This window comes from Populus alba, chromosome 1 (assembly GCF_005239225.2).
Source record: "Populus alba chromosome 1, ASM523922v2, whole genome shotgun sequence".
NCBI lineage: Eukaryota > Viridiplantae > Streptophyta > Magnoliopsida > Malpighiales > Salicaceae > Populus > Populus alba.
The window spans coordinates 5,826,149-5,896,117 of record NC_133284.1 but is presented as its reverse complement, the minus strand read 5'-3'; the positions used below and the strand labels follow the sequence as shown (position 1 = coordinate 5,896,117).

Sequence of the window (69,969 nt, the reverse complement as noted above, 5' to 3'; positions counted from 1 at the left end):
GATAGACTGAGATTGCTTTCGGCAATCCCCTCTAACCAGAACCAAAATCCTGTGTGGTTGGGATAGACTGAGATTCCTTTCGGCAATCCCCTCTAACCAGAACCAAAATCCTGTGTGTGGTTGGGATAGACTGAGATTGCTTTCGGCAATCCCCTCTAACCAGAACCAAAATCCTGTGTGGTTGGGATAGACTGAGATTCCTTTCGGCAATCCCCTCTAACCAGAACCAAAATCCTGTGTGTGGTTGGGATAGACTGAGATTCCTGTCGACAATCCCCTCTAACCAGAACCAAAAAAAACTGTGTGTGGTTGGGATAGACTGAGATTCCTTTCGGCAATCCCCTCTAACCAGAACCAAAATCCTGTGTGTGGTTGGGATAGACTGAGATTCCTGTCGGCAATCCCCTCTAACCAGAACCAAAAAAACTGTGTGTGGTTCGGATAGACTGAGATCCCTTTCGGCAATCCCCTCTAACCAGAACCAAAATCCTGTGTGGTTCGGATAGACTGAGATTCCTTTCGGCAATCCCCTCTAACCAGAACCAAAATCCTGTGTGTGTAGCTCGGTCAACCTAAAATCTCATATGGAGATTCCCTTTAACCAAAGCTACATGAGATCCCATCTGGCAACCTCATTTAACCAAAACAAAAGAAATGTGGAAAAAAAAAAAAACAGTCTTATTATAATGGGTGACCTACCCAGGTGGAAAGAATGAAAAAAAACGGTCTCATTATGATGGGTGACCTACCCAAAGAAAAAGGAAAGAATGTGAAGTGCGGCCTCATTGTAATGGGTGACCTACCCAGATAAAAAAAAACATGGAGAAATGGATGGCGAGGGCTTAAAGGCACACTCAAAATGGTGGTGAGGGCTCAAAGGCGCACTCAAAAGGAGGTAGGGTTAGAAAACACACTACCAAAGGATGAGGGCTCAAAGGCGCACTCAAAAGGAAGTAGGGTTAGAAAACGCACTACCCAAGGGATGAGGGCTCAAAGGTGCACTCAAAAGGAGGTGAGGGCTCAAAGGCGCACTCAAAGGGAGGTAAGGGCTCAAAGGCGCACTCAAAAGGAGGTAGGGTTATAAAACGCATTACCTAAGGGATGAGGGCTCAAAGGCACACTCAAAATAGAGGTGAGGGCTCAAAGGCGCACTCAAAAGGAGGTAGGGTTAGAAAACGCACTACCAAAGGGATGAGGGCTCAAAGGCGCGCTCAAAATAGAGGTGAGGGCTCAAAGGCGCGCTCAAAAGGAGGTAGGGTTAGAAAACGCACTACCCAAGGGATGAGGGCTGAAAGGCGCACTCAAAATGGAGGTGAGGGCTCGAAGGCGCACTCAAAAGGAGGTAGGGTTAGAAAACGCACTACCCAAGGGATGAGGGCTCAAAGGCGCACTCAAAATGGAGGTGAGGGCTCAAAGGCGCACTCAAAAGGAGGTAGGGTTGTAAAACGCACTACCCAAAGAATGAGGGCTCAAAGGCGCACTCAAAATGGAGGTGAGGGCTCGAAGGCGCACTCAAAAGGAGGTAGGGTTAGAAAACGCACTACCGAAGGGATGAGGGCTCAAAGGCGCACTCAAAATGAAAGTTGAGGGCTCAAAGGCGCACTCAAAAGGAAGTAGGGTTAGAAAACGCACTACCAAAGAGATGATGTTGAAACAATGATTTGTCAATGTTGAAAAGCAAATGCATTATGATTGATATGCATGTATACTTACCTGAGAAATATAGGCCCCCATTTCTTCATGGTGTCTTTTTCTCTCTCAAAAGTTATAGTGTTGGTAGTAACTTCAACGGCTTTTCCACTTCTACTTACTCGGGGTACATATTGTGATCTTGACCTCTGGGAAGGGTTTGATGTCATCATCATACATCTTTGTCCTTCACCCATCTCAAGAGTTACCAATTTTGCCCGACATTTTCCTTAGAATAGGAATTATGGAGTCAGTCCTACCATATGTGTTTGATTGCCCCCCAGCTTGATCATGCCCCCCAAGTGTTCAACTTGGGTTTAGTGTGGGGTGAGGATATGTGAAAGTAAGTTTGAGGGTTTTTTGTACAATGAAATGTTTTCATGCAAAATTTTTGAAACTTCCAAGTTATTCCAATCACAAAAATGATTTTGATATTGGTTCAAAATAAACTTGTTCTCAAAAATTCAAGTGATTCCTATGGACAGGTTTCTTGAAGTGATGAAAGCTTTTTGCTTTTGGTTTAAAGATGAAGTGACATCTGGTTGGTCACAAAAGGTTTAAATTTCAATTTGAGGGTTATTGAGAACCAAATTGAGTCAAAACATTTATTTTATTTGCATGAATAATGATTTGACTTGCACATGAAAGCACTACCTACTAATCTAGATTGCTTGCCTTTGATCAGAAAGGGCTTTATCAGGTATGTAATATAGGCTTTGGCTATTGGTTACGAAGAAAAGGATATGTTGCAGGCTCAAAAGGTGTTTAAGGGATTTCACGACTAGGGATCAATTGTGCTTGTTTCCTGACCTTTTGTCTTTTGGATTTGTTTTTTTTCAAAATAGTCTTCATGCCCCCCAGTGTCGGGTTTGGGCTTTTCTCTTTGTTTTCTCCATTTTTGTTTGGTTGAGCACGATCATATCAGTTGTTTGTATGAGAAGCTCAAATCTTTTAGATCCTTTAGATCTTCTTCTTTTCTTTTCTTAACCAATCACTGCTTCATTTAGATGATAATGAAAGATTAAAAATTACATGATCAAATCCAGCACCCATCTTCACTGCTTTGTCTGGATGGGTACAAACTCTATTATTTTGCCCCCCCAGTGTGGGGTGTGATCCTAGTCAAGGTTATTTCCAAAAAACATTACTGGGCTCAAAATGGGACTGCAAAGGATATATTTTAGCCTTGTGAAAGGATTATCAAAGATGGCATTTCCTCATCTCAAACTCATGCATTGAGGATCGATAGGTCTTGCTTTCATGCGCGTATGCCAAATGATTTATTCAGTCAAATAAAACTCAGCTTTTGAGTCACCTCATAGTGTTGTTTGTCTTTGTTGTCTTTTTTCTTTCAAGTTTTCTAGGTGTATATGTACCTATGTAAGGAATCACTTGAATTTTCAAAATGCATTTGTTTTGGACAAATATCAACACGATTTTTTGTTTTTTTGTACTCACTTTGGAGGTCCCAAAAAATATCCTTGAAAACATATGAGATTATGTATGGGTTTGGAAGAAAGGAATACCAAAGGATTCTTCATGTTGTAGAGTTGTGAGCAAAGTTGCGCTCAAAATGTTATTTACATGTAATAACAACAAAGAAGAGTGTGATGTGAACACAAGAAAAACACATGATCTTATTTCACAAGAGAAGCTCATTAACAGAGAAAGTCTTGTTCAAAAGCATTAACAAAAGGCAATAACAAGGCAGGCTTTGGTGAATATGTTCATAGGCTAAAACCTCCTCTCAAAAGCTCTGCGTAGAGGACTCAAGACAATGCGGAACAACACCACGGTCAAAAGTTGAGCTATCATGTTGGACCATTGATGCTTTCTAATTCCCCAAACTTTCCATCCTAATATGCTTCAAGCATGATTAGGTAACGGGTTCGTATTCACATTGGGGGCATCTTCCAATTCTATCCACCCAGCCTTGATTAATTTGCAGAAGCTTTCTCTTGAAGGCATTGCAGGTATAGATGTTATGCCCAGTAATACCGGCATGGTATTCACAATTGAGTTTTGGCTTGTACCAATTAGGATAAGGTGGCTGCAGAGGTGTTAGAGGTTCTGGAGCTATTTGTCCAATGCTCAAAAGCTTTTGATACATCTCATTCAGGGGTAACGGTAGTGGAGGTAGTTGTTCTTGAACCCTTTTGGAAATTTCCAATTTGGCTTTTGGCTTGAAAGTTTTTTGGGGTTCAGTTTTTTTGATGTTGGCAATTTGGGATGGAGTATGGTAATTTTGGGATGTATTTGTTTTACCCATGTAGCCATCTTCAACATGGTGAACCTCTTTTTCTTTCGACGCCTCTTTTCTCGGTTGGTGCAGCAATTCTACCACTCTTGACACCTTGCTCTATGCGTTCACACACTATCACAGCATCAGTGAATTGTTGGGCTGAACTACCCATCATAATGTTCGTAATATGGTGCTTTGAGTGTGTTGGCAAATAAAGAGACCATCTCTTTGTCCAGAAGTGGGGGATGTACTTGAGCAGCTAATTCTCGCCATCTTTGAGCATATTCCCTTATGCTTTCTTTATCCTTTTTCTCTATATTGGACAAACTGGTTCTGTCGGGCGCAATGTCCATGTTGTATTTGTATTGCTTGACAAAAGCATCCACAAGATTTTTCCAGTTGTGAATTTTTGTATTATCCAATCTCATGTACCAAACTCAAAGTTGCCCCACTTAAACTGTCTTGGAAAAAGTGCATTAGTAGTTTTTCATCATGTACTACCTCAGCCATTTTATTGCAGTAGGACCTAAGATGAGTCATGGGGCATTGTGTTCCACTGTATTTGATGAATTCAGGAACACGAAATTTCTTTGGGATAACCACATTTGGGACCAAACACATCTCTGCTGCCCGTACCGGGTCATATAAGTCTATCCCTTCAATGGCTTTGAGTCTGGCTTCCAGCGCCTCTATCTTAGCTTGATCAACGCTATTAGATGACTTAGCCTTGTGGGACTCGTTAGCAGATGCCTCCATGACTGTTGGGGATGGTGCAGGTGTTGTTGACTGCACAAATGTTGGATTTTGCTGAGGTTCTTGACCATGTTCGTTCATTCTTTCCTCAGGCTGAACTGTAGTAGGAGCCGGAACAAAGGTGATCGGTTGATTAGAAGGACCTTCATCAGAGGTATTCCTTAGTGTTTGCTTGAGTAAGCTAGTGAGGTGAGCCACACTTATTTTCAGAGACTCCAACTCTTCGTGCAAATAGGCCTCACGTTGAGCACGCTCTTCATCTTCCATGTTTCTAGCTCGAAGTCGGGTGTTGTAGATTTTTTAGGGACCTATATTTCGATCTGGCATGTATGCATGTTAAATGTATGAACATGTAATTTATATGATGCATTTGCCCTTCAAAGGGGCCATGATTTTTTATTTTTATTATTTTTGTATGACATATTCTGTAAAGAAAGATAGCACATACAAACTAAAGACAGGGTCTAATTCATGAATAGATTTTCTACCTGGTCTCAAAAGGGTCTCATATCTGCCCAGTGACGTCCTTCGTAAAGGCAGTATGGGGGCGTTGCAAAGAACAGTTAAGGCACGTATGCCCACCATTACCAAGCAGGCACTCAGATATGAGTTGGGTGTTTCACGCATCTGAACCCGACCAATAGTCATAGGGCAGATCGTTAATTCCCCACTTAACTTAGAAGCTTGTGTGTGCTTGAAAAATATAAAGCATGTGATGCATGAGGCAGTTCTATACAATGCATGAACAAATATATACAAAATTAAAGCGCGTGAGAAATAAATAAAGGAAATGCATATTTAAAAATAAACACGCAAACCACAACAAAAAACACAATAAATCAGACAAAAACAAAGCTTAGTCCACAAGATTCCCCAGCGGAGTCGCCATTCTGTCGCACGTGTGCGGCGGCGCGGCGATCGTCCACCCTCAAGGAAAAATAATCGGAATATGTATTCCTGGCAAATAAGGAGAGACAAGGAATTCTTGTCTCTATATGTGAAAATATGGACTGGGAGTCGCCACCTAGTATTCTGGTTACTAGGAACCTTAACTGGTCTTTAGAGATCGGGTACGGAGACTGGTTGCGTAAAGGGAAGGTATTAGCACCCCAACTACGCCCTACCTAAGGTAAGCTGCATTGTTTTGTCTGATAAAATCTAAAGTCTTGTTGTGGTTTGTAATTGTTCGGAATACGCATTACATGTAATGTCATACCCCAGGTTCGATTGTCCGGAAAAAAAGAATTAATATCTAGAATATGCATTACATATAATGTCATACCTCGAATACTAAGAGACAAACAAAATAAAGTTTTTTGTTGTTTTTGAAATTTTGGCCAATATTCTCTTGACTTTAATAAACTGGTTATTAAAGCCAAAATGCATGCTAAAACATTGTTTTTTTGGTGTATGAAAAATACAATATGATTTTTTAGCTTTGAGACACTTGGCCGTATGCACAAAAACATTTTTTCTCCTTTTTTTTTTAATTTTTTTGTATTTTTGGAAGTTTTTGATGAAAAACCGGGTAGTTTAATACCAGATTTGTATTTTTACGACATAAAAATACTACCCGATATTAATAAAAATAACATAAATCAACAGTGGGAACATCATAAATATTTTTTTAAAACAATAATATTTTTTTTCTATTTTTTTACAATTGGCCGGATCAGGCCCAATTGCATGGGTTGGGCCAAACCTGGCCCATTTACATGGGCTGGCTGACGTCCCAGCCCAGGCCCAAATGGGCTGGTTACTGTGCACACAGTAACCAGTGAATTAATTAGCCAGTTACTGTGCCCATGCACAGTAACCGGGTAATTAATTCATGGCTTGCAGAACGTGCACAGTGCACGTTCTGCATGCAAGAAGATGAACAGTAAAACGAGATAAGGGGTTGAGGGCTGACCTGTGGTGGCTGTCGTTGATGGCGGAGCTGCTGGTGGCGACAGGAAGCGGCGCTGACAGTGGGGTGGCCGGCGGTGGCTCTGCGTTTTCCTTCTCTCTCTCCTCTGTTTTCTTCTCTGCTTCTTCCTTTCTCTTCTCTGCCTTCTCTCCTCTCTTCTCCCTCTTCTCCCTCTCTTTGCTCTCCCTTCTCTTCTCTTCCCCCTCTCTTGGTCTTCTCTTTTTTTTTCTTTCTTTTCTTATTTTCAGCAGCCCTCCCCTGTATTTATAGGAAAACAGGGGGGGCGAATGGTGGGGCGGCCACTGTTGGCCGCCCCTGCACTATCTGTTCAATGGATAAAAAGGAGGCAAGTGGGCGTCGAATGGTAGGCGTCTTATTGAGCCAAATCCGGGAAAGAAGTTCGGCGAAAAGTGGAGAAGAAAAATTCTTCTCCCCTGTTCTCTGCGTGCGCAGGGAAGAAGACGATGGTGCCGTTTCCAAACGGCACCGTTTTGCGTTTTTTTTTATAATATATTTTTTGAATTTTTTTATTTTTTATTATTTTTATGTGGGGACCAAAAAAATGGGTTACAACATGCTCCATCCCAATATTAATTATAATTAATCTCACTCCACATGTATTAAAACTTTTGTTAATAAACTACGTTATCTCTTATCTTTAGTTGTTGTTTCCATTACTTTGATTTTCTTCCCATTAATTACTTGATTTTCTTAAAATGACTAATATATATTTTTATTCATTTTTATTATATTCTGGTTTGATGTGTCCTCTTAATTAACGATGACATGAAGATGTTGCAATAGTTATTTATTAAAAAAGTTTCGGGAACAACAATTTTTGTGGTGAATTCATAGCACCATCCTATCTTATTCTGACACGATCCAATTTTATTAAAACGTTAGTTTTTAATTATGAAATCCAAAATCTATTCAAATAAAAAACAAGAATCATGTAGAAATCGAAGATTTTAGAATTTCAATCACTTTATTATATATTTGAAATAAATATTTTCTTGGTGTGACCATAATATTCTTTTGTGAAGAAATTAAATTTGGTGATAAGTAATATATAATGCTAAAAAGATGAAATTTGTCTATCCAATCTGCATAAATGAAATTCTTGTACTTTAACTATATTTCATGAATATAAATATATACTACGAATATTTCATATCATCATTTATATTTATAAAAAGATTATCGCTGGTGGAAAATAATTAGGGGTATTTTGATGTATTTAAATAATTAATAAAGATATGAGCATTTTTAAAAGAAATTGATTGTTATTCATGTAATGTTTGGTGACACGTAATAATTAAAAGCATATAATGCTTTGTAAAGCATATAATATTCTGTAACATGCGATTAAAAAGAACCAAGAAAAACGTTTATGCCTATAGTTATTTTTCTATAACAGATACTTTGAATTTTTATAAAAATACATATCCGAGCACAGTATATTAAGGATTCGTACGAGCCAGCTTAATTCTCCACCTCCTCACAGCACGTATTCCCGCTGAAAAGGCCGCTGTGTCACGGGGACTTTACATAATTGCACCTCTATAATTCTTTAACCATTACGTCAGAAGTGTGATTTTACACGTTACAGGAGCTCTCCAATGGCTTTACATCACATGTTGTCTTCGATGATTTCCTCAAGGGATGCATCGACAAAATAGAAGGAGATTACCAGATACATAGCAACATAACTTTTCAAAAAGAAGATGATGTCAATGAGCAAAAGAAAAGAAAAAGGAAGCTGATGCCAAATCAAGCTTAACACACATAAATTAATAACATACAATGGATTATTTGCACTAGGTTTATACCAAGCTGTGGGCGTTGATGTCCCCGGACCTCCAATCCTCCAATAAGAGACATCATACACTGTCCATTAACGTAACAGTACATCAAGAAATTAGGCCACTACGTACCAAGGCAAGACGTACACTAAGTGGCAGCATCGGACAAATCAAAAACACACAATTATGTCCAGATGCACCAACTTTCCAGACAAATATTATTTTGGTCGAAAAGGCAAAAGCTATCATACCTAGCAATTACTCATTGTTATTATTATTGTTTTTTTTTTTTTTTTTACCTTTGACCATTGCGCTTCTCGAAGCTGAACAGCACAAGTCAATTCACAAGGCCAGAGAAGGATGATCATGTTGGCCATGCATGCAGTATACAAATATTCTTTTGATTTAATCCAGTCCAAATAAATGAAGACTTGATGTTTGGCTTAACATGCGTGAAATCTTCAGGTACCAGAAACAAACCTTTTCATCTTACAATCCGACAACAAGGACGGAGACAGCCGTCTATGCTCTACAAATCTCCGTTTCAGGCTTTGGTTTGTCTAATGTTTTAAAAGCCTGCCTGTTACATTGTCTCTGATCAATGCCTGAGTAAATGTCACCTTTTTATTTTCTTTTTTCGCTTTAAGACGATGGATGGCAAGCTTGTACACTGATACTCCCTACAGTAGACAAACAATTCAATAGCCGCCTTCTAAACCTGACACCTTTACTTCATCTCAAAGCTTAAATCCCTTCAATAAGTGCCCACATAATGTCCACTCGATACAGACAACAATCCTTTTAAAGCAAAAAACACAATAATCGAAAAACAAACACAAGATCTTCTAAGCACGCGCTTGGACAACAAATGACAAACTTATTTTTATTACAGGCATGGCCCTCCATAAACACCCGCCTCCTATATAAAACCCCCACCACCACCAGCTCTATTCGATCCATCATAGCACTCTCACACTCTTACAATACTTTGAAGCTCTCATCTCCTTTAGATTCTTAATTCTGCTGTTTGAAGCTGTTTTTGTTCTGGGATTACGAGGAATCAAATTAAAAATGCAAATATCATCAGGCTGATCATGGGTTACTATGTGCCAATGAGGACCAGCATGGTATCAGACCCACTGGAGAAAGTTGCGAGGCTGGCATCAGGAAGTGCTGTTGTGGTATTTAGTATCAGTAGCTGTTGCATGTGTCATGCTGTGAAGAGACTCTTTTGTGGGATGGGTGTGAACCCAACTGTCTATGAGCTGGACCATGATCCAAGAGGGAAAGAGATTGAGAAGGCATTAATGAGGCTGCTTGGGAGTTCAACTTCTGTGCCTGTTGTATTCATTGGAGGGAAGCTAATTGGTGCCATGGACCGAGTCATGGCTTCCCATATCAGTGGAACTCTCGTGCCCCTCCTCAAGGAAGCGGGAGCACTTTGGCTTTGATTCTAGTTTTCCACAGGTTAACATCACAGGATGGGTCCAAAACATGGAAGTTATCATTAACAAGGAAAAAAATGAAGAGATTTAGTTTAACTTTAGTTGCTTAACTCTTTTTTTTTGTTTTGTTTTTTCTAATTTTTCCATGGCGATACATTTTCTAATTTTCATATTGTCTTAATTTGAGCTCTCTTGTCTAAGATTGTGACCATCAAAGCTTTTATTGTGAAGCTCTTCTAACTCCTTTAATGGAATGAATGTTTAGTGAAGAAATTAATGTAATCGATCCCTCTTCTATGTGTAAATAATGGCTTTCTTTCTTCCCCCCGTTTCTTTTCCCTGGACGTAGTCATCAAATAATCAGCCACGTTAGAAATCGGAATCGTTGACTTTGACCAGTTTCAGAAATGGCTTTATTACCAAGGAGTGCAAGCACAAAGCAGGCTGGGCTTCAAGTGGGATTCACTTCCGGCCCACCATATATGGACACACACACCCCTTTTCGAACAGTAGAAAATATACTGTTTTACTATAAAATTTTATGGTTCTTTTTTAATCCATTTTAAATAAAATAAAAATTTACGGTTAGAAAGTAATTTTTATTTTTATTTTAGTATTTATTAAGTCTTATAACAGATCTATGTAAATCCCTAGATTTTGAGAAAAAAATAAATGGACTGACAGCATATTCAAACTTGAAAATCTTAGTTGGTGATGCAATATGATTTAATGTTTTTTATTTATTTTGATTAAAAGCGGTTGATAATTCTGTTGATTCTCTTTAAGCTTTCTCAAAAAAAAAAAAAAAAAAATCTAATGTCGAGTATAAACCTCTACTATATATATTAAGAAAATCACAAAGTGAAAAACTTGGATACAGGCTTGTTGAAGATTGCAAAGGATCCCGGGTGCCATTAAACGGAGCACTGGCAGCCAGGCGATCAGGTATAAATAAATGGAGACGATAAATCATACAAGAGTTTTAATCCAGAAGTAACAGCCTGTCTAAACTCTTCCTGGGTCCAAACTCCAAAGAGCACACTTTCTCGTTTTTTATCAGACGCATGCCACTTGAATAGAGCAGCTCAAACTGGGTCCTGTAAAGACAAACATGTTGGTTATGGGAACAGCGCGTGACAAAGAAATTGACTGGTGAAAAAATAAATAAAATTGTTGGATCAGAAAGCAAGCCCCAGCCTTCATGCAAAACATCCAAGAACTACAACGCTACAACCCTGCAATCTTGTCCTTTTATGCCTTGGACTACCTGATACTGCTTTGTTCCAATACGAGAAATTATAGAGCCTCCAAATCTGTCATTTATCTGCTACAGAGTTTGAATCTTTAATCTGTCAAAAGAGCTCTTCACATGTCTTTGTTTGTAGTGAATAGATAAAGCATTTTTGCTCTCCTGTTACAGTTGGTCCTAACACCAAACTACTCACGGGCTCATTATATGCACACACAGTATATTTTTCTAGATCCATGGAATAATTCGACATTACATATGCTTTTCATGATGGTGGTGGAGTACTAAGTACTAGCTAATAGATGCTTTTTGTGGAAGCTTCTTCCTGCTCCTCTCATGTCCGCTCCCATGGCTCCCATCGCCATCCTTGTTTTTCTGGCAACTTCGTTTGCTCTCCCACTTTCTCTAATTGCTCGACCAGCACCCAATCCAACCTCCCGGATCTCTGTTGTTGGTGTTGTCTACTGTGATACCTGTTCAACCAACACTTTCTCCAGGCACAGCTACTTCTTGCCAGGTACATTAATTTAGAACTACAATCTTCAATTCTATGTTTATGTTGAGAAAATCTCTGAAATCTTTTTATTGCCAATCTTACTGGACTGATTAGGTGCGGATGTCCACATTCAATGTATATTCAACGCAAACTCACCAAAAACGAGAGAGAAGATTGAGTTCTCTGTTAACAGAACAACAGATAGATATGGAATATATAAGCTGGAAGTACCAGAGGTTGATGGTGTTGACTGTGTGGAGGGCTTCGCGATTGAATCAGTATGCCAAGCAAGTTTAATACGGAGCTCGTCTCCAGTCTGCAACGTTCCTGGTTTAAAGATCTCTACAAACGAGATATCAGTCAAGTCAAAGCAGAATAATCTCTGTATCTACAGCTTGAATGCTTTGAGTTACAGGCCATCCGAAAAAAACATTACCTTGTGTGGGAGTCATAAAGAAGAGTTGCCAAATTCTCTCAACTCTTCAAAGTTTTTTCTCCCTTACTTCCCACCCTATGGGTTCCCATGGCCTCCTTTGCCTAATTTGCCTCCTTTGCCTAATTTGCCCCCGTTGCCCTTCCCTCCCTTGCCACCCTTCCCTTCCCTTCCCTTCCCTCCACTTCCATCACTACCCTTCCCTCCATTGCCGCCCATTCCTTTTCTGCCCTTTCCTCACTTACCATTTCCAAGCCCACCCTCTCTGCCCTTCCCATTTCCCCCCCTCCCCCCCTTTCCACCAGCCCCATCTCTGTTCAATCCACCACCTCCACCAGCGTTTAATCTAGGAGATCCAAGAACATGGATACCGAATATCCCTTCATTAGCACCTCCGCCTCCGCCTGCATTTAATCTAAGAGATCCTAAAACTTGGATACCATATATCCCTCCATCCCCTCCCAGTAGCCCTCAGAACCAAAATCCATGATAGTTTACTCCAGTTATCTCCAAATGATTATGTTTCACATGTTATATTTCATAATTATATGAAGCTTCTATGTACGATAAAAAACAGACGAGCATAGAAATACAATGTAATCCATTAATCCCTTAATAATTAAGATAATCACATCTATTATTGACTTTGTCAAAATAAAACATCTCATGTATAAATGCAACTACCCATCCATTAATCCACCTGCATGCAAGCAAGAAGATGGATACATACACACGAGTATTCACAAGCTTATTCTTAAACACTCAATGCATATGAGGACACGCACACAGGCAGAAGATCCCCGTTACTGCAGAGTGCGGTCAGCTGCCGTAGCTCCAAGTGAGTGATGAACAAAATGCAAGAATAAATAGTGTAGTGTTTGGTACAGGGGATGAGTAAAAACTCCCAGGAAATGAGATTTCAACCATTGTTGGCTTGTTGGAAATTCAAGTTCCCGGGAATTTGAGAATATTGTGTTTGATTGGGATTACTTTCCTGAGATGCTACATTCGAGGAGACCTAAGAATCCAGATACCAAATCGCCCTGAAAATCCTGAATCAAGGTTGCACTTCATTATTACATGGGGCATGATTGGTCTAGAGGAGAACATGTCCTCATGCCCAAGTCGAGAGAAGTACTAAATTTTGCATTTGCTGATCAAAGTTTTCTTCAAATTCAAAGCATTGAAACACATCTATTTAAACCAAAAGTCGAATCAGCAGTGACAAGAAAACAAGTAAAAAGTGGTCAGATAAATGTAAGAAATCCAGTTTTGTGAAGGGAAAAAAAAACAGCAACTGGATTTGAAGAAGCTCAAACCGTTCCCTTGGTTAAGATCCAGGTTTAAGATTTCACAAATAAGTTTTAGATATTAGACTAAATTTAGGAGATTTGCCTGAATTTTCTTAGGTTTTTATTATTATTATTATTAATCTGTTTTTTTTTTAATATATATTTTGGGTTTGATTTTATGAGGTTAGTCTTTTATAATTTTTTTTCAATTTTATTTTTTATTATTTTTTTTTAATCTATAAAAAATCTATTAAATTATAAATATCTCTCACGCTCTTTTTTTTTTTAGTGATTGTCGGCCTGTGTTAGCTAGCACATGGTAATTAATGTGACCATAAATTCATAGCGGTTGGATTAGGAAATGGAAATTGTTTTTTCTGCACTCTTTATATATATATATAATCAAAGTTTTTTCCTCGCTCTTTCCTCCTACGCAAGCAAAACTCAAATTATCGGAATACACAGGAACCCGGTAGAGCTCCATGAAATTAGGATTCAATTAGCCTAGTTTAAGTGTCTTTTAGTCGAACCCTCACCCAAATTCACTAAGAATGAGAAAGGGTTTGAGTAGGGGAAGAGCTCGGGGACTGGTGGCGGCCGCCCGTCTCCCTCCAAAATTCCCAACAAAAAAAAAACCCTTAAATTTTATGAATTTATTAAAATAATTTTGTTAGCTATTTTTATATAAAATAATCCCTTTGAAACTCATGAGTTATTAGCTTTAATATGCGATTTCGAACAAAAGATTTTATACACGGATGCAGGTTTCATCATTTCAGCATATTCATCTCTCTTTTGGGTTGCACCATCCACCACGAATTTACCAGCAATATTTAGCTAGCTAGGGACTAATTCCTTGTTGACAAAAAAACAAGATTTTATTATTATTATTCTGCAATTATATATCATAATATATAGACCACTAGCAGCTTCGATCCAAAAACATACGTACTAGCAGGTGATTTAAGACAGATTCTATACAAATAACATTATTTTGTAGCCATAAAAAAAAAACAAAAAAAAAAAGTAAAACCTGAGTGTCCACTTGTCTGAAAATTTCTTTATTCACATAAACTAGCCACCTCATGTCAATGAAAGGATAATGAAAGCCATCGTTAATTTTAAAGCTGTGTAATTAGTTGAGTTATATACAAATTAGTTTAAATATTTATGTTAATAAAAAAATATTCATAAAAGCCAAAAAAAAAAAGAAAAGGCCAAGCATTAGAAGGCATGACATATCAGAAAAGACCTTTCTTGCGTTGACAAGAGGGCCTCTCCATCAATATTTAATGTCCATTTGCGAGCTTTATATATGAACTGAGCTAGAGCTTGTAACAATCGTTCCATGCCGAGATTGCCCCCTTGAAGACGCAAGTGAAAGCATATCTTGTGAGCCGCTCTCTTCTTGTTCCTTAATTTGCCCTTTTTATCCATCAGCTCCTTCATCCCTTCTCCAATTCTCGAAATATACTCCATTTATGGGCACCACTCCACCTTGAATCGTCTTTTTGTGTCACTTTATAGTCAAAAGAATCTCTTGCGGTTTGTTTTCCTTTTCTGGGTTTCCTTTAATTTGCAGGATCACAACTTCTCCTTGCTTAGTAGATATGAGTAACACAATGATGCCAAGGGTGAAGGTTATGGTTTGTTTGGTTTATGATAGAGGTTAACCACCTGAACATCCACTATATATCTAATTAACTCTTTATCAAAGCATTCTTTCTCCTTATCTTTCTGAGTAATAACTTCATACCAGATTATCAGTTCATTCTCCAGCTGGTTATTAACCATAAGGAGGTGGTATGTGTGGTTGTTATTAAGTCCAAAATATTCTCACTTTTCTTTTGCTACTTAATTACTTCTTTAATGGATATGAGTAAGGAAAAAGGAAAGACCGAAGGTAATCTGATCATCAAGACATGGAAGAGATGCAAATCTATTGGCAGGGGAAGCAAGAGAACATCAAGACTGGCACGTTCTTTAACAACAAAGAGCAAATCATATCCACATATTAAAGTTTCACTCGAAGACGACCATGATCGAAAACATTCTAGGCAACGACGCGTAGCCCCTGAAGGTTGCTTCTCTGTCTATGTCGGACCCCAGAAACAAAGGTTTGTGATCAAGACAGAGTATGCAAACCACCCACTATTCAAGATGCTGCTTGAAGAAGCGGAGTCTGAGTATGGTTACAGCTCTGAAGGCCCTCTTACACTACCGTGCAACGTTGATATCTTCTACAAAGTGTTGATGGCCGTGGAGGACACTAATGTTGACGACAAGATTCATCTAGGATGTGGCTTTGCCAAGAACTACGGATCTTATCACCTTCTTAGCCCATCTAGATCACTGCTTTGAATTACTTCTAATTAGGATTATATATGTAGTATTTTGTTGTTGCTTCAATCTTCATAATTTGTACTTTAATTAGCACTTCCAAGTGCGTGTGGTAAGGTGAGCTTGGAGTTCAAGCCTTAAGGGAGTGTCTTCTCCTATATGAAATCATGTACAGTATTAGAGGATAAGCGGAGTAGTCGGAAAATATATCCAGGTTACCTCTGTAAGATTTCCTACTGTTATGTGAATTTATGTTTAATCAAGCTGTCTGATGAATATTGATGTCTTATCATGAGCCTACTTTTGTTTGATTTTGATTTGTGAAATATAAATCTTTACTGGAAATTATTCAACTGAATATTAATGGAGTATATTATAAGGGAAAAGAAAAAAAAAACTAATTATACAAACAATTTACATATATATACGTAAGAATGTCAACTAATTGGTCGTGACTTGTGCCAGATCAAAGTGGTGGAGGAAGTTGTCAGTTTTTGAACCCTACTTTTCCAAAATTATTCAACTATAAATAAGAAAAACATGTGAATCTTTCTTCCTTTATAAAACAAGAGTAATTTAGTTGAAATGTATATAGTATGTTGCATATGCATATATTTTTTTTATCTTTGATGTTTAAAAATTGGTCTAATTGTTAAAGAGATGTTTTCATTTCTTAGATTTTTAGATTCAAATTTAAAGTTAAAATTCAAAATAACTTATTGAATTCCTCTTAATGCAATATAATGATATAGAATGTGTGGTTTTTAAATCATTAGGAGAAAAAAATGTAATCCTGATTAATATATAAATTAATTCGAGTATTTATCTAAATATAAAAAAATAAAAAAGACAAAAATCATGTTGGCATAACAAAATAAATTAAAGTGAAAGAGTGTATTTGAATAGTGAAAAAAATATTATTCACCCACTTACAGTACACTATGAATGGAGCATTGTTATTTTATTTTTCACTTTGATTCTTTAATTTTTTTTTTATTATGTCTTTTAACTGTAAAATTAGCACCCAATTGCTTCAAATATTTGGATAGGGATAAAATTAAAAGAAAGAGGATCAACTTAGAAAATACACCAAAAATAAGTAGTGTGTTTAAGTTTGGCTTAACAAATACACTTTAATCCACCAATTTATAAAATTAGATCTTTTTGATTCCTTATGTTTTTTTAAATTTCATTTTGGTACCTAAAATTATTTTTATTAGTTTTAAGTTCCTAGATTTGTATGGAAAGAGAAATTTTTTGTCACGTTTCGCTATATATAGAGAGAAAGACATTTTTTTCACATATTATAGCCATTAAGTAAGTTGATGTTGGTGTTCACGAGTTTCTTTCAATGAACAGAATTTTATGGTGGTTGTTTCGAAACTTAATGTTACCAAAACATTAGATTGAAGTTGAGGAAAAAAAATTAACCCGATTTGATTTCATGTTTTGAGGTTATTTTTGGAGTTTTATAGGTTGATAGATTGATTTCTAGGTATTGAGAGGGTGTTTATAAATTGTCTTTGGTTAAAATAGGTTAAAAAAAAAAAAGGATTTTTGGCAAAAATACCTCCACCCTAATTTTCTAAGTACTATTATGGTGGTCAGTTTCTGGACAGACAAGCGACATGCTGTCTACTTCACCAAACGATGTGTTGCCTAGTTTATTTTTTTAAAAGGTCCACTCCTTAAAAATATTTAAAAACAAAATATAAGGCTCAATCGTGTGTGTCTGGGCCATTAGACCCAAGTGCTTGGACACCTTTTCTATTAGGCCCAAACATAATAGACCTTCAACCCGCACACCTGGGCTTTTTTGTGGAGATGTTTTTTAAAAAATCTTTAGACTCGGTTTAGTTCTTGGCACAGATTGCTAATTCGACATTTATAACACAACTTCTTAGGCTTAGGCTTTTTTTAATGCAATCCCTCCCCCTTAAATTAAAAAAATAAAAAACATGCAGATTAACCCTTTGTTATCATTTTTTTTTTTTTATTAAACTTAAAATTAAAAACAAATACAATTTCATCATTTTTTATCAATTAGTTTTAAAAACCTTTTTTATTTACTTCTAAACTTAATCCGATTTATGATCAATTAAGATCCAATGAAAGTTTAACTAAGAAAAGGAAAAAACAAAATTTATTTAATTGGATTAATTTATTATAGTCATATCCATTATTTAAGCTGTAAATTTTATTTGTTAATTTGAGTTAATATAATTTATTATTATCTTTTTATTTTACTCTCTTAATTTTTTAATGTAATTATATATATTTTTTATTTTTATAGCAGGGAAGCGCAAACCAGATCCTATAATACCATGTTAAAGAACCTCATCAGCATCAAACTATGTAAAATTTGGATTATTTAGGACAGGATATGTAATTCAAATCTTATTAGATTCTCCCATCGGACTAAGACCTGCGATAAAATATTCGTTCTCTTGGAAAAGACAATCAAGGAAAACTCAGCAATTATAGAAAAGAAAGCGATCGACGCAGCTTTTAATTAATCAGATGATTAATTAAGCCAGCCATAAAATGCAACTGGCAAGTTGAATTTACCTCACAACAGCTCAAATCATGAAATTGACTTCTGATGGAAATGATATCACATGCAAACATCTGTCAGCAAGTTGTAGTTGGCAATTAGTTGATTGCTATGCCATGTCCAAAAGGAATATTTAATTAAATATTTCCTTGAGTTGGAGTAATAAATAAGGCATGTCATGTTTGTATTACCTTGTGCTGGATAAAACCTTGGCCTTTTTTAAATAATAAAAAAAAAAACATGCACTTCCTCTACCACACATGTAATCCTGCCTTCTCATCCACATTTCAGAACTAATTTGAAGCATTTTTTTTTTATTGACTAAAGAGTTGTTTAATCAATGTAAATTATTATGTGTTCTCTAGCCTTTTATTACCATGTGGAACAATTAACCTATGATTTTATGGATAAGATTGATATATAGAAACAGTTTAAGAAGTTGTCTAAATGAACAACTTAAACTTAGATTAAACTTTAGATAAGATTAAACAATTAATCTGTGATTTTATGGAACAATTAACCTATGATTTTATGGATAAGATTCAAAATAGCTGTAATTTTTTATCCGATTATTTGATTAAACTTAGATTTTACAGGGAGGGTGTAGATAAAAAAAAAAAATTAAATTAGTGTTAATTTCTTATTCGTGAGCCAAACTTATTTGGTGCTTGGATTCGCTAAACTCCACTTCAAATACCCTCAAAATTATATTTGGGTTTTCGGCTGTATTTTAGATTTTTTTTCCCTTATTAATTTTGAATTTTAGCTTCTTTTTTTATTTGTTGTTTTATGGATATTTATGAATGTTTAAAGTATTTAAAACATTCTTTTTAGATTTTTTGGGATTTTGACCGGAAAACTACAGATTTTTTCAACTTCGATCATGTTTTATCTAATCTTAGAGTTTAAATATGTGTTAAACTCAAATCCATATCTTTATATGTGTCAATTGCAGAAACAATAATAATAATAAAAAAAACATGTGACAAAACTTTTTAATAGTAAATAAAAAAGTAAACGATTATTATCAACAATGGACCATGTCAAGAAGCAGGTTGCCAGCGACGGATATTTCAGAATGCCGCCACCACGCATGCCATGTTATCAAAGTTGACTTTGTATTCACTTTACATCAACCATCTTATAATTTAATTAATTATTGGCCTTACTTTTATTTTTTAAAATATTACATTTTACATCTCCAATCAAACTAGAATTTTAACCATATTAAATAATATTATAACTCCCATGTATAATACATAGTTCTGTCACTCTCAATTCTCTCTCTCTTCATGGAACTGAAAAAAATTCAAATAAAATTTTTTTATGTAACCAAGTTAGGTTTTTTTTAAATCGATATCTTATTCTTAAACCCTATTTATTTTTATATTTTAAAAGTGTTTTTTGAAAAAAAATAAAATTATTTGTTTTGTTTTAAATTAATATTTTTTGGTATTTTTAGATTATTTTAATGTGATAATATTAAAAAATTTTAAAAAATAAAATATATATGTTATTTTAATATATTTTTAAATAAAAAAAAATACTTTTAACAAGTATACTTTCAAATAAGCTGCTAGTTGTTGTTTGGTGTGGTTTTACTTGTATACATGCAAGCAAGAAGTACAGGGACAATAAGATTCTCTTAAAAATAAAATCAAAACCTAATTGCCGCTCTCTTAGCCAACTCACCAACCAAGACAAGTCAAATCACGACGGCAACTCCTTTTTCTTTATTTTCATATCTAAGTCTTGAATTTGGAATTAGTTTCTTTTTATTAGTTTTTTTTTTTTTTTGTTTATCGAGATTTTTATCCTTGAAAAAATATAAACAGAAATTAAATAGAAAAGATTGAGATTCGATGATCTATTAATATCATCTTGTCGTACTGCGATCCATTTCCTATTAATTGACTGATGAAAAATAGGAAATAATGTACTAAATTTCAGATTCAAGAGCTACCACAGCATGTTCAATTCAGCAGCACGATAATATTTATATTACTGCATCCACGTTTGCTCTGCATCCTCAATTAATAAAGAAAACATGACGAGTATAAGTACCATTTAATGGCAACTGAGAGTGAAGGGATGTACTTGTGTTATGATAAAAGGTATAAAAAGATTTTGTGGGGGTGGAGATTATTATTTTTAAGGTATTAATTGTTCTTATTATATTTATTGTAGAGTTAAAGTAATATATTTTTAGGATTTAATAAAACTTTAAATTTATAAACAATATGTTTTATAAGTTTTCTTAAAAATTTATATTTTGTTTCTAATAACGTAATAGAGAGCTTGTAGAAAAAAATAAAAAGAGAAAAAGATTGTTTTTTAATTGATTTTTGCAAATATCAAAATAATATTTATAAAATTTAAAACCACTCCTCTTCATACGAGTATATATATTTGTAGAATTCAAAAGGTAATTTTTTAAATAAATTAACTGAATAACTTGGTAGGATATATCATACACAATTAATTAATTCTGAAAATTAATTAATTTTTAAAATAAAAATTATTATTTTATTGGCTTCCCCTTCCAATCTATCCTTTAACATCCAAATCTATATATTGATTTGATATTTCTTATATTATAAAGTATAACAAAACATTTTAAAGGGATAAAATTCTATTTATTTATCTATCTAATATCTAATATAGAAGCTATTTTATAACAATTTGTTGATAGTAACCTTTATGAAAAAGCCATTAACATCCTATAAGAACTTTTATTCAAAGTTATAAAAGATATTGCAAGCATTTGGTGATAAAATTCTTCATAGAAATTAAATTTGCAAGAAATTAGGTCACCATGATCTTCAAAACATAATATTCAAGTTACAATCACAAAACATATCCATATCACCTACCAGTAATAATTCTATTCATTAGCATGCATGTCACATCTAGAGCTTTCAAAGAGTTTTATTTATTGATCATACTAATTGAAAGGATCAATTGTTTCATAAAAGATTATCTTCCGTCTGTATTTTTTGAAATAACAAACAATTTCTTTTGTTATTTTTTCTCTGAATATAGTATGAGAATAATAGTAGCCTATAGGATGACAATTTGACCACATTTACTGAATATCCAACATCATCCAGGTTTTTATTTGATTTTACTAGGTTCAAAGCTAAACAACTAAATTTCGTTTATGTTGAGTGTGTAAGTAAGTAAAGGTAAAGGGCTAACTCGCTGCACCACTTGACCCGATTTAACTATTTTTTATAAAAAAAACAAATATGTACACAATTATTATAATCCATGAAAAAACAAACATAATCATATAATTTTTATTTTTGAACTGAATTCTAATTTATAAATAACAAAAAAAATTTAGTTTTTAAATATATAAAATTACAATATTATATTGTAAATCCTATATTAATTTTTTTATACTCGAAAAAATATTAGCAATATTTAAATATTTTTTTATATGAAAAAAATAATTTAACTCGTGGCATGATGCAAATCAATTATCTAATTAATATCTATTTATCATTAACTAAGTAGTATATTATACAAGTTAAAGAGTTGATGCATTCTTTTTGTAGTAGATAATAGTAATAAATTTAACCAAATAAAAAAGCACATAATTTAACATAAAATACACACTTTTTAAGCATAAAAGACATCTTAATTGATTTATATATAATTGTACTAATTAATCATTAATAATTTAGTCCGTATCGCTGATAATATTTAAAGGTATAATTTTATATTTTTAAATCATATCTACTTTAATATTTTAAATATGATTTAGAAAAAAAGATTATTAAGTATATGAGATTTTTCTTGCGTGATTTTTTTTAAGATTCGATTTTGCGAGGTGCTAAGAAATTTTAGAAGAGTATTTTAAAAAAACAAAATATTAGAAAAGGCATGCCAGGTCCAGTCCTCGATGAGGTACTCCGATATGAGAAGAAGACTCGTCACGTGCTCCGACCTCATTGGATATGGCTAATGGGCTAGGTGGCTGAATAGAAAACTCACCTCCACCCAATCAGATCCATTATCACCCCTCAGTATCTAGCTTCTTCTTTTTTTCATTGTATTTGCACTAATTTGATATCAATGAAATTACTATTCTTTTTTTTAAATAAAAAAATAAAAAAACTGAGAATTATGGATACATTATTGTTATTGTTATTGGCAAAAAAAAAAAAAATACATTATTAGTTAATGATATATATGAACTAATTAAGATGGTAAAGAAGAGCGAGATGTTTGGTCAGCAACTTTTATATGTATTATATTGTATACGTAGTGAAAGGAGAGGGAGAAATGAATTCTATAATGTACTCTTTGCATGGTCTTATATTGTTTTTTTTTTAAAAAAATATTTTTGTTTTAAATTAATTTTTTATGATTTTGGATTGTTTTAATGTATTGATATAAAAATAATTTTTTTTAAAAAATAAATTTTATTTTAATATATTTCCAAATAAAAAATATTTTTTAAAAAAAACTACTTCAAAAACTTTTATATGGCTTTATGCTAAAATATTTTCGCAACCTCAAGTTGGGCTAAAACTCCAGGCTGCGGAAAACATGGATAAATTTCTTTTCTTTTATTATCCAAATGTACAATTTCTTCTTCCCTTCTTTTCACCTTTGAACTGTTCGTTTCTATATATATATATATATATATATATATATATATATGAATTTAAAAGATCATTCTACCTAATATAATTATTGTAAATTAATAGAATACTTGGGTTTATGGAAGATTATATCCCTAGCCTTTTCGTGTGATAGTTTATTTCGATATGTAGATTTGTGAAGCATGGCAATTCAAAAACACGTTACAATCTCCTAAAATTGAGTCAAACGAGACATATATAGATAGCTTAATTATGGTACCCACCATATCATAAAAACCACAGATTAGAGATTCTAAAACCCACTTAGCCAGAGCCATCAGTAAGAAAAAACCTCCCACAGATGTCTCAGCTGATCTATCTCATGTCAAATATTGCCGATCAGCCACCAAACATGGATACATTTATACCATTTCCAGAAGAAAACATTTAAACGATTGGATTGACGGAGAATTATCAACCTTAACCTTTCCATGCCTCGACGTTCCTGGAAAGATCATAGCAAACATGCATGCATGGGGCTTCTGCTAATTCTGTATGTCTTAATTCTACTAATCTATATTGTGGAGTACTGTTAATAATCATTAAACAGGACCAGTTCCATCATCAATTTTGGCTGGATCATACAACTTATCATTTCTTATATGACATATCTTCAAATTTTATGCATGAAGAGGCTGCCCGCAAGACATAATATTCCTAATTTTCTTTTTCTTGTTACAAAGGTCCACGGGGAGGGTCTGTTATGCATATCCCATATTAGTAGCTACTGACCTATAAGGAATTTCAATGACATGCGAGGAATAGTTTAAAGACCCATATGTAACAAATAATTTCTTTTGAATTGTGCTGTTTTTCAATTAAAAATATATTTTTTTTTTTTTAATTTTTAATATTAATATATCAAAATTATATATAAAAATATTTTTTGAAACAAGAAACAGCAAAAACAAGCATTCACTCAACACACACACATGTAGGTGTGAAGCTATTCAGGTAACATAAAATTAAGGCTAATTTTTGGGTTATATGCATGTGCCATGTCTTCGGTTTTTGCTAATAAATTTTTTAACCAAACTGCTATAATAATCGAGTAGTTATAAGGGTGAAGCTTTAACAAATTAATTTTTTGGAATTGAAGTGATGATTGATGTGAATTGTAAGGGTAGAATCTTTCTATATCCCTAGTTTCCTAGTAAAGAAAACTTGTATTACTTTATTTGTGTTTGAAAGTGATAATGATTGATTTTTAAATAATATATTTTTTATTTTTAAAAAATAATTTTTGATATCAATATATCAAAATAATTTAAATACATAAAAAAAATTATCCAACCCTGTTTGGAACACAATACAAGAGTAAACTTTAGGGAGGTGGCGCTATTAGTATCCTTTTTTTTTAGTTATTTTTACGTGGAATGACAATTCCAATGCTTTTTTATTAAAAAAATATTTTTTAAATTTAAGTTTCAAAATAATCTTAAATCAAGCACAATGTTTTATTAAAAATATTTTAAATAAAATAAAAATTATCAAGAGGTTAAATAAGAATCTTATTAATTAATAAAGAGAGTAGTGTCCAATGACACAATAATTATATAAAAAAGCATAAATAAATTATCTATCTAAATTAAAAATAAATAAATATGAGAGAATGATCAATGGCATTAAATTCCATATACGGTTTTTTAAAGTTAATATTTACTTTATTTTATTTAATGTCAAGTTTTAATATTTATATAAACCTCAATCAAAACAAATATATATATATATATATATATAGGTTAGTTTGGTCACTCCATCAAATAGGAGTAGGAATTGTGTCCAATTAAAAAAGAAAAAAGAAAAAGGAGAGAAGTTTAGCTCCACGCAGACGAGTCTAGCTAGTTGATAATAGAATTTTGTTTACTACGATATTTGATATTAAAACAATTAAATGAACCTTAACATACGCACACCAGCTGACTTGAGTTGCATGTATAGGAAAACGGTGCATTATTTATTTATTTATTTATTTAGAAAGAGCAGTGTAAGGGTCTACACGACAAACCAAAAAAGAATTTGGGTTATATAATTATCGGGTCAACTCCCGTGTTATTATATCAATTTTCATGAATTATTTTTATTAAAATAATTATTCCTTCTATTTATTATAAATTTTGATATTGATATAATTTGACCAAATTAATCACCTAAAAACTTACTAATTTAATTAAGTTTTACTATTACAATGTCATTTTATATTTAATCTAAAACATGATCAATATTAAGTTTTGAATTACATAATTCTCATATATTAAATTGTGGGGCCGTATTGAATTAAACAAAGATGACTTGGCACCAGTAGAATTATAATCTTATTTTGTTTCTGAAACTAAGAGCCTTTTTTTTCTTCTATTGATTTAAAGCATATTTAAAAATATATTAAAATTATATATTTTTTAATTTGATATTAGCATATTAGAACAATAAAAATAACTAAAAAACTATTAATTTAAAACTAAAAACATTTTAAAAGCGCGTTCAAACGGCAATGACAAACAATCTAAGATGTTGATACCATAATTCCAAGTGGTCCTTATACTCATTGTTGTTGTTTTTTTAACTAATTAGTCCTCAAACTAATATTTCCTAATATTGTAACTCAATATATTCTAATATATTATAATTTGAGACTGTACTTAATTCTCTCCGTATGCATAGGTGTTATTTCCCTTCTTAGGAGAACTCTTCGTGAATATGTATTAGCTTTCTAGCTACTTTTTGTTTAGATTATGTACTAGTTATAACTTTTTAGATCTGGTTCGGTGGCCGGCCTGAGTTACTAAGTTTTAACCGAGTTATTAGGTATTTGAGTTAAATTTTTTTAATTAAAAACATCATTTTAGTAAAAACAAAAAATCAAAAATTCAACGGATTATAACCGGATTTTATAGGATCATCAGGTTAACCTGTCAAGGTCACATCATATTTTTTTTTATTTTTTTTAACCCGACCCGATTCCAGAATCAAGTCAAATTTCCAAGTCAATTTCGTCCATTCAAGGTGAGTTTTAAAATTATGGTACTAGCTAACATTAATTTTAACTAGCACCGCTACAATATACATGCTAGGATAAGACTATGTAGTATAAATCAGATATTATATATTATAAATTATTGATTCAATTTTAACCCTATTATTTCATAGATGCTATTGTTTAAAACTAGCACACATCTATCCTATGTATAGTTATCAATTTTCTTCCATATAGCGTATTCTAGAACCATTTCTCTCTTGGATTTATTGCTGCTGCTGCTGCTGCTGTTTTGCTGGGTTTGATTTTTTGAGTTTCAACATAAACATCATCCGACAATAATTTGTATAGAAATGATATTGAGAATAAACCTGGAGTAGAGGGACTAAATCCACTTTTAAACGCTTGCATATATGCAAAACGGTGCGATCTATGCCTTAAATCTTAATTACAAGTTTACACCGTTAGAAATCGAAGCAGTTGAACTCTAACTCTACTCTATATTGGGAGTCAAACTCTGAGAGCGTAGCACTAGCACTGCACAGAGTGCGAGAGAAATGGAGACGAAGAGCAGCAGCAGCAGCAATTCAGTGACGATAATCCACAATGCCATGATCGTCACCATGGACCCCGAGAGTCGAGTCTTTAAGAACGGAGGGATTGTTATCGAACAAGATAAAATCAAAGCCATAGGTCAATCCGCCGATATTCTTTCTCAATTCTCCTCTCTCGCTCACCATCTCCAAATCATCGACCTTCACGGTCATATCTTACTTCCTGGTACTCCTTCCCTCCCTCCCTCACTCTTTTGCTGCTTATTTATATATCTATCCAATCGAATCCATTGATCATAATACATTAGGATTTATAAACACGCACGTGCACACATCGCAACAGCTAGCGAGAGGGATAGCTGATGATGTTGATCTGATGACATGGTTGCATCATCGTATTTGGCCTTATGAATCTAATATGACTGAGGATGATTCTTATCTTTCTACTTTACTTTGTGGAATTGAACTCATTCACTCTGGTGTAAGTCCTTTTATTTTTCTCTTTAAATTGGAATTCAGTTTGATGTTTGGGATTATTATTACTATTATTATTTTATATAGGTTACTTGCTTTGCTGAAGCTGGGGGCCAGTATGTGTCTGGAATGGCTCGTGCTGTTGAAAAATTGGGCTTGCGCGCCTGCTTAACTGAGTCAATTATGGATACTGGCGAGGGTTTGCCTACATCTTGGGCTATGCGAACTACGGATGATTGTATTCAGGTTGAGGATTATACTGGATTTTTAGTTGATATTGTGGAGTTCATTACCATGCTTTTCTTTGATGTGTAGATGTTTGCTTATATTACGGCACTAATGTCTGAACAACCAGGCTTGTTGAGTTGATTGAGTAGTGAAAAATGCAAACCATTGATGAATATATTACGGGCTTAGGTTTTTTGCATTTTCGAATGTTATTACAATTTTCTTCCTTTGGAGGAGCAATTGTTACTAAGAAGGGAAAGTTAATCTTACTCTGGAATCTTGATAAGTGTCTTTGCGTCCGTGATTTTCCCACAAAGACGAACATTTATGCTGATATACGTGATCATGAACCACTGTAACATAAGTAATGCTCAGGCTTGTCATTGCTAGTGAGCTTGGATCAAAGTTGTGTCAACTGTAATCGTACTTTAGAATCTTGACGAGTGTCTTTGGGGCCATGATTTTCCCACTCAAAGACAAGCATTTATGCTGATATGTGTCATCATGAACTATTTTAAAATAGGTAATGCTCAGGCTTGTCATTGCTAGTGAGCTAGGATCAAAGTTGTGCTTCAAAATCCCTTGAGGCGTGTCCAGTTTGTGAATCTTACGCCCTTTTCCTTTTCAGGCACACACTATCACATTGTTGTTGCATTTTGCAATTTGGTTCAAGTCTCTATGCAAAGATATTTCATCCTTTTCATCTGTTGTTTAGTATCATTTCCCCCCTTTTATATCCACAATTGTTGTACTAGTTACTTTAAACGACATTTATATCATTGACTGAAGCCAAATTTCTCACTTCAAGGGCAGTCTCAAATGGAGCTTTATGAGAAGCATCATAATACTGCAGATGGACGCATTAGAGTATGGTTTGGAATTAGGCAAATTATGAATTCAACTGATCGCCTACTTCTTGAAACTAGAAATACAGCTCAGGAACTGAAAACTGGAATTCACATGGTACTGAACTTTCTCTTTACCTCCGAGTTACATCTATATTGTAAATCACATGCGGATTTATTATCTGGTGGTTATTGATGTGCATTGAAATGTTTTATTATAAGAAAACTGTTAAAACGTTTTTGTTTTGGGTTGGAAGTATAGATGCACTGGAATTTGCCAAATAAACAGCAATTTTTAGCGTGACAAGACTCTTTGATGTTATGCCATAATTCAATTTGAATATAAAGGGACACAAATCTCAGTTTCTGCATGTAGCTTGTCTTCGTAATAGTGATACTGTGGATATATCCCATCCAAATTAGGATGCAACACTCAAGTCAGCTGTCAACTGCAAGGAGAATGATCTGTTTGAAATGGACTTAAACAATTATGACAATGTTTCTCCTTCCTTCCTTCCAAAATAATAATAATGATAAATTAAAGGCAATGAAAAATATTGTTAATTCCTTTTCCATCATGAGAAACTTTACTTGGTTCAGAAGTTGAAAGTCCTGCCACAGAAAGAAGATGTTGAAACAGGCTGGACTAATCTTTCCAATTGTTAGCATGTTGCAGAGATACCTTATGAGAATCAATTTGTGAAGGGTAATCGTAAAGTTGAACACGGGACTGTTACGCACTTGGAGAAGATAAACTTTCTTCAAAACAACTTACTTTCAGCTCATACAGTTTGGGTTGACGACACTGAGGTGAATTGCTCCTGCTAATTCTCTGCTAGACGCCATGGAAATACATCAGTTTACCATCCTTGCATCAAAAAGTAGATAAATAAGGTCCAGTAAATTTGCAAATAGGTGAATTTTTCTTTTATTAGTGGATAGTTGAGATTGTTTATAATACTTCTTTGATATAAACTTGTTCTTTATGCTTACTCTATCTCCATTGGTTTTTTTTTTTTGGTTCTTATTTGAGACATTTTTAAATCCATGTCATAATGCATTTTCTGGAACTGGACATATTATACTAATTATAACAAGGTGACAGTTTCTAGTTGGATTTCAAGGAAGATTATGCAAGATGGATTATCATCTATGGCATGCTTCCTTGTAGGCTATGATTAGTCTGACTCCCAACGATTTTATTTTTCATTTTTTTCCCTTTGGCATCAAAGAAATTTTTCATTTTGATGTGTGCAGTGTCACTGAACAGACAGTATCGTAATAAATATATTAGCAAAATGCTAGAGGTTGATATTATACTAAATGGAAATGTAGAAAGTGGCTTGATGTTTTACAGATTGTATTCTTTTTGTAATCCATCCCCCCCCCCCCTCAAATTGCTGTTGTAAGTTTTGACTTTCTAACATATGCTGTTATATTTGCTTATGGGTTGACTGATGGCTGCTTGTTCCTCATTTACCATCTGTGATCCGTGCTTTTGTCTCTAGCTAATTCTAAGATCATGTTCTCAGTGATGTTATCATTTCTCCTTCAGATAGGTTTTCTTTCAAGAGCTGGTGTCAAAGTATCTCACTGTCCTGCTGCTGCAATGAGAATGCTTGGTTTTGCACCTATTAGGGAGATGCTTGATTCTGGCATTTGTGTTTCCTTGGGAACAGATGGGGCACCATCAAATAATAGAATGAGCATCGGTTTGTTTGATTTATGATTTTATTGTTTCCATTCTCACATTTCTTTGATGTTCAGTATTTTTCTGTTATTGTGGTGATTTTAATGCAATGTGAGTTTGGCCATTTTCAGTTTCTGGTTTCCCTTTAATTGAACTCTAGACAGACCTTTAAAAAGAAAGAAACAGGGAATACCTCCTCGCTGCACATGCTTACATGTATAGATAGTGAGAGTAGCTATTAAAACACAAGATTTTCACCCTGTACCATTATAAAAATGTCTGGGCCCAGGACGTATTGGAGACATGGTCAGATAATTTTCCTTTGCACTATAATATAGGTTAAGGAGAATAAAATAATATTTTGAAGCTCATCCTTTAAGCAATTTTTGTCAATACTTGCACTAAGGTCAAAATGTCCTTGGTCCTTGGAATACAGGTGACTGCAAATTTATGTGGTATTTTTCTCTTTGTAGTTGATGAGATGTATCTAGCTTCTTTGATCAACAAAGGACGGGAAGTTTATGCGAAGGGAACAACTGATCCAACAGCTCTCCCAGCTGAAACAATTCTCAGAATGGGGACCATAAATGGTGCAAAAACAGTGCTCTGGGATAATGAAATAGGATCGCTTGAAATTGGGAAAAAGGTCGGATTGTTAAAGCTCCAATTAGGACTGTGTTGCAGTCCCTAATGGATTCTGAGTTAGATCACTTGCTCTTCTCCCTCCCAACCTGCACTCCTCTCCCTTTCCTCCCCTCTCACATTTAACTTGCAATTAGAGATCTAGCTTCTTTTAATTACAAGTACTTGGTTTTTTAATGTCTTTTCAGGCAGTTGAATCTGATTAATCTTTGTTTTCATGATTTGGTAGGCTGACATCACTGTGGTCCATCCCAACTCATGGTCCATGGTTCCTGTTCATGACTGGTATGAAAGTAGCTTTGAAGTTTTTGCAACGTTATATCTCTTCGTCTCATGTTCTCAGTGCCTTAAATATATGTCAACTCAACCATTTAGGGTAAAGAAGTTTCTCCAGCTTCTACTCAACGTATGCTTTTTGATTAACCACATGTAAATGCATTTATCAAAATTCTCATTTAGGGCTTTTGAGGTTTATCTGAATTATAAACAACTGTCAAGCTATGTGCCTACTAAGCTTACCCCTACGTACCACAAATTGACCTAAGTGTGTACCCGGGTCCTGAATCTTGTACCACAACCGAAATGTCGCATGTTCCTGGTAACTATGGTCATGTATTCTACATGGCCATCAGCCATCAGCCATCAGAAATTGCAGCACAGTCCTTCTGTCTAACTTTCTTCTTTTCCACTGGAACTGTTCAGAACTGAAGTGCAGCATTTGTTCTATTAGATTTGTGTGTAACAGCCTATAAATGTACTTGGTTCAATGGATTGATATTTGTTTTACTGTTCTGCAGCATTTCAAGTCTTGTGTACAGTATGAGGACTGAGAATGTTGTCTCCGTAATGTGCAATGGCAAATGGATTATGAAGGACAAGAAGATTGTGAATGTGGATGAGGTACCTTGTACTGCACATCATTTTGTTTATCAATCTTCTCTTTCCCCAATGACCGATGGAGTTTTGTGCTATGCTTATGATTGCAAATTGTTGTGAAATAGGGAGAGGTTTTGTTAGCGGCAAAGGAAGCTTCTAGCAAGATTTTGAAGAGGGCTGGTATCAGCATACCCAACAGAATGAATGTCCTCTGAAGGTTCTCCATGCTTGCAGTTGTTCCTGGAAAGGATGTTGCATTCTGATGGCGACACGTAATGAATGTCCTCTGCACAGCCATCAACTTAGATGTGTAGGGACAACAAACTAAAACTTCCCTACAAGTCATGTTTCTTCTGTCTTCCAATTGGGAAGCAATGCTTGTAATCTTGGTGAAACGCTTGCAGAACGAGTTCAGAAAATTGATAATAAGTGAAAGAGCCTTGGACACGAAAATTGTCTCTCCAAATTGAGATTAAATTGACATGAAGATGGATTCTTTTACAGATCAAACGGCTTTGATTTGATGAAATTGGAAGTAGTTCGGTCAGATGTTGATCATTGTATTGTATGTACAGGCAAATCATATTTAAAAGTATCATTTTTCGAAGAACTAAAAAAAAGGGCTAAAAGCTGGCGTTATAATTCAGTGAAATCTTAATTTTAAGTGATGGGTATGCTGACCTAACATGGTTGTTTGCCGTAATCAATTTGGAATTTCCATACAGAAAATCTAAAAGCATTAGACCCAGAAAAACTACAGGCTATATTAGATCTTGACAAAAATCTAACAGGCTATTGTACAAGTAGTGTGTCCGAGTTAAGTGTCTTGCTCTTACCGGTTCTCCTTCCCTCGCAAAAGCGGTACAAGGCAGCGTTATCATCTCTTTAGGAGGCGAACTAGAGCCATGATACAGATTAAACACCGGTTTAGACGAGATCGGAAGGAGAATGTGAACAGGTTGGATTCGCCGTGAGGAGTGGATTCTGGAGTTGGGGATTTTAGGCGGCAAGAAACGTGTTGTTTCGTGTTTGTCAAGGCAAACGAAAGTTAATTGGTGGAGGAGGGGGCATTGAGAGTCGATGACTCCATTTTAGGACCAGATTCCCAAGATAAAAATTTGGCGTCTTAGCACCTCGCAACAAAAGGACGGGCAATGCCAACATATTAGCACCACGTAAAAGAATCAAAAAGATTTTATCTAACGAGGCTATTTAGGGGAAAAAAGTGGTTTTTTTTAAATGCTTTAATTCAATCCTTGCAATTCTAGGTTTATATAAAATAACCCAGCAACTTTGACATTGGCTGATACGATATTATTAACTTGGCATGTATAAAAAAATAATTCAAAGAAAAAAAATATATACCTGGTTAATTATGGTATATCCACCAAACTTCCACCTTGAGTTATGGATTCAAATAAATTGAATTAATTTTTTTATTTTATTATAAGATAAAAAAATAAAAAAAATAAAATTACAATAAAAACTCAATATTAAATAATAAAATTAAAAGGAAAAAAAAACAAAAAAAAAACCCAAAAGACTAATAAAAAAACCCCATAAATGTGGACTTGAGTAGCCCAACTTAGATGATCCTTCTGGAAAAAAAGCTCGTGTGTATGGCCAGAGACAAGCTCGTACACCATGTTTTAGTAGTTTTTTTATTATTATTATTATTATATGAGGTAGACAAAATGTTAAATCATGTCATTTGTTTTTACTAAAAAAAAAATAATAGATGATACGTCACATGTTGTGGTAAATGACGTGTTATTTGCTGGGTTGCAATCTAGATTTCAACCACCATTGTGGTGTTAGGGTGAAGGGTTTTTTTGTGTTGAAAATCATATTTTCAACTTATTTTCAGTTAAAAACACTTTTAAAATGCCATAAACACCTTTCTAAACAACACAATAACTCCAAAATATCTTAAAATTATATAAAAAAAATAATTAACTAAATAAAAAATCTCTAAACCAAGCTTGAATTCTTTTTCATGGATGGATTAAAGAAAACAACCATTATTATCAAATTTCTCTCATTACATGAAATTTGTTGACTCTAGGAACAATAAGTTCCTTGATCAAAAAAATGATCCCATTAATAATTTACTAATTTATTAAAAATAAACAAAATAAACTTTTAGAATAAAAAAAATAATATTATAAATTTACTGTCTTCATGTTTTAGTTTCCGGTTCTTAATTTTTTAATTTTAATATTCTCATGATAATTTAGAACCTAATATCATAAAAAGGTTAAATTAAAAGGGCAAAAGGTGAGACCCACTCATATCATTATTTTTTATATAAACAGTTAAACTAACACACGTGATTGAATTGTTTTGTTAATTAATTGTTAATGTTAAAATAACGAAATACTTGCATAATGTAATGTGTTAATTTTATGGTTAAGTCAAAATTACCAATAACTTGAATAGTGATGATAATACAATCTTTGTTGTTTCCGTTGACCTTTTGTTTTCAGCAGGGGAGGGGAAGGGTAGGGTTTTTTGGGGTTATGGTGGCCGCTAAAGGGTTGTTGGTATGGTTGTGAATTTTCAACACACCTGACCCCTGGTGATTGTTAGAGGACACATTTGTCATTTTCTAAACACCAAACACAATATCTGTAAATTTCATCTTCATCATCATCATCTCTCCAGCAAGCTTCCACACCAAACACCTTCTCCCTTTCTCTATCTCTATCACTTGCATAGACAATCCCTATCCCCATCAATGGCGGCTTCTTTTACAACTCTGGTACTCCCTTTTTTCCTTTTCATTTTATCACTGATCAAACACACCCCTACTTTACTGTCCTTCTTTTTTACTAATCCAACATGAACTTTGTGTTTTATTCTGTGCAGCCAAATGTGGGCTCACTATTCAGCCCTATAAATACCATGTCGCGGGTAAAATCAGGAAGCTCCACCGCGTGTAATGCAGTGAAGTTTCCCAGCAGAAATTTGTTGCCGTCTAATGTTTCCTCGTCTTCATCGAGCTTGTTCTTCTCGGGTTCGCTTCGTTTTGCTTCTCTTACAACCTCGTCTTCGAAGAAATCCCGTGTCCTAAGCTCCGTTCGAGCTAGTGCAGAGGTTAGGGGTTTTGCAGGGTTTTTCTTTTCTATTTTTCTCTCCGGTTGTTCTATGTATCTAGTTTATTATGTAGATTTTATCGGTTCAATCGATCGAGGGTATTGTTTGCTTGAGACCTGGATATTGTATTCCTTTTAGTTTTGAGTGAACTGTTGTGTTTTTTTTTTTTAACTTTCTTGAATTCTGTCGATTATATGCCGCTTTTTGTAAAGTTTAAGAAACCAATTTGGGATCAGAAAATTTGAATTTGAAATGCTTATTAGAGTTTGTTTTGTGACGGTTTTGACGTGGAATTAGTTTTGTGGCTGAATGAAGTTTGAATCGTATGTTGTTTTTTATATCGGTGTCTTGATTTTCTTTTTGTTTCCTTTTGTTTGCTAAAATTTTCAGGTTGCGGAGTTGCAGTCAAAGGTGACCAATAAAGTGTATTTTGATATTGGGATTGGGAATCCAGTAGGGAAGCTTGTTGGGAGAATTGTCATTGGGTTATATGGTGATGATGTGCCACAAACAGCAGAGAACTTCCGTGCTTTATGTACAGGTTGTGTCATATGAACTCTGGATCTATACTATCCATTATCTCTTTTCTTTCCTTAACATCAACGCTTTGAATCTTTTATAATTTGCTTTCAATTATGTATTTTGATCAGGAGAGAAGGGCTTTGGTTTCAAAAATTCTGCTTTCCACCGTGTCATCAAAGATTTCATGATTCAAGGAGGGGACTTTGACAAAGGAAATGTGAGTGTCCTCTTGCAATATATTGTCTTGTTAGTTAGCAAGTTTTGAATCCCTGTTTCATAATTATACGTACCACTAAAGATATCAATTAATTTGCAGTGCTAGTGGCCCTTTGTCATTGTTAAAGGAACTCTTCGCCTCCCTTTATTGTCTCACTAGAAATTTTAATATTTGCTTGAAATCTGATAAAAGAGCAAGAATTTCAGTTGCATGCTACAGGAACTTGAATATCTCGTTTCCACCTTAATTTTCTTACCTCATAAACAATTTCATCTTTCAAGTTCCTATTGAACAATGTGGTGCTCTTTATTCTAAGAAATATTTTAGTATTTATGAAATAAGAGACCACTTTGAAGTTTTTCATCACTTGGTCTGATATATCAGAGCTGCACCTGTATTTAAATGCATATCAGAAACACAAGGTGCTTTCTTGTCAAACTTATAATTTGTGAAATTTGATTCAATGAATAAGTTGGCTGTGCTGCAAATATATAGAGTTTATCACTATTCAAGTTGCAAACTTGTGATTGAGATGTGTGAGGGTGTTGACCTAATGCTTTAAATGGCCCACGTGTAAATATTTTCTTAAGTTGAACAAGGATATGTGCACTTTACAGATCAAGTTAAGGGTCAAATGAATGGGAATCTCTGCACTCTTGTGGGTTTAGTTAGAAAGTTTACATGATTTGTCCAGTTTGCTTGGCAACATTTATTTTGAAAAGGATATCTTAGTTGGGATGGGATCGCCATTTAAGGTTAGGGTTTATGGATTTATTTTGAAAAAAGATTGTCAGTTCAGTTTCTAAAACCCTTGAAATTTTCTCTTTATTCAATTTCTATGCTTTTGTTTCCCTTGTTTCTGTGAGTGTTTGTTAAGAAATGAAACATTGTCCATGATATTCTAAGCTTTGTACTTGGGGCATTCTAAAGTGTTTTAAATTAGTAATGTATTCTTACTGTCAGTATTTGGAAATACTTGCAGGGCACTGGAGGTAAAAGCATATACGGCCGCACATTCAAAGATGAAAACTTCAAGTGTAAGTCGGTACCTCTCATGTAACTATTGCTCTAGGTTGGAACCCACTCTCAGTAAACTGTAAATCCCACCTGGGAAGTTTCTTTGGTTGAAGATAGATGATCCTTTCTCCATAACTCACTCTCATCCTGTTTTAAGTTTTTGCCAAGAACATCTCTTCATGGTTGGGAGTTTATCTAGTGATTGCTTCTTCCTGGATTCTGCCCAGTCATCATTTTTACATTTCGGTGGTTGATGTTGTATATTTATCTATGTGCCATCGCATGCCTAATTATGAAATCTCAATCAAATGTTTTGCAGTGTCACATACTGGACCAGGAGTTCTTAGTATGGCAAATGCAGGGCCCAACACCAATGGAAGCCAATTTTTTATCTGCACTGTTAAGGTAAATAATTGTCTTTCCATTTAGATACATGTTCCTCATGCATTTGCGTGGAGACATGCTCATATGTGGGTGCACATACAAACACATCATATCCTATTGTAACAGTGCCCGAGAATTTTTATCATTAGTGTTTTTGTGAATATATATGGAGCAGGATCTCAGAGATTAAAGAAGGAAAATGATTCCTATATCTACTATGAATTTCCCTGGGGGTTCTCTCTTTGTGAAGTCAAGAACTTGAAACATGGTTAACATAATAAATTGTGCGGTTACTTGATTTGAGGTATAATGGGGAAGAGATCAAGGGAACTAGGAAAATAGGTCATTGTTTCTGAAGCCAACTCTAACAATCAGCTTTTGGAAGGTACAAAATTTTAGTTGTAGTTAAATGGGGTTTAACTTTCTACCTCCCAAGAGGGGCGAAGGAATGGAATAAAATGTTCAGCTGGTTATGTTCTGGGTTATCCCCTTCTTCTGGAAACTATGCAGGTGATTTTGCCTGTCAGACTGTTTTCTGCACGTGATGAGGCCATTATAAAAAAGAAGGCAAAATTGCTATGTATTGAAAACCACTGCATGTTGATGATGCCTGTGTGTAGATAGTATATGTAGGTGCTTGAAAATTGGAATCCACTCTTAACAATCCAAATCCATTTGGTACTCTTTTTGTTTGTGGTAACTGATATGGTCTATATCAACTAAGTTTTACCAATGAAGTTCCATTCTCTTACAGTAGACTACTTTCATTTTTCTGTCGGCTTAGCACCTATTTCTTATAGCTGGCATGATTTTTAGTAGTCACTAATGGAGACAGGTTATTATCTGCAAATGCTTCTTATGTGATCTGTTGATCAATTCCTTTTAGTTCAGTGGTCAAATCTTTGCAGATTTACGTTACATTTATATAACTTGACACACTTTCGTTTTGTTTGTCTGTTCACGGGAAATGGAAGACTCCATGGCTAGATCAAAGGCATGTTGTGTTTGGGCAAGTTTTGGAAGGCATGGACATTGTTAAATTGATCGAGTCACAAGAGACGGACAGAGGAGACCGTCCCACAAAGAGAGTGGTGATCCTTGAAAGTGGCGAGCTTCCCATGACTGAAGCATGATCAATTCTAGTCTCCTCAACATCGAACCTGAGAGAAGTCTACCCCCCTCTTGGAGGGCTTTTGTCTAAATGAGTATGGAATCAATCTCAGACAGTTTCTTTGCTCACTTGTATCCAGTAGAAAGCTTCAGCAAAAAGAGTTGTTTCTCGGATAGGAAAAATTTTATCGGGTGGTTGTTAAGGCATATCATTTTCAACATTTGATCCAAACTTCCACAATGGACTTCATTGTTATTCTACTCATGATGGCAGGACGATGATCGTTCTTCATAGTGCTCAGAGTGATTCCAAGGGATCACAGGCGGCCTACTTCGACATCTACTTGCGACCCGGATCTGTAGTGGGTTTGCTTGATTAGGATGGACTCGAGCCCGAGTATGGCCTTACATATGCTCTATGAGGCCACCAGAAAACCACTCAATGGGCCTTGGGAAGATAGATTGATTCAGTTTATCTTAAGACCCCTACTTCTAAAATGCGAGATATTGGAAAAGGCCCACTAAATAGTACTGAACTTCACCCAGAAAACGTAGGTTATTATATAAAAATAAATGAAATTTCAGTATTCAATTACTGAAAACTCAAATATTACGTATCATGATTCTCGTAGAATCTCCCAATGGCGTATAAAAATGTAATGTCAATGAAACATGCTAAAATCTCCCAGAAAACCTAGATTGAAATCAAGCATGATCCTAATTTACCAATGTCCGTGCTCCTACCGAACAACAGGTAAGCCTGACGTGTCTGATCCCGGTGATTATTCGGAGAGTTATCTAATGGTAGCTTGAGGTACATGTGGTTAAAATTCTAATATGGAGGTCGGAGAATCTGATCAACAGCCTGAACTTCCACGGTAATAAAAAGCATATAAAAGGTTCTGACAATCATAGCCTTATTTTTGTCCTCCAATAGCCGTTGTTGTTTTCCGATGACCACCAATACATGAAGCTAAACAATTCTTTTTTATCCATCAACTCAAAAAGAAAAAAGAAAAAAAACAAATACCGATAGCCGAGCAATAATTGTGAATTAGCTATTTGTGCTTTGCCGAGAGCTAGATAAATTTTTTTAGCACAAAAAAATAAATATAACATTTCATACTCTTTTTAACATAAAAAAATCTCAATCATAAATTTAAAAGTTTATGTATATTTTTAATTAAATAAATTAATAATTATTTGTGCAATAGGAAAAATAAAAATTTAAAAACTTAATTCTTAATCAACCAAAGTTAACCAGCCAAACTCGTAACTCAGATTATAGACTCAATGAAATCCATCTAATTTTTTAATAATTTTTATTTAACCATATGATAAAAAAAAATAGACGTTCATAAAATTAATAAACTAAACTTGTGATTCATGTTATAAACTTAATCGTGTTCAATAATTTTTTATTTAACTATATGATTAGAAAAATATAGGCTATAAAATTAAAAAACCAAATAAATATAAAGGTGTATGTTCGAGATTGTGATAAAGCTACAACATCGAAACATTGCCTTATTAAAATATATTTTTTAATGAAAAAGGTCATATAAGAATCTATTGAAGTGAAACTGTTAATGAAATAACATTGCCTGTATATATTAAAACTAATTCATATTTGTTAAAAAATAAACATATTTGTTGAGAAAACCATAAAAGAGTTGTTCAACAAATATATATGTATTTTAACTAGGAGGCGTTTGAATAGATTACAAAGAGGATATAAAGTCCCTCGTCAAATTGATTTTTATTTTATTTTTTAATAATTTTAATATGTTAATATTAAAAATAATAAATTTTTAAATAAATATATATTTTTTAAAAAATTATCCATCACGATACTCAACTAATACTTATTAAAAAGTTTATTTTTAAATAGTGAGGAAAATTATCTCAATATCATGCTTGCAGGCCCAATTATTGTTCAGGTTATGTAGATGGAGCCTCATACTTGATCAATCCGAAGGAATGAGAGAATGGTGTCTGAGGACTAAATGATAACATGTGTGATAAAAATTCTAAACTTCTTAAATTTTATTATTAATCCATAAGTCTTTTTTAAATAAATATTTTATTTTATTTTATTTTAATATTAAGTATTATTAGACTTTTCTAGGTTTTTTCTATTTAAAGAGAATAATTTTTCTATTCAATATTAATATATATTTTTTAGTTTTTCCATATAAATGATAGTAATACTTTCTGGCATGTAGAGACATAAAAGAATAAAAATTAAATACTTTAGATGCCTTTTTATAATTATAGTGTTCTTGGTTTATGAGAATTTTGACTTCTAATACACTAAATTATCATTCATCATCATTGCATCAATTGGTATCAAAACCTAAGGAATTCCTAGTTGTTTTGGTCGAGATTGTAGAGGTAGTGCATCGAGGCTTAAAGACTCCTGGTAATTAGTTATTATGTGTTGTTGAACAACCATAACCAGGAGATGTTTCATAAAATGACATATTTATGTAAGAAGAGAAGAAGAGCTTCCCACCCAGGAAAAAAAATATATATCCAAATACTAGTACGTTATTTTTATCATAATTGATTGTTGTTGATGAAAATTCTCATGATGAGACCCATAATTGAGTGAATAACTTTTCTATTTTTATTCTTCTATTTCATAGTAATAGGGTTTTTCAATTTTTCTATAAAAATAGTTGTAATAATTTTTGACAAGTAAAGACTTTAATGAATAAAAAATAAATACATTGAATGTTTTTCCATAATTATGGTGCTTTTTTAGTTTATAGCAAATTTTGTTATTCTTCGCTTTTGTATACTTTAATTTTGTTTGACTCAATCATGGACTTTGATTTTTGCATGATTGGAATACCACACATTTAAAGAGAGAATGATTTAATGCTACAAATCTCAAGATTAGGAGGAATCAAAATCAGATAAAGAGATCATTTATTTACAGTAATGAATTACGTTTAGTCGAAGAAGATAATAAATTAATCTTAGAGAATATTTGAAAATATAATTATATTCATATTTTAAAAAAAATAATTTTTTTGTTAAAAATAATTTTTTTTATGCTTTGAATTGTTTTGATATGTTGATCTTAAAAATAATTTTTTAAAAATAAAAAAAATATTATTTTGATGTATTTTAATACAAAAAATACTTTGAAAAGCAACTACAACCACACTTTTAGTACTACATCTTTAGGTTTGTGATTGTTCAAGTTAACTGATATCAAAAAATGAATTTAGTTAGTGTGAGAACTAGTTAAATGCCATGTTGAACAAATGTTTTACTTACACCCTTGAAACAAGTGGCTGTCACTTCTTATTGTTTTTTTTTTTTATTTACGTGGGTTTAGGTTAGTTTGCGTGCATTCATGACTAATCTCACGGACTCACTGAACATCTTGCAAACCTAGTGAACATGTAAGGCACCGCAGGGGCGACAGGCATGCACGATGAGATTTGAACTCAGGATGCAGAGGAAGGGAACAAGTCCCTTCAACTGCTAGGCCAAGACCTCAAGTACAAGTGGTTGTCACTTCTTAAATACATAAGAGCTAGCCATAGTTAAAAATTCTATACGGTTTAATATTCCATATATACTAAAATTGAGATATGGATATCATATATATTCCTTAAATGAAGAAATAATTTGATTTGTCATATACCCATTAGTTATGATAAATTCTAACAATATATAAGAAAATAACTTAAGAGTCTAAACCCAATAAAAATATATATTTTTTAAACAAAAGAATAACATGTTCAATGTTATGTTCGTAGATTCAGCAACTATTCAAGTTACACAGCGGAACCACCACTCGACTTTATTCGTTATCTGCAATCATGTTTTTAAAATTAATGGAAACACAAGTCTGTACACTCTAGATTCTATCATGTTTTAAACAACAACATATATATATATGATATATATATATATATATAAAGTTTGGCTAGGATTCTGTCATGCTTACTTGGATAAATCGAACAATCAGCATGTAAAATACAAATAAATAATGAAATAACATAAGAGCAAAAAATTTTTTGGTAAAATAATATATTTTTGGGTGTCATTGTTGGAAACCAAGACAAAATCTAATTGATATCACGGTTCATGACCACGATATCTATTTAAATTCAGGACAAACTAATGATCAATTCACAAAGAAAAATCACAAATTGTCAAAATCAAGCCCTGGTGTGATATTTTTGAAATTTAGTGGTTTTGTGGTCTGCATAACAACATAATGACTATTATAGTGAAAACAACCTATGAAAAATCCAGTAAAAATTTAAGTGAAATTCAATGATTGGATAAAAAATTATAATTTTTTAAACCATCATTTTGGTTTGGTATAACCAAATCTCCTCTTGGATCTAGATTTGTCTTATTGGTATATAAATGTTTCTGCTAGATCATTTATGCAATCTTTTTGCGGCAAATTTTTATTTAATTATGACAGACCAACATCTAGTTGCTAAAAATCACTCGTGAAAACTAATACGTGATCAATAACTTTTAAAGATTTTAATTAGAGTTTTTTTTTTAGTCTACAAGTTGAAAAAAAAATATATATTTTAATTTATAAAACATATTTGAATGAAAAAGTTATAAAATTATAGTTTATATATGAAATAGTCAATCAATTATACAGTTATATTCATCCCACTAATTAATTGGCAATTTAACGTTTTAAATAATGTTATTGGAAAGAATGACAAATATCTTATCACGTTTTAAAAATTACAGTATTTGATAAATTTTGCGTGTCAAAAACATAACAATATAAAATATACTTTTTTTTTTCTTCTCAAATGGTGTTATCCAAAACTTTTAATATACTATTATAATTTTATTTTTTTAAATCCTGTTTATTTTGGCTACGTGTCCATTTCCATACTGTGCAGAGGAGGCAAGCAACATTCGTCTTTTACCTTATAAACGTACTAAATTAATAATGTTATGACATGACATCATATGGCATTGGATAATGATTTTGTCTGGAAAATTTACACGTGCTTCGGAGAAGATCTTATAGAATCTAAACCACGTGACCAGTGTGCTGGACCATTTTGTTCATCTTAAATATCCGACCCCCTCGCCCCGCTTCCAAACGGCGAGCTCGGGTCCCACCAACACAATAGAGAGGCTGCTTGTGTTACTTTATCCTGACACGTGTACGTCGCTGATGAAGCTATCATAAATCAGTAATATAAATGAGAAAGAGATGTGTGACTGGCACATTAAGTGGTGCTAGCCTGCTAGGGTTGCGTGACATCTTTCCTCCCCCCTTGAGATTCTGTCGGTCACTTTGCTGCCGTTTTTTTTTTTTTTTTAAAAATTATTTCTTAAAGCGAGTCTTAATTACATAATCATTACAATTAATGAGAGCCACAAACAAATCCTCTCATTAGTGATTAATTAATTCTATCATTATGATTTTGGACAAATTTAGCAAATAAATTCGAATTATCATGGCAGCAAATTTTTTTTTGGTAAAATAATATATTTTTAGATTTTACATTTTTAAGATTTAACATTTAATTCAATATCATGAACTGTGATTTTAATTAAATATCATAGAACCACAATAAAATTATAATTGATATCACAGTTTAGAAACGTGACATCAGTTAAATTCAGGACTAATCAGTTAATTGATTTGTAATAGTCAAATAAATCGGTTGATTTATTAAAAAATAACAATGAAAATCATAAAACTGTCAAAATCAGGTTCTCAATATGATATTCTTGAAATCTAAAGATTTAATAGTCTACATAACGATGTAGTGATTACTATAAAAGAAATAACTTCTAGAAACTCCTGTAAATATTTGAGAGCAATCTAATAGTCGGATAAAAAAGTTATGATCATTTTGAGCTATTATTTTAGTTTGACACAACCATACTTTCTTGTGGGCCTGTACTTGTCTAAATATATTTGCTAAGTCATCCATATAATTCGTTTAGGACATATCATCTTCTAGTTGTTGTAGACTCACATCTGATTGCTTAAAATTACTCGTTATTACAAGCCCGACTATATTATTGACACTCATAAAACATATTTGAAACACAAAATTCATAAAAATATGGTTTTTATGTGAAATGATTAACCAGTTCATGCAACTAAATTAACCAAGCAATTGGTTGAGCTAGAGAATTGACAGTGAGGCTACATGTTAAATTATCGTGCTTTAAAAATACAACATGTTTCAATATTGTTATTTTTAAGCGCGATAAAATAATTATCATATTTTAAAATAATATTTTTTAATAAATATTGTGCTTCAAAAACACAACAAAATGAGAGTGTACTATTTCACCAATTTTTTTAAATTTTATTATTATACCCAAATTTAATTTTTAAATGAATGTGATAGTTTCTTCTCTTAAAAAAAAAAATTATTTTAGACTTTAGATTCTTGTGCTTATCCAATTGCTGAAGTCTGCATTTTGGAACCAGAATTTGGATTAATTAATGCGTCCTTACGCGTTCTATTATGTCATAATTGCGTCATTTATCTCTTATTGCACAGGGCTTCAACTTTAATCTCCTTTCTCTGTGTGTGAATATTTGAGACATTATTTATAATAAGAATTGAATATTTTTTTTATCGAAAGAGTTTTTTTTTATATATATATAAGATTTGAATTTGGGCACTTCTTTATTTATTTATATTTATTTTATTATTTCATTTATTATTTTCCCTTTCTTTTCTTTTTTATTCCTTCCCTTGTATCTTTGAAACATTATGTCTCTTATCTTTTGACATCTATATATATTTACAAGGATTTTTTAATTAAATATCAAAGCTTGGAGAACTTTTCTAGCAAAAAAGGAAAGAAAGTATACTTCTATAAAATTAAAAATGGTTGCATCGACGAACTCAAATACTAGAGATTAATTGAACCATGAGCAAAAGTTTAAAAATCTCTAAGAACATGCCAGATTCAGGAATGCAGGTCTGCCTTGAATGGATTTGATTCCCACAGTACTCGTGCCACATGGAAAGAGGAAATGGTTTGGGGCTTCCTGTTTTGGCGGTGCCTCGTAAGAGCTACAGGAGAGCCCTGAAACAAGGTATAAAATTTCTCATGTCACCACCGCAACCAAACTTCCATGGTGTCATGAGCACGAGGTGATTTCTTTATTCGGAATTGCAGCAAAAGTCAATCTTGATGGCTTATTAGTATCATATACAGGGAAGTTGTTAAAACATTCCTTGTCCCATTACACATCGCCATGTTTTTGTCCACTCTTTGTAGGGGAAAGTACTTGTAAAACATCTCACCAATATATTTGTATGTCATCTCCGTGATGATTTTAGGGGAAGAATCCTCTAACAGTGGAGCTCATTCATGACGTAGCTGATTAGCCACCTGCTTAGTAGCTGAGAGACACCAAAGGAAATATTCCCACCAAAATAATGCGCGGCCGTTCTCATGGAAATCACCATTCTCAAATTCAATGCTCCAATGTATATCCAAATCTACAACACATCCTGCGTTAAATGAGTCTTTACGTGGGGCACCAGAATCCAGAATGCAAATCCCGGCGATCATAGCTTAAAACATCATGCAAAATGAGCTTCAGTGCTGCATTTTGGATGAAGTTTTTGAGCCAGCACGACAGTATTTACAATGCCACATGGGATCAAGGTAGCCGGAACAAGATACTTAAAAGAAGCTTTACAAATTCAATTTGATTGCAACTTTAATGCCTCACCCAAGATCAACAAGAAATTGAACCGAAGCTCTAAGGAACAACCTGTGTGACGACTAAGCAAAACAACCAACATTTACGTTGCTGACAACCTAGTTTAGCTATTGGACTCCTAAGAATATGACCTTATCAGACCCAGGTTATAAAGGAACTTCTCTGACCTAGATCGGAAGATATTACCCAAAGAGAATAAACCGCGCTCCTGGGGCGGGGACTTCGAGTGAGCATCATCATTCACATGAAGTATAGTAAAGCCAATCTCTTTTCTAACTGCTTCAATTGTTTCATTCTTCACTGGATATCCAGATGAATCAGTGACATAGAAAACATTCACTGCCTGGGAACCCCTGGTAGTAACCTCAGCTCGGGTGACAGAAAGACCGTTTTCCCTAAAAATGCGAGTCACGTCAGATAAAAGGCCAACCCTGTCCTCACCGCAAAGTTCCAATCTTACACCCTGCATTAAGACAATTCAATAAATCAAATATTGGTCAGATGACAAGTTTGGAACTAGCATCAAAATCAAACTTGAGCATACTTGTACCTCAGAAGTTCTCCTTCTAATAGCAGCCTCCAAGCAATTGATTACTCTTTGCCTCTCTGCTTCGGAACTAACAGGGGACCCGTCCATATGCCTTATAAAGTATTCCTGTACAAGAAGAAACAAATGAGATGCTATGTAGCAATTTTCAAAAGCATTTGTTTGGTGAAAAAGATAGATTAATCAGAACAGCAAAGCCGTCGACCAAAAGAATAATAAGTTCAACAGCAACAAACAGAGTCGAAGCCAGTGAAACTGAAAATTAGTAATGCATCTTGAGGTTATAAAGGATAACCTGGCAAGCTTCTGGTCCTTCAGCTATGATAGTTCCATGATATACAACGTATTGCATATCAGTTAATGTGCACACCGTATCAAATAGTAGCTTTGGCCGGTCAGGGCACCTCAAGTTCACAATAGTGTAACCCTTATCTACACAATTTTCCACTGTCACAAAAGGTTTGCGTTCGCTTGCCGAGCCAAAATCTGCATCATCCATGTCATAGTCACGATCGGCATACATCATCTGATGCAGCCGCCTCTCCTTATGAGTGGAATCCACAGATACAGCTGTATTGGCACTTCGTTTATCTCTGTCACCCTTTAGAACATATAGGAGAAGCTGTTTGATCTTAGTGAGCCTCCCAGGATCATCAATTGGCAATCCAGTAGCCTCATCAGTGATGTAAACAACAGATGCCATTCTTGAATTGTGGGTCCAGACTTCTGAGGCCACCACATTACATTTGAGGTCAGTAAGAATAGCAAAAATCTCAGAAAGCAAGCCTGGTCGATCTCTTCCTGTCAATTCAATAGTTGTGTTCTCTGCAGCAGCTTGCACACCCACAGACCGTCTCAAAGACCGGAAACTTCGCCCTCTTGGTCCCAATGACTGTGACATTTAAATTAATTCATGAGCATGGCATGAAAATCACAAGGCTCCAAATATATTTTTTTGGAAAACTTTATGGTACAGACAAAATAACAACCACCATTTCTTCCATGTCTGTTCCTTTCATTATCTTAAACGAAACTAAGGAGAATAATTAATTGAAAGGATTTTGGTCTACAGAAGAAGTGCACAGTGACTTCACTGTATCTGGAATTCTATATACAACTTGGCCTGTGACATTTACAGTTCTCTAAACTTAAATTTTTTCCACCTCCCTTTATAAAGTAAAACTGGAACTGAAAGAGAATACTGGTACTCTAGTCTAAAAATGTGCACAAAAAAATGAAGCCTTGCTCTCTGATTGTTGTAAGAAATTAAGGACAAGGAGTGAAAAGACTAAAAAAATAGGGGCAGTTGCTGGAGCTAAGGCTCCAAATGGGCATAACAAATTTAGAAATGCGGTCAGAATCAAAGTTATATGATTTTAAGTCTCTTATAATGAGAAACAAATCCGGGCTCCATTTGTGATTCCACGTCGACAACGAAAGTATAGTGGAAATGATTTTGATTTCCAATTCTGGTAAAAATGGAGGACAGTTTAGCAAATCTACCTGCTGAATTCTTTCAGCCACATCATCCTCAGATAACTTGTTTCCGTGTTGATCTGTAACGTAAAACACTGCAAAAGAACCATTTCAAAACAAGAAAATCAACCACAATTAATTGAATTAAAGAGTCACCAAAAGTAAATGTAAAGCAAGAACCAAAAACTAACCATCCATGAACCATTCTCCATCTGAAGAAATGTAAGCTCGTCTAATTATAAGATTCAAATCAGTCAAGACCTGAACCACATCTAACAAACTACCACGCTTATTAGCACTATCAACCTGAACATTATCAACAAGACAAAATCAAGTTACAGACTTTAACTCATAAAACGAACAAATAACATCCAAATGATTCAAATAAACACCTTAATCAGAGTGGCTTTCCTGCTTGAAGCATTATCAACTGTAACCCTGCAAAATTAAACACAAACTGAAAACAATATCACACACGCACACACACATATTGCCAAATCCTAAAAAAAATCCAAATTTTGAGCTCAAGGAATGAAAATTTCAAGAAAACATAACAACCCTTTTCAATTCAAACAAAAACTCACACATTAAATGATTTTTCTTTAAAAAAAAAAAAACAAACAACGGAAGGTAAATTCACCTTGGAGGGTTCATCCGAATAACAAGCTTCTCAAACTCATCATCCATTGTAATAGGAGACCAACAGTCCATTTTCTCTATAACAACTAGAACAAGAACAAGAAGAGAAAAATGATAGATTTACAAACCAGAGCAGAGGGTGTGTGTGTGTGTCAAAAAGGTAGAGAAATGGGCTGGCTTTGTTTTGGTTTGTTGGCGCACTTTCTTCACATCAGTATCTTCCGTTTTTTGTACCCCTGGACTCTGAGTTTTGTTGTGGTGTCATGGTGTGTGTGTGTTGTGTGTTGGTTGGGTGGCGCTGGCTCTTGGTTTGGACGAAGAGTTTAGGAGGGACTTAACATTATCAGCACGACTAACCCCCCCACAAAAAAAAAATACAAAGATAGATAAAGAGGAGAGAGCACGGGACACTGTCAACCAGGTTTGCAGTCGTCTGCTGACATGGGGCCTACCCACCTCCTAACACTTGGTCTTCTTCTCTTCTACGGGTTTGTGGATGAGTTTCGTTTCACAAGCAGGCTCAAAGTGTGTTTTCAATGTTTGTTCCTTGCCCTTGTTTTACAGGCTCTATTTTGTTAATAGGTTTTGTCTATGGTCTACGCTCTATACTCTCTCAGACGGCAGTGTTGTTGGAGCACACAATACAATAAAAGACACTAGACATGACACGCCTAGGTTCGTCTCTCCTGTCTTGTGTTCCAATCTCTTTTTGACTCGCTTCTAGGGTGCGCTCTCTTGGAGGGCCGTAATAAACTCCTGGTCCATCTCAGACTCCCATGAAAATCTAGCGACATCTTGCTCTGCTTTTAATTATTCAGATGTCTTCTTGGATTTTGTTTGGCTTCAGGGTTACTCAGTCCCCCCCTCCCTTTGGCTATATGGCAACCTCTTCGTATCTCTCTCCTTGTCTTTCCTTATTTAGCACGATTCTTCTACCCTGTTGGAATCCCTCTGGCTGTCGTTCTATTTTAGATTCTTCACTTGAAGAAACCAAAAAAAACTTCTCTTAGATCTGCCGCCCCCGGGCTTTATTGGTCTGGCTAGTTGCGGGAACATAGAATCGTATTCCACCTTTTCCTTTGACCCTCTATTCTGTCTCGGGGAATTAATTAGTTATTTATTTATTTCTTTGGTGGGTGCCGATTCACTGTTATTGACGTAACAGCATGTTTTTTTTTAACTGTTGATCACATATATATTTTTTATATATATAATAAAGTTTGAGATATTTTTTTTCTACGGTTCAAAGATATTTTTTTCTCTGACAGGTTTGAATGCTATAAAATAAAATAAAAACCTTTTAATCCTTCCCTCCATAAAGGATAAAAATGATAGGTTATTGTTTTTATCTTAAAAAATAATTTTAGTTAACATGCAAACTCATACAAAGCCGTCATTTACTGTTGAATAAAAAAAGCAATACAAGTCAAGTAATACAAGTAATTATCGTGGGATCAAGCTGTCATTTATTTGTGGAGGATTTTTTTCACACCATTAAATTAAATCCTATAAATTCCTCTATTTATATGATAATTCTTTTATATCAAGTCGAAACAGACTTGATCCCACGATCTTAGCCAACCATAATTTTTTTAATGTACAATGTTTAAATATTATTTAGAAATATATGACCAAATGAACATGCAGGAAGGAATCGAAAACACCATAGGAAAAAAAAATATTTCAGCCCTATTTATTTTTATGTTTTAAAAGTTTTTTTTTTAAAAAATAATATTTTTAATATTTTTCTTTACTAAAAATTAATATGTTATTAGTGTTTTTAAATTATTTTGATGTGTTGATATAAAAATAATTTAAAAAAATTAAAAAATATATATTATTTTAATATAAAATAATCACAATTATATTTTAGAAAAATATAAATAGTAGACCGCAATGATGCGTGCAATTAATGCCACTTACCATGCCGGTTTCTTGTGCTCATGGAGGTTAGAGAGATTCGGAGCCGTTGAACATTTGATTGTCCCACACATTTTGGGCAGTATGGCATGTAACACGAATGAGTTGATGCTCTTATTTTTAAACTCTGTTACACGGGTGGATATGTTAATGTTTGTTTTTTAAAATATTTTTATTTAAAAATATATTAAAATAATAATTTTTTTATTTTTAAAAAATTATTTTTAATATCAATGTATTAAAATAATTTAAATATATATATATATATATATTAGAAATACTCTATTTAAAACACAATTTCAAGCAACCCTTCAATGTTTATTTAAAGAGAATCCATTTATATGATCATATTACATGTATAAAATAAGTTCGCAAAACGAATTAAACTAGTAGCATTTAGAGGTCACCGAGTGGATCCTGTAAAAAGAATTATGTAATTAATATTGCGTTGTTTTTGTTTTTATAAACCACACCCTTAATTTTAAAGCTGAATTCATGAATCTTCACTCGACTCGAGAAATCTATAAAATTAAAAACAAATTAAGAGATTTGGGTTTTTCATGGTTCATCTACTGTAATTCCTCTTTCATTTCATTATTTATGTAACTGTTTATAGCCAGTTTTTTCTTCTCGGGCCCCTGAATTTTTTGGCTTCTTACATTTTGAGCATTAAACTTTATTTCAGTGTAATTAAAACCTTCCAAGGTATGTTGAAATGGCTTTATTTGTTGTTATTTGCTTAGATTTACATATTTTTTAGTGCATGACTCGATAGATGGCATGCACTTCGTTGCGGGTCGGGTTGATTTTTTCTGCAGTGTAAAAAAAGATGCCCAAACGCTATTATTGAATTTTAAAAAATGAAAAAAAAAATACATGACTCGACAATCAACACCACATAAAGAGAGCTAAAAAAAATAATCATCAATCCTTTAGAATAAAATTATAGAATGATGAAATCAAGGAAAAAAATCAATAAAAAAAAGTACTAAAAAAACAAAGTACCAGTGAAACCTGTGAGTAGAACCAAGAATACAATCATTATTTGATAGGTGGCTCGTGCAATGCTGCGAACCTATTATTTTTTTTATCGCATAAAAACGAGACGATGCATATTAAAAAAATATTCCAATATTATAATCATTAACTCAAGATCTAAAAATATTAAAAAAAACAATGAAAAAAAAAAAGTTAAGCCAAATCTAGTGAACTTGCTGAATCCATAACTCGAGACATGATACCAGCATAATTTAATACAAAAAAGGTAAATAAAGAAATAATATTAATTTTAAAAAAAGAAAATTAAAAAAACAAATTTGCTTGCCTTTAAACCAAAGACATTTTTTTTTTTCTTTGCATGCGGTGCATTGGACATTATAGATTTGTTTGAAGGTATTTTTATGTATTTAATATATTTATGAATAGTAAAAAAATCAAAATTAAGCCATTGAAACAGGGTATTGACACCCTTTTCTATTTTTCTACCCTCTTACAATTATTTTTTAATAACTATATACAAATCTAAAATGCTTATTTTTTGTAAAAAAAAATATTTCTCTCATGGACATTTAATGAGGGTAAAATTTCTATTTTATTATTTTTATCGTATTTTTGTTTTATCAAATTTTATATTTTTTATCTTTTGCCTTGAAATCATCAATTTATGATTTTTTTTTTGGACTTGCCTTTAAAACTATGATATGTTTTAATTTAAAAAACCACTCCTAATAAAATTACATGGTTTAGTTTTTTTTTTTTTTAAAAAAAACACCTGAATATTTTTTATTAGAGAGATACATTTTTTTTTTCTAATTTATATTTCAATTGCCTTCATTTTTATTCAACAAACAATGGTGCTAATAAAAAAGATATATCTTGTATTAGCAAAAAAAAAAAAAACATGAATAAAAAGAGAGAATTTCAAAAAAAATATATATTTTTCTCCGTAATTCAAATAATTATCTTTCTTGTTAATATTCATTTTTACTATCATATAATGAAATAAAAAATAAAAAGTCACTCATATTACTAAATCAAAAATTTACGTTGTGCATCTATCATTCCCTAAAATGAAAATCAACTTTTAATTTTAGTCTTCAATTAATGTTAATAATTTTTATTATTATTTATTGATTCGTATATATATTTTTAAATTTGTTTTATAAAATATAAGTATCATCTTTTTCAGCATTTAATTAAGGATTTTCATGATATATATAAAAAAACACATTCTATCATCACATCAATGCTTCGTTCATGCTATTTGCAGCAAACACCTCTGCAAAGTCTTTCTTATTTATTTACCCTGGATTTGCCAAAAGCATAGTCAAGAGGGGATCACAAAGATGACAACAATTTCCATAACAAGCCGGGAGGAAAGGGATGTCTAAGGCCCACCTGCCGGAGCAAGTGAGCCACGGAACTCCTCGGCCTCTTCCTTTACATGATTCAAGAGAAGGGGACTAGCCATTTTCCCACATGCGAATTGGTCATTGGCTGGTGATACCTTCTCTCCTTTCAATAATATTCAGTGGCCACCGGCCAATCCTCTGCACCAGCCACCGGAGAACCAGCACGCAGGGACCACTTCAGGTAAATAAAATCTTTTACATTGATTCGATTTTGTATACTCACCACAGCTATTACATGTGGGGTGAAGTGCAATTCTAGGGGATTTGAGTTGAAACGAAGCTAACATCAGAGTTTTCCCAGTCGATTTTTTGTGTTTAATCTGTGGATTACATTTTCCGTTTGATAACTAAACATTCCACAGCATGGAGCCTCTTCAGGAACATTTCAGTCATCTTGAAAGACAATGAGTGGTCAACGCATGAAGGGACCGTTGGGCTATAGCTTCCTTAGCCTCAGACTCGGTCGCTAATCAACGCCATTACAAGCAATGCGACGGAAGCACAAAACAGAACATCATAATCAGCAATCAGCATACGTGTGATTGTGGATTCCATGGGGAGATCCATATAACTTTCTTAGACACCGGTTTGGGATTGTGTTTTGTACTATGTTGTTCATTAAATTTTGATTTTTTTTTTTTTTACTAAAATTGAATGCGATTTGTACTTTTTTGGATCATTTTGATATGTTGATGTTAAAAATAATTTTTAAAAAATAAAAAAACATCATTGACATGTATTTCGGCACGAAAAGCTATTTGAAAAGCAACCGCTAACACACTGCCAAACACGCTCTTAGAGGGTGTTTGAAACGTGTTTAAAACTGTTTTTAGATGGTTTTAAAAAAAATATATTTGATATGAAAAAATATTAAATTAATAGTTTTTAGTGTTTTTTTTATATATAGTTTTGATATATTGGATATTAAAATAAAAAAAATATATAAAAAAATTGTTTTAATATATATATTTTAAAAAATTATTTTGAAAATCACGAGGAAAGCACCTCTCGGTTGGAGTGGAATCCTGCAGAGTAAAAACAAAAACATATAAATATTCGGCAGGTGAGGTGTTAACGTGTCACCATCCTTAAATGGACTGGATTCCGGTTATCTTGAAGTGGTCCAGCAACCCATTTGAATTGGACCACTAGCCTATCTGAGCGGCCACCTCACGGTGTTGAAATGTGCCCTTGCATCGATTGGTTCTGTAGTCTTTGGAACGTAATAAAGTTTGTCGGCTTACTGGTTCTACGGTTTACATCATGAAAATGCCATGAAGCATGCACCGCCAGTTCAACCATGCTTTTTAGTTCTTGAATTCAAGCCTCTCATAATGCTTCATGTGAATTCATTGATGTGCAATTCAATGATGTCTCCATGGCCACACTCCTGCTCCTAACACTTGACATTTATTAATTTACTTAGAAGTTATTGGTTTGAATCCGATGCGGTTTTTGGACAGTAAAAATAATTATATTTAAAATTGTCAAAACACATTTTTAAACTTTATCGAACGTTACTATCAAAATCAATTTTCACAAAACTTTATGAAATTAGTTGATTTGATCAAGATCTATAAATATTTGGATTACTAGGTAAATAAAAAGGTAGCAAGATAATTCACTCAACATATATGTTCTATTATATTCTTATTAATTTAAATACAAGGAGATTCTCTTGTTACATTTTAATATTGAATGAAAAGTTTGTTTTTTCATGTGAACTATCGAGCACTAGTAAAGCTTAGCAACCAAACCCATATACAAAGCCTATTATCAAAGTTCAAGCCCACACATTGGGGCTTGCAGCCCATGAAAATCCCCATTTATATATGAGCTTTTTTCACAACTTCATCAGAATCCGACAAAGAAAAACATATGGTGAGATGAAGTTAAAGTATGGAAATGTCCTTTTACTTTATCAATTTAATTTATTATACCCCTACCTACTATTTACTTTAGTCTATTATCCCCCTCTGCTATATTTTCTTAGCTTATTGCGTCCTTCAGTTAAATACTACACTAACAATTATTAAAGCGCGTTTTTTACAGGTTGCACCGCGTTGTACCTCTCGTAACACAAACGCATAATTAGTATTGAATACATCACTTTCATTCATGGGAGAAGTTTGTCACATGTCAAGGATTGAATTTGAATTTATTTGTTCTACTATTAAATAAAAAATATATTTAAAAATTAAAAACACAAGTCCTGAATTTGAATTTTATTTATTTATTTTTATTTTACTATCAAATATTTTTTTTCTTTAAAAAAAACACAAGTCCTATATTTGAATATGATTTTTTTTATTTTCACAATAATATTTAAAAAAAAATTAAGAAAAGAACACATTCAAATTTGACACATGGCAACCTAATTGAATTCCATGTGTCCATCACTGGCCATGGTTAATGTGCTAGTTAACCAAAAGTCATTATAAATACAGTTAAAAAACTTAGGGTGGAAATAATGTTCATATAAAACCAGGGTTTTTCTATAAATAAATAAAATATAAAAAATAGCAGCATGACCCTTTATATCAAAAAGAAAAAATGAGCACAAGTACTCCAATAAAAAAAAAAAAAAACTAATAAGTATAGGAATTGATTTTATCGTTATCTTAAAATTGGGATATAAATAGTTGTTTGATATAGTGACCCAAAATGTATCTTATCTTAAACTAATAAGGGGGTAGAAAGGTGGAAAAGCCTAAAATCTAGGTGCTAGCACCCAAAAAAAAACAAAAAACAAAAAACATTTTAGGTTGAAATTAGTGTCGATTGTCAAACATAAGCTGAGAGAGAGGTGAGCTTGCCCACCTTGCTGAGGAATATAGCACCAATTTCATACCCACAAGTCTAAGTTCCTTAGGATTTAAGTTAATTAGATAGCAATCACTTAAGCACGCATCTGTCAAGCCGTGCGAAGACCTTCGAGAACTCCTCTCCTTGGAGAAGAAGAGACATGCATGGAGTGCATTAGAAGCAGATTTTTGCAGTAGGGACAAAGTGTCTTGCAAGAAAATGTGCATTCTACCTGAATATTAAATCATTTAAGACTGTACTGCCATGAAAGATCTATGCTAAAGATTGGAAACTCACCCCTTTGCTCAAAATAGAAATATATAAATCGTAGCCATGCGATGCTGCGGACAATGAAGCTCAAAATTTCTATCTTAATACTAAAGATAAAATAACTTGAAGGGATAGCTCAAAGGAGTTTCAAGCATGGAAACATACCACCCAACCAGCTACATGCTGCCCACTCGGTCTCGCCATTTCAGTTGTGATCAATACAGGAAAGAAATAATAGTGAGCTAAAGAAACCAGAGAACTTGATTTAACAAGATTCTTCAGAGTTCTTGGCGGAAACTCAAGAAATGTATCTGTTGTTAAGCAGGGCAATGAACCATTCAATTGTATTTTTCATTGAAATATCAGAACTTGAAAAGATAGGCAAGGAAATACAGAAACATATAGGTCTAACAGTAGCAAAAGTATTTTTCTTTTGATCATGCAGTGGCAAAAATATTTCTGACACAACACTCCCCCAATACTCTATGTGAAACAAACTCAAATGTAATCTTCAAATTTCAACCTGCAAATGACAAATTAGAAGTAGTGGTATTATTTATTGTTACAGCTAAATGAGAAAAGGAGTAAATATGCTATCTTCACTTACAGAACTAAAGACAGAAAAAAAGACAGAAAAGCACCTGTTTTAGCAAAACTTAGATGAGTCTGCTGATGAAGTCTTGCTCTCATTTCTTGTCCTCAGAGGCAGGAGAATATGGAACTATACGCTTTACCATTAATTCTACTGATTTCTAATAGATTTTCATCCATTAGAAACTCCCCTATCTCATATTTCTACTGCCTTGATCCTTGGGAATCATCTTTATCAGGAGGTTGCTCTTGCTGCTGTTCTTGATTCAACGAATTTAAGACACCACGGCCCTGCACCATCTGCTGGCAAAAGGGATTCAAAGCTTGAGGATTGAACATCCCACTTTGCCCATCCTGTGAAAGTCCAAGCTCCAATCCTGGGAATTGCTGGTTAGTGCCACTAAACATGGAGTAAAAACTCATTAATCCCATGTTAATATTTGGCAACTCAGCCCCATGGAACCCATACTTTGGTAAAGTAGTGGAGTTTTCATTTCCAAAATTCGATGTTGACTGACCAGAATTTGGAACAAACCCTGACCCAACCCCGCCAACAGAGGGCCAGACCCCACTTGCCACATTAGATCTTCCTAAATTAGTATTCATCATGGTCCAGTTAGTCCTATCTCTGGACCCAACAACAGCGGGTCCCAACCCTTCCATTTTTGTATGCAATCCTGTTGAAACAGAGTTCCCCTGTTCTGAAACAGAGGCCCCTGCAACTGCAAGAGCTGAAGCAGGAAAAGTCCCAGTACCAGTCGCAGCAATAATCGATGGCTCTGCTTGTTGCAACAACCACTGAATTGTTTCTCCATCAGATTTATTCCCCAGTTCTCTTGTCAGTTGAAAAATCCTCGCCGCACAAAGAGCTGGCATCCTTATCCTCCTTCCTCTACCATCCACTTTCTTGTGCCTGTCCTTGTTGGAGCTTCTCTTTGGTGCTAATTGCTTCTTGTTATGATCTCTGTTTTCAATCATAATTTGGAAATCTTTGACCTCAGCAGGCTGCTTGTTATGGTTGTTGATGTTGTTCTCTGACATGCTTGCTTTTTGTGGAGGATTCAAGAAAGAGGGCACCTGTAGTTGATGATGATTTGGGCCCTTAGGTTCCATGGGAACAGAGGAAACTAGGAGCCTCTTTGATTGAAGAAGGCGACCTCAAAAGGGCATATACTTTCTTGTCCTTTCAATCTCATCTGTCAATAAATTTGTCTCCATCTTCAAAGATTGAAATTTCCAACCTTATCGAATTTTTTTTGTCAAAAAGTTTCGGCTTAAAGTTACTACTGAATGATTAAGGCAACCGCCTTTCTCTGTCATTTGACCGAGCCATATCTTTTATTAGTCGGTAAATTTAATGTTCATCAGCTAAAATATTATGTTCTTAAGGATGAAAGATGTTATATGATCCGAAAGTTATCACTATTTTCCTAATCAATTAACATATCTTAATATATACATATCTATATAAGGTTGTTGTTATGCTTGTCAACTTCAATACGACTACATTTCACTGGTTTTACACAACGCACATGGCAGGCACTAAGTATCTGCTTCTTGTTGCTGGTTAAGATTTAATTAAGCCACTAGAAGTTTTTTTTATGTTTTTGTGTTTAGAATTGTATTTAGGTGTGTTTAACATTAAAAAAATATATTAAATTATTATTTTTTATGCTTTTGAAATGTTAATATAAAAATTAAAATAAAAATCTAAAAAAAATAGTTCGACACATTTAAAAAAAAAAAAAAAACTTTTGATTACTAAAAATAATACTAAACACATGAGAGTTTAAACCCAAAGTTAAGTGACAAGGAGTAAATCCTTGTAAATCCCTTAATTTCGATACGCGTGACTTATTTTTTTACTCACTGAGAAGATTGATTTAGTTTTGGTGAAAAATCTTTCAAAAATAAAATAAAACAGATGTTATAATGAGGATGACTCAAGTTCTTAGAGTGACCACAGTAGCTAGCAATGAGCGCAAAGGGTCAAGTTTTTCCTATAAAATTAACATTTTATCTTAGAAAAAAAGAAAAAAAAGAAAAACTAGTTAGCTTTCAAGAGAGTACGTAAAGGAAGCGTGTCTTTCTCATAGCAGCTACGCTTTCTGTACACCACACAGCGATTTATAGCAATACAAAACGTATTTCAACGAAGTCACATGAAATGAAAAGGCAATGAACTGGAAAAAAAAAAAAAAAAACATGCCAGAAGAACGTCAAAGGGGATGGAAGCGAAGCAGTATGCTTTCTGTGTGTTTTTCAATTTGAGTTTTTTTGTTCATTAATATTGATAGATGATCACTCATCGCAAAATAAAAGCCTTTTTCAGAATACTATGATCTACTTCAGTATATACAAGCTGCTGATCTGAAATATCTTATAAGAAAAAGAATGTCAAAGTATGATTTCACTCGGATTGGCAATTTCACCATGTTATTGTCGTCATGTTCTGCATTCTTGTCGAGGACACAATGTTAGGGTTGGACTTATGACAATCAGAGCGTCAATTGTGCCTCGAATAAGAGAAATTAATCTTCTGCTAGTCAAGTCCACTAGTGGGCTAGCTGTGTGCATGTGTGAAAGCACCGAGTTTTTTCTCTTCTGGTAGGAGAAATAAAGAGTGAAGACAACAGTTCACATGTTCTCTTCTGGACATGAGAGATGGTTTTGTCATGGCCGAGTTTCTATTGGAGGTGATGAGTGGGTACTTGTTGAATCCAGGAGTTGCATACAGTTCAATTCTCTTGATCAAGCAACTGCAGTGGGCCCTTCAATTCTTCAGCTTTTGGAGCCAATCATGAAACATGGGCTCTGCAGAAAGTTCCATCTTCCTGACAAGCCAGCATGATTGCTTATGCAGTGTGTATGCGTGGGATTAGAGACTGTTCCTCTCCGATTTAACGAGCTCGGAGACTCGTCTGCTGCTTAGAAGTTCATACAGGAGGTCTGGAAATAAGAGTTTTGTTTTTAAGTTGATGATTTATGATCTATATTCTCAATAGAAATGTTTTATAAAATCATTTTCTAAAGAAAAGAAGAACAAACAAACAATTTAACTTAATTATCTGATTGATTGAAAAATAATTTTGAAAAAACCATTCGAAAAACTAGGATCGTTCCTTTTCAAAACCATGCTAGAGTCCATTGTGGCCCAATGATATTGACATTCCATAATTAACAATAAAACTCCATTCAATAATGTCATTACAAATGCAATCACTTTGTTGACATTATCAACGCGTGTTCATGTGATGCAGCTAAGTAAGGAGTGCGGAAATATTAATCAAGGATAGATGGAAATTTAATCCAGATGCGGTGGGTATTGTTGTCGCCTGACCTGAATAAACAAGTATTTTTTTTTACTTAATAGATAATAAATAGAGTATAAATATTGTTAAACTTAGCCTAAATTCCACCCGAACTTAATTTGAAATATATATTTGTATAATATTTAGATTTTTTTAATACAATATGATATGTATACATATCTTATTATTAACATAAAACACACACGAGCGCTTAAGCGCGAGCATATATATTAACTATTTTATTTTTTATTGATTAATAAATAATAGTAGATAATAAATACTCATTATATACCTGAAACCAAATAGATATTTTATAAATATCTGGATTTTTTACCTGATTAATAATTGTTAGTATATAAATATCAAGAAACAATTGGCGGGCACCCATGATTATCCCTAATAATAAGGTGTAATTGCTTTGGCCTCACAAAAGATTTTATTTTGCATTCTAAAAACTGAATTTACATTAAAAGTAAATGGTAATTTAAAAAAAGTTAACTGAATTAAATCTCTTAATTTTAAATTACCTATATATATGAAAATCTAATAATGCATAAAAAATAGCTAGTACGTACTAAGGAATGTATTTTGACACAGAAGTTTATATTACCCTAATTATATGGAATGCCATTCTTCTTGTGGGAGGGAGGTATCATTTAACCACAACCAATACCATATCATCTTAAGATATTCATGCAAAAAGCTCCCATGTAATTAAGGAATGGAGAATTACCCATCATTAAGAGAGGGGAATGTGTGTGTGTGTGTTTGTGTCTCTCTCTCTCTCTCTCTCTCTCTATATATATATATATATATATATATATATATATATATATCGTGTCTTTCAATTACCTGCCCACGCTTCGTGAGGGGAATTATTTTACCTTCCTGAAATTGCCTCCGGACGTGATTTTGAAGCTTGAAAGCGAGTGCATATGTCAATCACATCGCAGCTGTAAGATAGACTTCCGCAGGTAGAAGAGCAAGCAGATGATGATTGATGATAATGGGGTAGGCCATGATTAAAGTTTTGGTGCATGCGGTGTTTTTACCATATCTGCTGCCCATATTGGGAACATATAGGACAAGCCTTCAAAAGTTAGCTATCGACATATCACCAAATTCACTTAACTTCAAAGCTTTTATCTCAACTTTAGTAGGTTTCAAGATGTTTCTTTCATAACTCATGAACCAGCTCTAAAATCCCTTTGAACAAAGCTTTATCTTTGTGAATCAGAACGGTGCCATCAATCAAATACCTTTGAGAACCAAGAAAACCAACCAAACCTTGACCATTTGTCCATCGCCTCCTTAGAAAAACTTCTTGCTAATTGATGACACAAGTCATAGCAGATCTCAAACTTGATACTATGGTGGCTGGTCTTTTGTTAGTCAAGTTTCTTGCTTTTACGCTGGTCTACTGAAGTTTGCGGTGATTTGCATATCTCAACTTCCTCCTCAACCAATTCACAAGAAGAAATAAAGTAGCGACCCCCCCGGCCTCCCTTTTATTTTTTTGGTTAGCTTGTTAAAATTCATCGTCTTCATTACCGGTGCTGAACCCTATTTGACTATTTTCGGTCTCCGTGTATCCTAGCTAGGCGAGGGCCTTAAGATCACGTGCAGAACAACATAAATTTTAATTAAATAGTGACAGTCTATCAAGCCTCGTTGTCTTTCCTACCTCCTAGTTACAGAAGCCTTGAATTTAGGATAAGGAAATTAGTTCTAGGGTATGGATCGTTTAACATCTTTTCCCTCCCCATGTCATGTGTGTGGAAAATGTAAAGGCTCTATGAGGACAACCTCAGATTTTTGTTGGCACGTTGAAAAGGGGGCGGTGGAAGAAACTACACTCACCTTTTTTTTATCTCTCTTTTACTTGTCTCCTGAAATGAATTAGACGGCCTCATGAACCAAATTATATATAGCATTAAAGATAGACATGTATGTTACACACACAAACAAAACAAAAAAACGTCTATAAGCACCTCACGTTTAATCCCAAGTGGCTTAGACATTGCAACCACCGTGATGATTCCATATGGGACAATACCCTCGTAACATAATCGATATGATCTACGTTGGATTGGAGGAAGCGAACAAAACAACTTTAAAGTGTGTCCTAATTGCGTACCAAGCATATGTATTCATCCAATTATTTTTCATTCTCCATGTGTCACGAGATGATATCGGTATCGAAAATCGCGCTCTAAAATACCTCTTAAAAATGATAATATTATTGAAAAAAAGAAGTTTTAGGTATAACTATTAAATTATCATTAAATTTAGGAATTGTTATCTAATATTAAGGTCAGTGGCGGAGCCAAAAAAATTTAAATGAGGGGGCAAATTATTAACAAATATTGATACTATTATATATTATATAGACATGAATTTTATATATAGAGAAATCAATTTGAAATACATCCCAGAATACTAACTCGTGTTAAGTAAAATTAATTTAAGAATATTTTTAAAATAAAAACAAATTACATTATAAATTATTCTTTTTTCGAGGGTTTTTATATTTAAAATTGCTTTATAATGAATTTTATTCTTAATTTTATTAAAGATATGTCCTCTCTTCAATATATATTGATTAAACTTTTCATTCATCTATTTCTAAATCTTCCAGGGACTAGTGAAATGTTATTAGCAACAATTTCTGTTACTTGTGTCTTTAATTTTTTTGAGTTGTTCACATACTTTATATTTTTAATCTACTAGTAAGTTGATCACCATCATTTTTCATGTGAAATTCATAACAAAATACATATTAATTTACAAAACTCATTTCAATCATATGCATCTTATATAATATTATCCATATACATATTAATTTAACAAATCATAAATTATCATAAATTTTTTTATCCACGGCCACCCCCGACATAAGCTCTAACATTTTTTAATAACTAATCCAGCGAAGAAACATATTAAGCAACGTTAAATAAAACTAAAATTAGATCCAACCGACCACAAATGAAATAAATAGAAAAACAGAAAGGAAACTCACATAAAATCACACACCCCCAACCATCAATCATAAAAGTATAAAAGATTAACGGACATAACTCAAATTAATAGTTTAGGAACTTTGAAGAGAAATTTTATAGAGGGAGAAACAATAATTTTTTTTTTAAAAAGAAAAGCTTGGATCAATTAATAAAATTAATAAAAAAACATAAAAACTTGTATAAGTTATTATATTAAATTCTAATAGATATATATAAAATAATAATATAAAATAGATATATATATATATATATAATATATATATAATTAAAGGGGGCAATTGCCCCCTTAGAAAACCCATCGTGGCTCCATCACTGATTAAGGTTACTTAGAAATCTATGGTTTGTAGAGTTTGGGTAAAGAGACTAGTTGTATAAAAAAAAAAAGACGTGTCAATCCTTATTGTATCTATCTAAGATAAATTGTATTTTTATTATTCTGATTGTTTTTCTAGGCAAAATTCAGATTATCGCCTTTTTATATTTATTTATGTTCTTTAATATCTAAAGGTATACTCTATAAATGTAGTTTTTGTACTACTTGAATACTAAAGCTTACAACTAAATCCTAACCCTTTAAATATAATAATAATAAAATAATTGGTGAAGAGTTTTTGATATTTTAACCAAAATATTAATAGATAATTATAAAATTAATTATGATATTCATTTTGATTTTAAAACATGGAGAAATATATAATTTTAGATGATAACCATCCAATCATTTTTCATTATCCAAATGAAGATTCTACAAGTAAATGGATGCAAGAGAGGAAGGAAGAGCCCTCACGAATATTTCATAAGTAGAAGTATAGGATAACACTGACAATTATTATAAGAAAAAAAGAGTAGTAAACTTTGAGATTGTTATTTTTTTCATTGCCCTTGCAACGTCAATTCCTAAAAGCTAAAGCACTCTCAATTTTCAGCCAAAACAAATACGCCCTTTCCCTTTGTGGCTGGCAGCGCTAATAAACTTTTCCTTGAGAATTTTTTTGCAAGCAGCGATGCACTTATCAGGGGTACATGCATGGGTTTACAACAACGCCAAATTCTGCTTTAACTGTGCTGCCATGAAAATCAATCCCACAAGAACAAACACCAAAACTGAAGGATTTCCAAATCTCCGTCTCCATTATTATCACTCATTGTGAGAATGCTAAAATTGAAAAAGAAAAAGAAAAAAAGAGACAGCATTCTTCATTCCATTCATATCAACATATGCAGATTATACAAACATAACGGTACGTTTTCCTAGATTGAAAAGGATACATGATCCCAGAAAATAAGTTTTTTCTAAATTGAGAAAAGATAAATGAGTTCCATAGTTGTCTCGAAGAAGTCCTCCCGTTCCAGCAGCACCTTGGGGGGTTCCAACCAGTAAGTGCAGCTTGCTTCGCGACCACTACATTTAAGACAGACTCATTGCTAAAATGGATGCGAGCAGCAGGGTTTTTGATGGCATTTAACGGAGTGGAATGTAAACTGGCATCTCCTCCAAAAACTCCTCTACTTCTCCATTTCCATAAGAACCAAGGCACGACCCCAAACATAATTAGCCATGGAATAGAAGCAGTGGATGAGAGATTACTTATTAGCCATGGGATAAAACCTGTAGAGGACAAAGCTTCTCTGTCACTTGGTTTAATAATAACATTCCATACATTCTGTGGAAGTGGACAGTCCCTCAGAACATGAAGAACAGATTCCATCTCAAACTGGCAACGCTGACAATATATATGGATCCTCAGCATAACGTCTATGCACTCTACTCTCATTTGTCATTAGATGGAGGAGGGTAGCTAGCCATTATCATCAGCACCTGCATCTGCACGGGTAATAAATGAGCGAAGAATTCCCGCTTCCATTTGATTACTAGAAATCCACAAAGTACAGTCCCATAGAACAATCTCTCGAATCCTCTTAAATCACTTGCACTGCAGTTTGATATTACGGTCCAAATCCATCCAAAACCGCATTTCTGGCCCTTTGCCTGTAGACCACAAAACTCCATCAACTACTTGAGGCCAGATTTTACAGATTGTTTTTCATAGTGGAGAGTCTTTGCCTTTAGCCTGTGCTTGAGGGATCCCATATGAAATCCATACAAATTCTCTCAATATCTGAACAGACTGATTTCGGGATAAGGGAAGATTGCATAGGATACAACGATACCGTTGCTCGTTTTTACTCACGCAAGGTTAGTCTCCTTGCTAGTGATAAATTATTAGACCTCCAACCTGTCAGCTTCCGCTACATGTTCTCAATAATAGAGGAATAAGTATGCTCATTAATTCTTCGATGCAAGAGAGGGACTCCCAAATATTTTTCAAGGTCATCCGTTTTAGCAAAACCACTTTTATGACTAATGGCTCGTTCTAACATGGAGGAGACATCCTTGGAGAAATAAATCTTTGTCTTTGCAATACTCACCTTCTGTCCAGAAGAATCACCGATCGAACAACTTAAAACAATGCAACACAAGTTCCATCTGTACTTCACTAGCTTTAGTATATAACATGTCATCTGCGAAGCATAAATGGGAGATGTCGGGACCCATGTTGCTGAATTTTTATCTTGAAATGCAATCCATTGGCATCTAGACTTTTGGAACCAAAAGATCTTCCCCTGGGAAAGAATAGGATTATATCTTCTCTCTGTAAGTTTATGTCTAGCTTATACAGATACTGATTACCTCCATTAGACAAGACTCTTTGTATTCCTCCAAGTTGAGCTAACACCTTTTGTTTACGTACAAAGATGTTACCAGAAACTCTTATGTTCAATCCCTTTCACTTAACTGTCATCATGTTTAGTGAAGATGTCAAACCTCGATCATTTTGCCAATTTTCTCTTAAGAACTCTGCAAAATTTTCTTAAGTGGCCCACGCTGCTTCAAACCGAAAAGGTCCACTGGAAATTTGCATCCTCTTGTTTGTTCTATTCAACTCTACAAGAATTGGGTGGTGGTCTGACTTAACTCGAGGCAGTACTTTAACATAAGCTTCAGAAAACTTCAATCTCCAAGCATGATTACCAAACCCTCTGTCCAGACGTTCATAAACTCTTCTATACACTGTCAAGATCAATTAATCCGCAATTTTGTACCCATTTACCAAAACGAAGACATTTCCTCACATTAGCTGGTGCCCCCCCCTACTTCCTCTGAAATCAAAATAATTTCACTGAGATCCCCTATCATTAACCAGAGGGAAGCTATAGAGTTGGCTAACAACCCAATCTCCTCAAAACACTCCTTCAACTAATCTTTTGGATTCATATAAACAACAGTACATATCCATGATGAACCTCTGCCATCATCCATTAAAGTATGTATAAAATAGCGAAAGACCGTTAGGATACCCCCCCCCCCCCACACACACACACACAAAAGCCATAAACCACCAGACTTTCCCTGAGCTTCCACCCTATCAGCAAAACAATGCCACTTACCCTGGTTTGTTGGTTAAGCTATTACCAAAACATCAATGTTGTATAATCTTTTGTAATCCTGCATAATAGAACAGAACTAAAATTTTTAAACTAAGTTTACTCTGGTTAAATTATTCAAATCATAAAATTTCGATCCCTAATTTTTAAAATAAAATTTTTATAAACCACCTAGCAATTGAGAGATAAAATCTCGGTTGATGCCAATTCTATCCATACAAAAAAAATCAATTTTGATGTTAATATGTTTCATTGGGAGTTTATCCTATCTGTTATTTGCCCATAAGTTTCCTTGAGATGATAGATATGAGTTTGAGAGTTTTTTTATTTTATTTTGAGTTGATTTTGGGTTTTTTGGTGGATTTTTGGGTTGAATGAGTTTATATACTAGCTTACAAAGGTGTTTAAAATGATTTATAGGTGTTAGTCAAAAATAAATTTTCAAGTTAAAAAATCCATCAATCTTAATTTTTCCGACCACCACAGTAATCAAAATCGAGAGAAAAGTGGGTGATGTGTTGCATGTTTTTATTTTTTTTTCAAAAAAAATTATAGGGCGTATGACATGTCTCCCACCCTATTTTCAAAATTAAAAAAATAAGGACCCATGAGTGTGGGCACTTTCAAAAAATAGGTTAGGTGATTGGTTCTAGTTTGCTAAACCCAACAACGCCTAATTTTTTTATTCTAATTTTATTCTTTTACATTGATACTTTTTTAATATGAATTTTTTAAAAAATAATAAATCAATATAACTTCTTTTCTGATTTTTAGAATATTTATTTAACTTAAAAAAAAACCCCTATATGCACTAGCCACCCATGCAAAACACACGCTCTGGATCTTTTGTTTTCTAAAAAGATATGATTTAATTTATTTTATAAATACACTTTTAATTTTATCTTTTTCTAATCTTAGAAGACATTTTTTTTGTGCAAACCTTACTTCAATTTGTTTCTTTAATTTTATTAAATCGCTTTTTTATGCATTTTTTATTGTTGTTTTATAAAATGAAACATTATTTTTAATAAACAATATTATTAAATATAATTAAATTTATAACTGTGTTTTGAAATATAATATTTTTTTTTTCTAATATATGCAACATTACATAATATTTTTTTTACTTTAATTTTATTCAATCAATTTCAAGTATACATCTATTTCTATTATTATTAAATAAAAAATTAATAAAAAAAATCATTAAACATAACCAGATAAATAATCTATATCAAAAATTAAATATCTTAATCAACATTTATTTATTAATTTTTCCAAATTCATCTTTAATTATTGTTGACAATAATTTTTTTTTTCATTTATTGATATAAATGGTTATTGATTTAGCAGTAGCATATAATATTGGGAATTCAATCAATGTGTATTGTTTTTTTTTTTTTTCTTGAAGAACAAACAATACATGGCAACGCAAGAAAAAAAAGTGATGATTCAAATCACAAAAGGAAGGATATTCCTTTTCTTCAATGATAAATTCTGCTTGCTTATACCAGTAACTGGCATGCTCCTTGTATCCCACGAGTTCAATACAAGAGCTCTTTCGTAACCCACGGAGATAAGGAAAATTATTTTCAGCACCCTAACAAATGACAGCAAAATCACAAAGCGATATGCTCTTCTTATCCCGCTACGCTACAAGTGTCAAAACCTCCCCGTGAGTTATTGCTCTATACCAAGGTCGCCCCATCTGACTTTGTATCTTGCTGCAAGATAGTGAGCCCCAACAGGGCCCCGACTACCATAAGGATAATATTCGGGGATGATCTTCTTCTCTTCAAGCTCCTTGAGAACAGGAGTGAAGAGTGCCCAAGCTGCATCCAGTTCATCACTCCTGATAAACAGTCTCCTTTCGCCTTCAATTGCATCCAGCAGAAGCCTCTCGTATGCATCTGGAATCTCTTTTGAATATCTACAATGAGCACACCAAGTTGATTTGCAATCAAGGCAATTGTGTTAAATAGGCCTTGTTGCATATAAATAAGTCTTTTCATGTATATGATTCAAATGGTCTTAAATTTTACCTTGCTGCGTAGTGAAGATGTAGATTGCTCCGGTCCAATCTCATTCCCAATCCAGGAACCTTGTTATTGATCTTCAGATAGATAGCTTCATCTGGTTGCACTCGAATAACAAGCTCGTTTGTAGCCCGATCAAGATCCGTTCCAAAATTCCGGTTGTATAAGTTGCCAGGCACATGCCTGAACTGTACCCTTATCTCGGCACTGACAAAAATAAGTAAATTGCATGTATTATATAACCTATCACCCGGTCCTGAGAGAACAGGTTAGTTGCATGCATCTAACAACCTGTTACATTTTGTTATCAGTGCAGTATGTAATGCTCACCTCTTATTATGTAATGCTTTGCCAGCTTTCATTAGAAAAGGCACTCCATCCCATCTTGCATTGTCTATGAAGAGAGCGGCTGCAGCAAATGTTGGAGTTAAGCTGCCTTTTGGCACAGTGTTGTCATCAGTGTATGCTGGGTAAGTAACCCCTCCTTTTGTGTGACTCTTGTACTGCCCAACAACAACATCGTCCAGTTGTAAAGGCCTCATTGATCGTAAAACTTTGACCTGCAATCAGTAAGCAATAATATATAATTGAGAATAAAGAAAACAAATAACTTTCTAAAATCCCACATTCATGCAAGTAACAATAACCTTTTCGTTTCTGATGTCTTCTGCATCCAAACTGACAGGTGTTTCCATCGCAAAGAGGGCTAGTATTTGAAGCAGATGGTTCTGCATTATGTCTCGTATTATTCCGTAATTGTCAAAGTACCTAATTTAAACCAATTAAAATAATTTAGCCATAAGCTGTTAAATAGAATGTAGAACTGTAAGCTGTATTCTCATCTCAGAATGCAAAGTACCCTCCACGTCCTTCAGTGCCAAAATCTTCAGAGAATATCAACTGTACGTTTCTGATATACTGCCTTGACCACAAGGGTTCAAAAATGAGATTAGAGAAGCGCAGAACAGATAGGTTTTCCACAAGCTCCTTTCCCAGATAGTGGTCTATCCTGAAAATAAAAGGAATATCCATCTGATCAGATCGTGCTCCAATTTCCTCGATAAAAGCTGATTAAGTTTAGAAATCTTCTACCTGAATATTTGATCTTCATCAAGGTATTGCTTGAGAGCTTTTGTCAAAGCAGCCGAGGAATCTGAATCTCGGCCAAAGGGTTTCTCAACAATGACCCTGGTCCAGCCAATACCAGATGAAGCTGACGAGCTTGCACATTTTACCGCATCTATAAATATATTAGGAGGAATTGATAGATAGAAGAGGCGATAGATTAGAAACTCTCGCACCCTGCAACATGCAAATTCATTATCAAACATAATCAGATTATATAAATGCTCAAATAGTAGAACCTTTCATAGAAAATTGTAAGGAACCCCCATTCTAGTTATCTTAATCATATAGAAAAAGCAAGGCATTCTATGATATTCTAACCAACAGATAAAATACTAATCGTATCTCAGTTGCTGCATAGTTCACCAGCAACTGAAAATAGTACAGAACAATGATAATTACAATTTAAAAGTGAAATCATGAAAATGATAATAGAATGGTGCTAAATCCTTGCAATATGAACATGCCACCAATTTGCATGAACAATTGCCACATCCATAGTTATAGTGACTGGTTGTACAAATCATATGACCCATACATTAATGACCAAATACTTCACTCATGCACTGCAATACTGCATGTGATTCCTAAACACATCTCCCCAACAATTATACCTGTAATTACATCGAAAACTCTTTCAATCAGCCTGGAAATGGTAAATGGTAACACCAAAATAGTGATCCAAGAATATGCTAAGTGATACAGCAGTGTGCACTTACCACAAGCTACGATGCACGCAATCCGGGTATTGGCATAAAATATCTTAAGTGTAAAACCTCCCTACCACCCATTCAGCACAGTTTATGCACCTTACTAAGAATGTCTACAGATAACAATAGGGCATAATGTTGAATTAACTCATAGTCAAAAGTGATATTATTATCAACAAAACCCTCACTTTGATCCACAAACCAAAAATGGAAATAAGAATTTTGTTAAATGTTCATTTTACATGCCAAACACCAATAAGTTATCCACTACTAATAGAGATATTCAATTCTGTTACAATGCTAGGCCAGATCACCGTTACCTCATGTTCTTTCAGCTTCTTGTCTAACTCAGCAAAGTTTTGCTGAGAACCGTATTGACCAGAATGGTAGAAACATCTCTTAAGAAATTGGTCCATCTTTTCATCACAGTTCTCCCTGAAAATCCAGAAGCAGCAAATACATATC

The 69,969-nt window shown here is 33.7% G+C and overlaps 8 protein-coding genes across 10 annotated transcripts in view; 5 read left to right on the top strand and 3 right to left on the bottom strand.

The window, feature by feature from the left end:
* The first annotated feature begins 9,476 nt into the window (after positions 1–9,476).
* LOC118043061 (glutaredoxin-C1) lies at positions 9,477–10,325 on the top strand. The gene has a single exon (XM_035050880.2). It carries the CDS (start codon positions 9,490–9,492, stop codon positions 9,844–9,846), a length of 357 nt encoding a protein of 118 aa, XP_034906771.1. The 5' UTR covers positions 9,477–9,489; the 3' UTR covers positions 9,847–10,325.
* Positions 10,326–11,233: 908 nt separating this feature from the next.
* LOC118043053 (uncharacterized) lies at positions 11,234–12,674 on the top strand. Its single transcript, XM_035050867.2, has 2 exons — positions 11,234–11,606; positions 11,700–12,674. Exons 1-2 carry the CDS (start codon positions 11,426–11,428, stop codon positions 12,506–12,508), a joined length of 990 nt encoding a protein of 329 aa, XP_034906758.1. The 5' UTR covers positions 11,234–11,425; the 3' UTR covers positions 12,509–12,674.
* Positions 12,675–14,627: 1,953 nt separating this feature from the next.
* LOC118043046 (protein SMALL AUXIN UP-REGULATED RNA 54) lies at positions 14,628–15,913 on the top strand. The gene has a single exon (XM_035050855.2). It carries the CDS (start codon positions 15,180–15,182, stop codon positions 15,669–15,671), a length of 492 nt encoding a protein of 163 aa, XP_034906746.1. The 5' UTR covers positions 14,628–15,179; the 3' UTR covers positions 15,672–15,913.
* Positions 15,914–26,230: 10,317 nt separating this feature from the next.
* On the top strand, positions 26,231–31,622 carry LOC118043034 (uncharacterized). 2 transcript variants are annotated; one of them, XR_004686563.2, is made up of 10 exons: positions 26,231–26,610; positions 26,693–26,865; positions 26,946–27,104; positions 27,900–28,049; positions 28,598–28,741; positions 29,487–29,643; positions 30,095–30,267; positions 30,493–30,639; positions 31,061–31,163; positions 31,265–31,622. XR_004686563.2 is itself a non-coding variant. In XM_035050838.2 (10 exons), the coding sequence occupies exons 1-10, from the start codon at positions 26,388–26,390 to the stop codon at positions 31,352–31,354; spliced, it is 1,428 nt and encodes a 475-aa protein (XP_034906729.1). In that variant the 5' UTR covers positions 26,263–26,387; the 3' UTR covers positions 31,355–31,622. The 2 variants fall into 2 exon arrangements, 1 of the variants encoding a protein (XP_034906729.1); XM_035050838.2 differs by having other exon boundaries at positions 26,263–26,610; positions 30,493–30,548.
* A 2,020-nt stretch (positions 31,623–33,642) lies between these two features.
* On the top strand, positions 33,643–37,746 carry LOC118043029 (photosynthetic NDH subunit of lumenal location 5, chloroplastic). The gene is made up of 7 exons (XM_035050829.2): positions 33,643–33,900; positions 34,008–34,235; positions 34,626–34,776; positions 34,886–34,974; positions 35,957–36,011; positions 36,311–36,396; positions 37,350–37,746. Exons 1-7 carry the CDS (start codon positions 33,877–33,879, stop codon positions 37,506–37,508), a joined length of 792 nt encoding a protein of 263 aa, XP_034906720.1. The 5' UTR covers positions 33,643–33,876; the 3' UTR covers positions 37,509–37,746.
* Positions 37,747–45,159: 7,413 nt separating this feature from the next.
* On the bottom strand, positions 45,160–48,905 carry LOC118043017 (ACT domain-containing protein ACR4). 2 transcript variants are annotated; one of them, XM_035050804.2, is made up of 7 exons: positions 47,863–48,905; positions 47,615–47,660; positions 47,414–47,528; positions 47,250–47,317; positions 46,042–46,638; positions 45,750–45,854; positions 45,160–45,662 (listed from the first exon to the last, which is right to left on the bottom strand). In XM_035050804.2, exons 1-7 carry the CDS (start codon positions 47,931–47,933, stop codon positions 45,318–45,320), a joined length of 1,347 nt encoding a protein of 448 aa, XP_034906695.1. In that variant the 5' UTR covers positions 47,934–48,905; the 3' UTR covers positions 45,160–45,317. The 2 variants fall into 2 exon arrangements, with proteins under 2 accessions (XP_034906695.1, XP_073268972.1); XM_073412871.1 differs by having other exon boundaries at positions 47,615–47,679; positions 47,863–48,903.
* A 6,600-nt stretch (positions 48,906–55,505) lies between these two features.
* On the bottom strand, positions 55,506–57,069 carry LOC118043024 (transcription factor TCP20). Its single transcript, XM_035050816.2, has 2 exons — positions 55,909–57,069; positions 55,506–55,790 (listed from the first exon to the last, which is right to left on the bottom strand). The coding sequence occupies exon 1, from the start codon at positions 56,969–56,971 to the stop codon at positions 56,063–56,065; it is 909 nt and encodes a 302-aa protein (XP_034906707.1). The 5' UTR covers positions 56,972–57,069; the 3' UTR covers positions 55,506–55,790; positions 55,909–56,062.
* A 10,000-nt stretch (positions 57,070–67,069) lies between these two features.
* The window catches only part of LOC118043007 (glucose-6-phosphate 1-dehydrogenase, chloroplastic-like), a 4,257-nt gene continuing 1,357 nt past the window's right edge, over positions 67,070–69,969 (bottom strand). Inside the window, 8 exon segments of the mRNA XM_035050792.2 lie at positions 67,070–67,563; positions 67,676–67,876; positions 68,000–68,229; positions 68,317–68,437; positions 68,529–68,678; positions 68,762–68,952; positions 68,954–68,971; positions 69,825–69,939. Of these exon segments, the coding sequence (XP_034906683.1) occupies positions 67,314–67,563; positions 67,676–67,876; positions 68,000–68,229; positions 68,317–68,437; positions 68,529–68,678; positions 68,762–68,952; positions 68,954–68,971; positions 69,825–69,939 (1,276 nt within the window). The 3' untranslated portion in view covers positions 67,070–67,313.

Coding starts and splice junctions, on each gene's coding strand:
- LOC118043024 (XM_035050816.2), bottom strand. CDS start 56,971: ATGGAACCTAAGGGCCCAAATCATCATCAACTACAGGTGCCCTCTTTC.
- LOC118043034 (XM_035050838.2), top strand. CDS start 26,388: ATGGAGACGAAGAGCAGCAGCAGCAGCAATTCAGTGACGATAATCCAC. Junction 27,105..27,899: donor CTACGGATGATTGTATTCAG/GTTGAGGATTAT, acceptor CTTCAAGGGCAG/TCTCAAATGGAGCTTTATGA. Junction 30,268..30,492: donor CGCTTGAAATTGGGAAAAAG/GTCGGATTGTTA, acceptor ATGATTTGGTAG/GCTGACATCACTGTGGTCCA.
- LOC118043046 (XM_035050855.2), top strand. CDS start 15,180: ATGGATATGAGTAAGGAAAAAGGAAAGACCGAAGGTAATCTGATCATC.
- LOC118043061 (XM_035050880.2), top strand. CDS start 9,490: ATGGGTTACTATGTGCCAATGAGGACCAGCATGGTATCAGACCCACTG.
- LOC118043017 (XM_035050804.2), bottom strand. CDS start 47,933: ATGGACTGTTGGTCTCCTATTACAATGGATGATGAGTTTGAGAAGCTT. Junction 46,639..47,249: donor TGGCTGAAAGAATTCAGCAG/GTAGATTTGCTA, acceptor TAAATGTCACAG/TCATTGGGACCAAGAGGGCG. Junction 45,663..45,749: donor TTAGAAGGAGAACTTCTGAG/GTACAAGTATGC, acceptor GTCTTAATGCAG/GGTGTAAGATTGGAACTTTG.
- LOC118043029 (XM_035050829.2), top strand. CDS start 33,877: ATGGCGGCTTCTTTTACAACTCTG. Junction 34,236..34,625: donor CCGTTCGAGCTAGTGCAGAG/GTTAGGGGTTTT, acceptor TAAAATTTTCAG/GTTGCGGAGTTGCAGTCAAA. Junction 34,975..35,956: donor GGGACTTTGACAAAGGAAAT/GTGAGTGTCCTC, acceptor AAATACTTGCAG/GGCACTGGAGGTAAAAGCAT.
- LOC118043053 (XM_035050867.2), top strand. CDS start 11,426: ATGTCCGCTCCCATGGCTCCCATCGCCATCCTTGTTTTTCTGGCAACT. Junction 11,607..11,699: donor GCACAGCTACTTCTTGCCAG/GTACATTAATTT, acceptor TGGACTGATTAG/GTGCGGATGTCCACATTCAA.